The sequence below is a fragment of the Lygodium microphyllum genome, chromosome 23 (assembly GCF_053477565.2).
Source record: "Lygodium microphyllum isolate KBCC chromosome 23, Lygodium_microphyllum_v1.1.10, whole genome shotgun sequence".
Taxonomy (NCBI): domain Eukaryota; kingdom Viridiplantae; phylum Streptophyta; class Polypodiopsida; order Schizaeales; family Lygodiaceae; genus Lygodium; species Lygodium microphyllum.
The window spans coordinates 32462299-32534387 of NC_141157.1; positions in this window are offsets into that span (position 1 = coordinate 32462299).

Sequence of the window (72089 nt, forward strand, 5' to 3'; positions counted from 1 at the left end):
AAACACTCCTCATGAGGAATGACATGAAAATATGTATGAAAATTAAGTAAACTTGAGCAAGTTGTTGATCTATTGCAACTAGCATATGTTCAAGACAAGGAGTAGTAAACAACACTTTACCATCATTATTATAAATAGCCATTATATTTATTTATACTTATCCTTATATTTTTTCTTTCTCTTCCATTTTTAACAAGCCTTCTTGATATGATCTATTTTACTTGAATGAGCACATTTAATGTCTTGGTCCTCATGTTTTCTTTTATATTGTTTTCTACCTCTTTCTTCTTTAGTTACCAATGTTTGGCCATTTTTGCCTTGGTCCAAGATTTTCTTGTGCATCTTTTTAGCCAATGCATTACCCACAACATCATTAAACTTCAACTCACCATCTAAAGCTAAATTATTGATAGTAAATCTAAAGGTATCCCATAGATATGGAGCACAACAAAAATAATACCTTAACCTCATATTTAAATTTCAACTTTTGAGCCTACATTCGATGAAATATAATGTTGAATTCATTAAGGTAGGAAAGGATAGTTGAGCCCTCCTTCATCTGCGACTTTTTTATGATATACACCTTTCTATAGGAAATTTTCTTCTCAAAAGTGTCATGTAGCCTCTTCCATAAGTCACATCTAGTGATCTCAACCATAATATACATAGATCTTACCAAGTAGAGTCTAGTAGTGGATTTGGCCAATGCATGGAGCTCTCACTTATCATCTTTAGACATGTGTGTTGCTTTTATGTCTATGTCTCTTATGGGCCTTAATTAATTCTTCTGAATCAAGACATCTTGGATCTGATTCTTTCATAAACTAAAGTTGATAGCATCAAACTTTTTTATGTTATATAATTACCTATCCAATATACATGATGAAGCCATTTGTGTAAAGTAGCAACTAACTCTCAAATGATAGTAACCAAAAAATCAACGAACTGCACAACGAAATTAGCAAACTTTCTACAACACTTGCTTACTATAGCCTAAATTCAGAGAAGATAGGAAATGAACCACTACTTAGCAATAATGTATATGTTACTATCCAAATGCTATGAAAATCACTAAATATAATTTAATACATGGTATTATAGTATCAATGCTTCCTTGCGGATACAGCTACATTACAACATCCAACTGTTCAAAAGTACATTAAAAGTTTGATCTCCCTGAAGACATTGCAATACATCAAAGAACATTATTCTTGCTCATTCAAGAGTAAATATGTATGGATAATATGACAATATATGTAGCTCGACAATTGCTGTAGTATATACATCAAATTCTCTACTCCAATAACACTTGTTATGTACAATAGTAGCCAACAATAGACTCTAAAATTGTGAAATCTAAAATATGCAACCCATGTCAAACAACATGTAACCTAAAACTACTTGTTTCTAATAGTTCATCCACATGTTACCAATGTCCTCGATAATCTAAATGTAGCATCTCTACAATGGACACTATAAGCCTTAACTTGTATTTTGTAAATTTTTAACAATTTATACAAATTTGCATAAAAAGACGAAATAGCTTGTGCAACACTTACAAGTCAAAAAAGAACCCTAAATAGCCTCATATTAAAAAAATGGAGAAATTTGAACCCTTTTTGACTTACCCATGCGATTTTCCAATCTCTTTGCACACATTGAATCTCATCCAAATCAGAGACTGTGAAAATTTCTATTAGTAGTACTAGCTAGAGACTCCCTCTTGCTCTAATACCAATAAGTTATTGGAGGTATAAGGAGAATGGATATTGCATAGAGAGAGAGAGAGAGAGAGAGAGAGAGAGAGAGAGAGAGAGAGAGAGAGAGAGAGAGAGAGAGAGAGAGAGAGAGAGAGAGAGAGAGAGAGAGAGAGAGAGAGAGAGAGAGAGAGAGAGAGAGAGAGAGAGAGAGAGAGAGAGAGAGAGAGAGGAGTATATGTTTGTGGTGCCTTTAATAGCTCTCTTATGAGTAACACCTTATTTATCTTCTCACTCAGAGAATAAAGGATGAGACTAGCCACATTGGCCTTTACCCCCAATACTACAATTGATTTTAGTGATGGCTGTTAATCTTGGATATCCTTAACCTTAGCTCCATCAATATCAATCCCCTCTTTTGACATAATAAAGCCAAGATATTTGACCTGTCTTGTGAAAAATGCACACTTTATTTTCTTAGTATACATACTATTTTCTTTTAACATCCCTAGAACAACATGCAAGTGGCATGGATGCTCCTCTTCTTCTTTTGAATAAGCTAGGATGTCATTGAAGAAACTTATCTAGGTATGGCCTGTGGACTATCCCATTAAAGGTAGCAGGGGTATTGGTTAGTCATGACCAAAGGATGTGAAGAGGAACTCATAATGTCCATACCTAGTATTGAATGCTATCTATGGTATATCCTCTTTCAAGATGGACATCTTGTATGGCCTTTTTTCAACAAGTCATGCACCAATTTGATCTCATGATCAACTTCCCTCTTTGGCTATAACTTTATCAACTCCTCTAGAAATACATTTATGTATTCCTTGATCCAACAAGGTTCTTCATCTTTTGTAGGTGAATGATCTAATTTTTGGACCTTGATGAGATATATTGGGAGTCCCTTCCAATATATTGGATGCCCCTTCCATAAGCCTTTGGCTATGTGGGATGCTTTAGTAAACTAGATCTTGGGCTTTCCGACTACTTAAGTTATTCCTAAATCTCCTTTTGCATATTTTGGAAGGTTATTAATCTTTTTCTGTAATGGTGTCATTAGGCACAAGCCAATCCATTCGCAATAGATAATCATATGCTCCTGATTTTACAATCCTAAATTTAACCTTAGTTTGCTCTGTTTCTAGTTCAATTCTACTTATGTTAGTTTGCTTGTAGTCTTTGTAAAGGCTAGTTCTACTAGCAAGTTCTTAGCACGATCAATCTCTAGTTGTACCTTATTACCATATTTTGAAGAAATGAAAGAGTGGGTACTACCACAATCATTAAGGACTTTGAAGGGTGTACCATTTGACTTGTGGGGCACCTAGATCATTGAGAACCTGCAATTTGAATGTTTGTCATCCAAGGAAACATAAATAGTTTTTGTTTCAATATCCCCCTTAACATATGGGTCTACTTCTTCTTGTTTTTTAATGTAGGCTTAGGCTACATTAGCTCGACCTCTATGCTGACTACTCACAACTCTATTCCTAGCTATATTTCTATGACCGCAATTTCCTTTGCCCCTTGTTATTACTCAACTTCAAGCATTAGACCTTGAAATGGTTATCTCATCCTAGTTATAGAATCTCTAGCCATTATTATTGGAATTTTTATTTGGGACCTCTACCAATAAGAATTCAACAAGTCTCCAATAGCACTAACTATTGGAATTTTTATTTGGGACCTCTACCAATGGCTTAGCTAATATAAGAGTATCTTGCAGATTGCTCAATCATGCAAATAGCACTTGGGCACTTAGGGAATGTTTTAGCCTATCTTGCCACTTGGGATTTTGTATCCATTACAAGTGCATACTTCATTAAGGTTACATAGCACAAATAATATAGTTCTAGGAACAAGTTTTTCTACATGAGATTAAAGGATTCATTCATCTTGATAGACTTGTATGTAGTGAATGGATATCTCCCATGGATAGCCTTTTATTCTCTTCCAAGATAACTATAGCTTTAGAGGTGCCACTATTTTTACACCTTCGTAGAAGCATAAATCTCTAATCAAATTAAGTTTTTTAATCTTTGCTTTGTTTCAACAAAGGCACGCTTCTCTAATCAACTTAATTTTGACAATCATCATTTGGTTTGTGACACTCATCCCTACAACAATGAAGTAGTCCTCCATGGACTCAATCTAGACCTTGGATTCAAACTTTGTGTCCTTTTCTATCAAATTCAAGAGGCTTTACTTGCTTGAGGATGAACTACTTTCTTTATGCAATATCATACTTTGATACAAAGGAATTACAATACAAGAGACAATGTAAGAAATACAAAAGAGTCACTTTTATTATCATTAAAATCAAAATACAAGAAAGACTCAAAGAGTCATTTTATTTATATCAAAATGGAATACAAACAGTTCAATTATGGAACTTGCTAGCATTTATCATACTAAAGGTACATGGCTATGCAAAGACATGAAGAATGCAACACATCTAAAAAATCTAGAAGCCTCTCCTTAACAAAGTGATTTTATCAGGGTTGTCTTATCACTGAAACTCTATCAAGAGACAATACTCGTCACCCATGCGTAGATATAGCAGCTCTATCGAGCTCACTAACCATTAGAATAGAATTGACTTACAAAGATAAAGTGTAAAAAGGAATCAACTTGGGCTTCTACAAAGATAAAGATCTTGACTAGCTCAAGCTCTTCCATCCTATGGATTTGCTTAAGATTCATCTCAAGGTATGCTTGATGTGGCTTGTATTGATGAAGTAATAAATCCGTGTTTGCATCCAATGTTGCTCAATGTAGAGGGACTATGGGATATAGATAATGTTAAGGATAATCATAACCTCTTGGTTCCAATCAATACAAACAGCTCACATAAAATGAACTAAATCAAACCCAAACAAATCTTTGGAAAACAAAGAACACAAAAATCAAATCTCCTTATTCTATTATTCAAAGCATCATAGATTAGTCAGGTTTGAAGTAGTGCTTGAGAACAAGGATCCCTAGGCTTTATCATTTGTACCTTGGGATATATTCTCCTTACTTCCAAGATGGTTAGGGGATAATCCATAGGGGATAATCCATCCCAATAATACATTCATTATAAGGGATATAAATTCACATGGGTGAAATACAATTTGCTTGAGCTTTGCAACCTTTAAGAGCTATGAATAAATATATTGATTTCTATTAACTAGTTGACCATACATCATGATGCTAGCATTGAGACCTCCAATTATTATAAACCAAAAATCTCACATGATACATAGTTCTTTCAATATTTTTTCTCTCAACAAATCCCAGCTCAAGGCACTCCAATCTTTTAGGATCAACAAAGTTAATCATATTGAAGTTGGTATCACCATCCATTCTTTATGAATAGGACATATTCTAGTCTTGGATCCATAATCTCCTCAATGGTAAGTACGTAGATAAAGTACTAGAATTGATAGTTGCGCACTCCAATCTTTTAGGATCAACAAAGTAAATCATATTGAAGTTGGTATCATCATCCATTCTTTATGAATAGGACATATTCTAGTATTGGATCCATAATCCCCTCAATGGTAAGTACGTAGATAAAGTACTAGAATTGATAGTTGCTTGACCTGCAACCTAAGGTGTACATGGCCTAGTATAGCCATGAGTTGGTCAAAGATGACCCAGAAAGAACTAAGTTCTTGAATAAATTTTCAGCAAGTATAATCTTGCCTTATTATTTAATCAAACAAAATCATAGATGACCCAAAAAGAACTAAGTCCTTGAATCAATTTTCAAGAAGCATGCCTTATTGATTAACCAAATAGAATCAAACAAGGCATAGGTTTCCAACTTCTATTTTTGTTTGGGCTTTGATATCACATGAGATGTACCCACATGAAAACATAAGGGAGTAATGTTCAGTAATAACCCAGTTACACATTCTAAGTGACATTGTTTGGATCCCATGAAATGTATGGGACCAATTGGTTAGATAGCTTCTAGCTCTACCTTGTAGGGGAAGCACTCAAGTTGACCCATGAGGATAGATCTAAGGTTCCTAGGCTTAACTGAGGCTACCTAGACTATAGTTTAGCATTGAGTTAAGAAAGCCCCTTGTGTGATTGATCACAACTCAAAGAAAGCTTCACACTTGGTTCAATAAGAGTGGAAAACAAGAAGAATAGAACATTAATCCCTCTACATATAAGGCATAGTCTCACACCAACCGTTTGAAACAATGTCACGATATGATCTAAAACTTTGACCTAGAGGAATCCACATTTTAGCTTTAGATCAAAAATCATTGAGAAGCCAACCAACTAATTGGGTCCACCCATCCATCGGACAACTTTCATTGAGGAAATTGTCTACTAGCTTCCCATGCACACACTCCATAGGCATTCTTTAGATATATAATTAGCCTACCATAATTTAGTGTAGGCATTTACAAGTACTTTAATTAATTATCTTGTTAAGAATATGTCCTATGAGATTTAGTGCGTGCGTAGAAATGCAAGGAAAGTAGACATTTCAAAATAGAATTTTATTAGAAACAAGGTAATATAATTCATTCATCATGACATAGCCAAGTCCAATCATTATCCCTAGAGCCTTGCTAGTCATCACAAGTCTCTAGTCATAATAATAGCGAGACCTCTAGTCTAGATGGCCATTCTTAGCACCCGAGAGAGAGACCAATTCCTATGGGAAAAAATCAAATATGTGCTTGGGGTTAGCCACACTCCCTCCCCAACTATCTATATTCATCAATTCATCAATAATTACTTAATTTGCAACCATAACAATGGCCACTAGTATATTCTTTCAAAGATATCATTTTCAAGATTTACAAAATAGCAAGTAGTCCTTTCTAAACAATTCCTTCACTAAACACAATTGAAGCAAAAATAACAAGTAATAATTTCAATGATTTTATGTATACAAGAATCTCATATAGTTGTGATGGTCTCAATTCAATCCTTCCCATTTATTGGGATTCCTAGACATGCCTTAAATACTTTTATTAAATCGTAAGTTGCATTGTTAAGATAGGCCAAGTCATTCTATCACTACATAGCAAGTTCATGTTAGTATCATGTACTCTTCAATTAGATCTATTGCATCTTAATTACTTCCATTACTAATTCTTATGGCACCTGATGCATAAGCAATGGGAGTGGTAGTGGGACTATGCTCATAATCATGAAATTTTTTTCTACTCCTACTAAGACCTTGACACGCTCCACAATGGTTGCACAATGCTTTTTGTCCAATGGAGATAAAATCTCCTAATGATCACACTGTCATTGGTTGTAGTTGAGTTGGTAGCTCCATGTACAACTCTTCAAACTTCGAGATGTGTAATGAAGAAACATCCAAGAATTTCGATAGTTAAGATCCTCATTAAAGCTATATTCACATCTATAACATCTCATAAATTTAGTGGATGATTTGGAGACAATTGGTAGATGTATACATGGATGTACACTAGAAGTAGTTGATACGGTACAAGTAAATAAAGGGAGATGGTTTGGGGCTAATTTAGAGGGTGATTATAATAGTAATTCTTTGCCCTAAATGTAGGTAAAGTAGGGGTTAATTCAGCCCACAAATGGGCCATCTTCTTTCTCAAATAATTTGGAGAAGATGGGTACCAAAGTGGCACTATGGGTGGCCGTGTTTTTGGTTGTAAGAGTAGGGTAAGGGTTGGATTGACACTAAGAATAGGGTGTAGGCTAATCAATGTATTATATATTTTTCTCTTGTAGCTTGCATGTAGCCATGGGATTTTCTACTTACTTATATAGAGGTGACCAATCTCCTCATTTGACCTCCACATTAGTTCTAGTGCAAATGGGACTAATTAGGATCACTTTGACATGTGATTACTATAATAATAGTCTTTATGAGTTCCCTTTGCTTTAAATTAGTCCTAACTCATCAAAGTCTCTTTTTTGGAGTAGTTATTTTGATCAATTATAGAGCAAAGGACGCATGCTCGTGCACACACACGCACGTGCACACATGCACCCACGCACGTGCACGCACGCACACATGCACGCGCGCGCACGCGCGCACGCGCACGCGCACGCGCACGCACACGCACACGCCCACGCACACGCACACGCACACGCACACGCACACGCACACGCACACGCACACACACACACTTGATTTGTTGCGAGTGCATGTTCTTGTATTGGGGTGGTAGTTTACATCCTATTTTCTTAGCTTTATTAAGATTTTTAATAAGGTAAATATAATATTACATATATTACATAGTTACTTAATTATTTATATCTAACTAATGTCAAAAATCATTTTCTTTTCTTCTAAGGCTCAAATTAGATGTGGACTACTTCTAGATGCCTATAAATATTAGTATTTTATCCTTCAATACTAATGTTATTGTCTAAATAGATTGGCTTACAAGTATTTAGTTAACAATAGAACTTCTACAAATTCTCAAGTCAATAACACTAAGGTAAACATTGAAATAAGATTTTAAGGAAAATAAAATGAATTTTAAGGGATTGTCACAATAGCTAAGATAGGTTAAACTAATTATGGGAAGATGGGTTAAATTAATGATGGGATTGTCATCATAATAGCTAAGATGGGTTAAACTAATTATGGGAATACTTTATCAATTGAGTTTAGACATGAGTATACTATCAATTAAGCTCTTATGCTTTCAATATATTGTATACCATGTTTGTTTACTTTTTCACAATTGGTCATGTTTCAAAACTAGTTGCATTGAGGTCACCCTTGGTATTGCAATTTGTCCAATGTAGCACATTCAAGAATCCCAAAATCATATATATATGAAACAAAGCAATGAACATTGTGGATTAGACATATATAATGTATTATTACTCTTCATAAGATGGTGGGTATATGTCTAAAACAAAATAGTAGGCATTGTGCATAAGAAAAAAATGAAGATTAACTATTATTATTTTTTTGAACAAGGGGAGGGATCGTAGAGAACACTTATACTTTGACCTATTTTTGTGAAAGTTAGGCATAATATCCTATAGTACAAGCTCTATGCATAATGACATGCTAGATCAAAGCATTTATTTATTTTGTGCACTTCTTTTCGTCACATATCCTAGAATCTTTCACTCAAACCTTCCCAAATGCCAAGAAAGTAATGCTAGAAGATGGTTCTTACTTTTGTTTAGATTTGTTAACTTGATTGTCTTTTGAGATAGCATGTATTTGCTAGAAATCTTGTATATTGATCTATTTTGACAATATCTATACATGTTCAAGAGATATAAGCTTGAAAAGACAAACGTTTCACATCTATACAAGGAAGAAACATGTCAATAAGGCAAATATGCCATGTATATATCTTGATTCTTTGCATTTTGATCAATAAAACATTTTGCACAAGCATACTCATGGTCCTTTGTTGCCATAAATCCAAGCCTAAAAATCTCAAGCTAAGAAAGTCTCGAGAAGAACATGGCTTTGACTCAAATAAGAAGCTTTTTGGGAGGGAATATAAATGTTCAAATCATTTGGTTTTTCAAAGATAATGACATAATCCAAAACTTAGCATTTCATTCTATTTACATGCTTTTTGTGACATAAAATATTGTTTATATTTTTCATTTTTATAATTTAGAGCGTGTTTTGAAAATCTTTGAATGTTATACCATTTTGGTATTTTGATATATTGATGTGAGTGGAGTTCAGATTTTCCACCCAAGAAAATACCGTTTAAGCCATCTTCATGTAATGCAATCATGAAATAACTAGAATATTATGCTACTCCAATTAAAACAAAAGAAAATTTAGGCATCTTTCCTTATAAAATAAAAGAGGACTTATAGTAAAAGGGGACCCTACCCTTGATTTTTGCCTTGATGGGGTCCAACATAATTCCCTTTGTCTCATGCCCTAGTGTATATATAGAGAAGCAATATATTGGTAATGTTGTTGTGTACCAGTTAGCCTACTTGTGGAGATGTATTAGGCTATAAGCTTTCAAAGTATAAAGCAATGCCACACATTCAGGACAAGTTCATTCCAAGAGCATCATTTGCAAATATTCTTACTAGCAATTTGTAAAATTTGCATCATGAAGAGATCAAACTAGACTGCTAACTAAGATAATACTTCTCAAATGCCATAAAGAGCAAGTATTTGATGCCAACCATAAGAGAGCAAAGAGTGAGGTTGGGGACAGATCCTTTAGCCTTAAATACCTATTGCAATTTTTAGTTATTGATTATACAAGAAAAGTAAGGCCAAGAAAAGTGATGATAATCTCAATGATAATAAGGCATGATAAGTAGGTCTAATGACCATCTTATGCATCATCAATAGGTTGGGGATAGATCCTTTAGCCTTAAATACCTATTGCAATTTTTAGTTATTGATTATACAAGAAAAGTAAGTCCAAGAAGATGATGATAATCTCAATGATAATAAGGCATGATAAGTAGGTCTAATGACCATCTTATGCAACATCAATAGGAGCACACAAACTTTGGCCTACTAGAGAAAAGTTGGATGATGGAGACCTTATAGTTTCTTATTGATGTTGGGCTATATGGGACATGGAATGCAACAAGAGGATGATAAGAATGGTAATATTTTAAGTGAGGAGTAGGATGCTCACAATATCAAGGTTGAAGACTTGGGTGTTAGGTTTAGTCCTCAAATAGAAAGGACAATGGTGTAGCATAATGTCAAAGGTGTTTGATATTTTGTCAATGGAGTTACAAAGTTTGGGCCTATGTGATGCCTTGACTTGATGATCCCATGCATTTATGCATTTTAGACCCAAACATAGCCACCACAATGAGAACCATAAAATTTTTAATTGAAAGTTACATTCCACCATTATTGTAAACTTGCAAATGCATTCTTGGATTCTCTTGAACATGCACCACTATTGTACTTGACTAGCAAATGCATTCTTGGATTCTGATGAATGCATTCTTCATGAATGAAACACAAGCCTTGTTATTTTGTTATCTACAATTCTTAAAGCAACCTACTAGTCCCCTTTGTGACTAGCCATATCCATGGATGTTCTAAACACATACATAAAAAAGTTTCTAAGGGTTGACTCTTCATTAAACTACCTTGCCACAATCAAGCAAAAAAAGATTGTCAAATTTTAGGTGCTATATTCCTACATAAAATGCCTTTTAAAGGACACATTATAAGGTGCATATAAGCTCATGACGAGGTACCAATGATAAATTAATGATTTATTAGATGATTTCAAATAATTAATCAAAGTGGCATATTTTCAATGACTTGTTACATAAGAGATAATTTTCATACAAGCATGTGTCTTGCACTATATATTTTGGTATCATCTTTAGGGTGAAGGATAGTTATCTCACCTTGAAAGCCAGTAGCATATCTACACTTTGATCATCTTTAAACCAAGGTAGTCACTTCACCCTCTCTCCACTTTGCTTCATATACCTCCTCCGAAAGTTATCTTAAATAGAACTTGAAAGCAAAGAAAGCATTGACTATATTGGTGGCACAATGTGCAATATGCATTGTTTGTTGTTGACGTGTTCTTAATGCAGATTAACACCATGAACAATGAAAAGTATTAGATATGCTCCAATACCCCACCCTCATCGGGTGCCACCAATGATCCATGGTGCCCTAAGTTGTAAGGCCCCCATTATGAGGAGAATCTATGTGTGAGCCCACACATTGGTTAGATCCTAACTTGTATGTTAGGTGAGGTCTATTTGACCGCATGGCAAAAAGGTGACCTTTATGAGTCTAGCCTTTGTGTAAGATAGAGTAGTCAAGCTACTAGTAACTCAGTCACACTACATAGAGTTATGGGGTGTGAGAGTTACTAGGGACTCTTATTTTGGGATTCGTGGGCCACAAAAGTGGCCCTTGGTGGCTAGGGGATCTTAGGGGGGACTAGTGGCCCCACTACAGGATATGAGAGTAGTGTCCTTGATTTGATAGCAAATAATTATTCCCTAGTCAACTAGAGAGGGTTCATAATATGATTAGAAGGGTCCACTAGACTACTTTCCTAGCCTATAAAAGGAAGAGCCCTCCAAAACCATTATCAATCTGTCTTTCACCTAGTTAGAGTTCTTCCAACTAACCTTTAGCTCTTTTGTCAGCACTCTCACGAGCACACTACCAAGAACCATGGACTGCATTTTGCTTCAAGTGTTTCAAGCCGAGAGCTATGGCTACCACACACACACACACACACACAAAAGCAAATGAGCTTACCTTTGAATTCAATTGAGTTGTCTCCTCCCATGAATTTGCCGATAGCTCCACAATCCAACATGTGCTTTCAAATAAGCTCCAAGCCTCAAGCTCCATAGCCATACGTGAAAGGGGAGAAGAGAATAAGATGAAGATGAAGAGAGGAGAAGAAGAGCTTCTCCACGCTCCCTCACACACATACTCTCTCTCTCTCACTCCCTCTCTCCCTCTCTTAGACACAAGAGTGAAGCAAGAGCAAGTAGCAAGAAGAGAGCAAGTTTGGCCACACACCAAGAATGAGCTTTTTCATTCTCTTTTTGACTTTTATACATGCCCTATCTCCTCCTTGGGTAGCCATCCCCTTTTTGGTCCAGCCTTTTTCTATTCCTCCCCTCTTTTTCCTTCTCCTTCCTATTAGCATTGTCATTAGCCCATGCCTCTCATTCTTTACAACATGCACAGGAGAGAGCCTGATGCTCTTTTACAAAATAAATTACAATGTGGTTGGCTCTCTTCTTGCTACAATATTAAGGTGCACTTATTTCTTGTGTGCTTCCTCTTACATTTACCATTTTTCATGCACTTCGTGTCTTTAGATTTTCCTGAGTGTGCCTTTGTCCTCCATCTTCCTCTTGCCTAGGGACTATCTTCCTCTTCCAATTTTCTAGAAATTTTTTATCTTGGTCTTCCAAGGGTTAACATTACCCCCCCTAGCTGAGTGCTAGTCCCATGGCACTTGATGGTTATGGGCTGAAACTCTTGAGGGTTGGTATGGAGTGGTTCTTGGAGCCTTTGGGAAGGTAGGACATGTTGGAGATGCTATGTGAAGTAGGTTTTAAGGTCGTTGATGTTGAAGATAGATTGGTGGTTGAAGAAAGCCTTTGAAGTTGTGGGATTGCCACACTGCTACACAATGTAAGTGAAAAGAAGAAGAGTGCACTTTCTAGGGGGATGCGCCTGCCTTTTCATGTAGTGCACTTGTGCAAATGATGGTGAAATTGGAAGAGTGCTCTTATTGCTATCTTGTGGGGTGTCTAATTCTTTCCTCCAACCATCGCTTCCCCAGCCTAGCCGAGAGCTTTATCACTTTGTCCACCACCCTTGGTGATAATACTATGCTCAGTGTTTGAGGGAAGGTGAAGCCAAATTCAAACGGTCAGCTGCAATTCTCCCACTACTCCCATACCATCAGTTCCTGAGTCCAGTTCATAGGATCACACTCCTCTCCTTTAGGGATGACCACTTGAGGAACTTGTAGTGGCTTGGCTTGGAGATTTCTTTGTGCTAGCTCTACTTGCTCGCTTCGCTTGTGCCTAATTTCCACCATTCTCTTAGGGGGCAGGGCTTCCTCCCCTTGCTCTTTTGTTTGTGCTCATGTTTGCAAAGGGGGGACTCGGTTCATGTGGCTACTCTTCCTCAATGTGGTCAAGCTCAAAGTCTCACCCAACTTTATGCATTGGCTATGTCATCTCTTCAAGGAGAGGCTGTGCTTGTTGCTTTGGCTCCCCAAACCCTAGCAATTCAAGTTCTAGCATAGTTAATCCAGTTGTGATGATCAAATAGGCTCTTTGTTCCTCCACTCCTAAGCTAGTGCTAGGTTTGGGCACCTTGGCATGAAGTCTATGTTAAAGTGCTCTCCTTGGGCCATCTCCAATTTCCTTTTGAGTTCCTCAATTTTTTCTTCTTCTCTTGATTGGGTGACATTTAGTATTGTGTTTAAGAAGGCTTTTTGCTACCTTAGCATCCATATCTCCACCATTGTAGCTTTGCTTTCTAGCAGAATCCGTAAACTTTCTTTAATCTTAGTGATCATCTAGTCTTGCTCTCACCATAGTATATTCATTTGTTCCTTTTCTTGGTTTCGGTGCTCTACTTGTTCCATTAGGGTAGCCTACTCATGGAGTGCTGCGTGAAGTTGGTTTCCACTATCTTTCTTCTTACTTCTTGCTCGCTTTGTGCCTTTTCCTCTTGTAGTTCTTTAGATAGTTGTTCTCTTTGTTGCTTCAAGCTCTTGACCTCCTTGTCAAGGCGTTGCGTACCTTGAGATGCGAGAGTGCATTGTGCCTCTAGAGCAATGCAGCTCTCCCTTTCTTCATCATATAGGTATTTTAGACTTTCCTTGCCTTGTCTTGCCTTTAAGGCCTCTTTTAATGTTGTCACCTCCCTAGTCACTATGATTATCTGCCTTGTTTTTTCTAGGTGATAGGTTGAGAAGGCATTCCTTTCTTCATCCAACTTAGCAAGCACGGCCTTTCTTTTTTCATTCATCTTATCATGTTGTCTCTAAAGCTTTTTTACTAGTTCATCATACTCTTCTGTGTTGCACATGACTGAGGACACCAAAGTAGTTTATACTTCCAGGTGAGGTACCTTCGGCCCTTGGAGTAATTTGACATCAGCCTACTACTGGCCTTTTGATTCCTACAAGTGGAGCTCATTTGTTTGGTGCAAGTGCAAGCTCTTGTGCCTTGCTTACGAGGTACTACACCCAAGCCATGACATTACTTTCATTGACCTCCCCTTCGGTGGTTGCTTGTGTTGGGCCAACCATGACTCGTGGAATTTCTTGCAGAGGAGCCTTTTCCTTGCCTTCTATCATTGGTCTTTGTCCCATCTCTTTTGCAGTAGTACTTGTGCCTGGGATGTCCTCCTATGTGGGGCTCATCATAGCTAACTCCTAAGATTGGGAGGGTTGCTCCACCGATCTCCTACTGGCAAGAGCTATCTGCTCCTCCTCCTCTTGTCTCAGTCTTTCTTCCTCTTCCTCTTGTCATTTTGTGCACTCCTCAAGTTTTCTAGATTCCTCTTCAACCATCTGCAGTTCTCTATTTTCTTCAATGGTGGACTTGGTTCTCTTGATAGGAATTTTCAGCATGGTTCTTCTTTTTTCCCCTTAGCTTGATGGCTCTGAGCCCCACTGTTCACTGACCATCCTTTCATTAGAGGTTTCTTACTGTACTATTGAGTGGGGTGGTTAGCTTCTTTCTCCTTTGCAGCTTGTTCTACCTCCTCCAGTGCTGAACTTTGTTGAATTCTCCCCATTCTTCCTCCCCCACATTCCCTATATAGAATGAAGTGAGAGGGCTTACTTGAGTGGGGGGGGGGGGGGGGGATGCTCATCTTGGATTGGTGACCATTACTAAACTTTTGACATACTTGAAATGGTATAGGGCATTTGATCTCATAGATGCATCTAGAGTAGATGTTTCTTAGATGATGACTTAAAGTCAATATTCAAGACTAGTTGTACAAGAAAACCTTTGTCACCATGATTCACAAAAGTGTGGAAGGAAACTCGGTCAAGATCATTCTCACCAATAGATTTCATTTAACTATAGTTCAAAGTGTCAAGAATTGGACTATTGTGTATGACTTAGAGAGGTTAAGCTTAAAAGGTTCTTGAAGTGAAAATATAGTACTTTCCACCTTTGATTTATATCTAAGTTTAAAGCTAGTAATATAATTTTGTGCCAAATCTCTCTACATAATAATTATTTTTAAAGAAACTCTGCACATTTAGATCAATGTGAAATTTGGAGTGTTACATTATCAAATGATATATGCTTTAACTTTTTATTTTATTGCATACAACCTTCATGATCAATTGAATTCAAGGATGAAATTTTAGTAGCATGATGCCACTTTTTTTTTACTTTGGTAAGGATTCTCTTAGTTGTCCCTCATCTACCCATTGATGCAAGATGAGCATGAGTATGGTTTTGATCATTATATGCAAGTTGCCAAAGGTGCTACAACATCAAAAGCCTTGAAGGGCTAACTTGGTCTAAGTATAAAGATATGTACTTTACTTACAATGAAGGCTCATATCTTAATGGGATATCATAAAGATAAGTGAGGTTTATACCAATATCTTAGATATAGTTAAGGCTCCTACCTTGAGAGGATACCTACAATCTTATTATAAACTTCCATGTTGATCTAGCTACTTAGGTGAAATGCATCCATAAAGTAGCATGGAGTTATGTTGAGTGGCTAGAACACAACATAAGAGAGTTCAAACTTCTTCACATCAAGACTCTTCATTGCCACTACATCTAGTATGATACATGTGATGTTAGGGCCCCAACCATCCTTGATCTTCTTGATGAGTTGCAAAAGGACATGCCCAATATTCTCAAGGACATGAACCATGATGGGATGCATCATGATTATAATCATTATATATAATAATTGTTATACATATATATATATATATAATCCTAGGGCTCACTTCTTGTTATCATTCATTGAGTTTAGCATTACCAATTATTAGGGTATTCTAAGAGATTAAATTCAATGTCAAAAGCTCATCAAACACTTTGTGCACTTTTGCAAGCACAACACACTTAGCATATAAATGCTCATCAATTCATTTCCTGATAAAATATTATGAACTTCCATTAACCCTAGCCTACACATTTCAACATGCATCTCTTTCTCCCTCTTAGGTACTCCTATCATGTTATAAGATTTCAAAATGCAAGTAAAGTGATTGCGTCTAGGGAACAATCATTGTTAAGTATGTGAAAGCTTCATCATTATAGTCCATGTTCAACGTATCCTGACAACTAGAAGCTCTTGAACAATTCTTTGACTTTTGTAATAGCGGGAAAATGCCACATACTTCTTTGCTTCTCAATTATACTTATTTTCCCTTCTCAATGATGCTACTAGCTTCAAAATAGTGGGGAAAGGCCCATGTCTCACTTGTAGCCAAACCAATCACAAGTTTTATCAACGTATCCATGCTCATCCCATAACCATTGAGTAGGGCATCCCAAGAGGCTAGATTTGGTGCTCAAAGCTCATTGAACACCTCTTGTGCTTTTACAAGTGGACCACACTTAAAATATATACACATAATCACATTGCCTTACATAATATCATTGTTTTCATTTTGCCCTACTATGGAGCAGATAATGTATTGCTTCACCCTTATTGGTTGCTCTTATGCTATCATAAGCTTCAAAAATGCAAGTAAAGGTAGCTATTACGGGGAAAGGCCCCTATCTCACTTGGAACGCAACCATTTTAGGGTTTCATTTCCTTGTTCATGCTTATCCCATAAACACTGATTAGGGCATCCCACATTACTAGATTTGGTGCTCAAATGTCATTCAACACCTCTTAGAGTGCAGCACACTTAACATGCATGGGTATGATTGCTATGCCTTGCATAATATCTTGATTTTCCTTTTACCCTACTATTGAGGTTGTCATGTATTGCTTCACCCTTCTTGGTTGTTGCTCCCATGTTACCATGAGCTTCCAAAATGCAAGTAAAGTTGGCTATGTTTTGGGAGAAGCCCTTGGCCCCAACCTTCACTAATCATTTTAGAATGTGAATTGTACGGATCTATAGATATTTTTCCTACCCTTCTTTAATCATTTCAAAATGTAGATATTGGCCTATTTTTAGTGCCCTTATGCAATACCACAAGCTTTGAAGCCATGATTCAATGCAACAACTAGTTGATGCACTCTTCCTACTACGTTTGCAAAGAAGTCTGAGGCTTGTTTAGCACATCCACACTTTGAAAACCCTACCATCATTTCATTCCATGAAACTAAATCTATGACAGCTAACCTATCAAACACATAACTTATTGGTAGAAGATACGTTTGTCAGTGAAATACCTCTTTTAATCACATGAGCACATATCTCTTGCCCTGTCTTTGAAGCTCCTATAGCATCACATGATTTTAAGTAGGAAAGAAACATAAGAGTAATGGGTACCAATGTTTATGAACTTTCTATATTGGTGTAAATTGTGTGTGCTTTAGTGTCTCATCCAATCCTCTCAGGTTCACTTCCTCCTTGGCAAGTTCTAACTTTTTAATTTACAATACATGCTTTTTATGAGTTGTGATTGGAATTGGAGGAATTGGTCTTATCTAGTGGCTCCAATGAGCAACTTCGATCAACACATGCAAGGAAGCAAGGAGATTATGAGGGTTGTATTTGTGAGCTAATGTGGTGCAAGCCTAAATCAATAGGGACTGCATCTCCTTGGATTCTAAATCCATAGGGACTCATCCTAAAAACCCTAAAGCTTAAACCTTAAACCCTAAGCGCTAGACCATAAACACATGAATCCTAGCGCTCAAATCATGAGGCCTAAAACATAGCATCCCATTTAGAGTTAATAGACCCTAAGAACCCTAGAATTCCTAAAAAACCTAAAAACCTTTAAAAATCCTAAATCTTGAACCTTAATCCCTAAGCTCTAAGTCCTACATCCTCTAAGTCCTTCACAATAAACCCACAACCTATAACCTCTATTCTAAACCCTAAACCATATACCCTAGGGCCCAAACCCAAACATGTACTCAAGCTTTGTCTCAAAAGCAATTCAAAGATAAAATAGGAATGCTAAAGGCAACGTGGAGCCCCAAGATGAACACCAAGAAAACATGGAAACTACTAAAAGGAAATCTATCTTATCTCACCAAACAAACACATTCTTTATCCTTTAAAAACCAGAGGAAGGAAAAAGAACACCAGGAACAAAGGAACTTTGTACACAACATCATATAATGAATCTCCCATAGATTTATCACAATAAAATGTCAATATATTCTTCATAGAAACCACCAAAAACCAAAGGAACAAAAGAAATGATCAACTCTGAATGGAATTCATTGCATAGTCTTCATATTTCATCATCTTCATAGCCTTCATAGTTTTTCTCTCACTTTCTCACATATAGATACAATGTTTCTTCATAGAAATTGGCTATCTCTCATACACACACACACACTCTCTCACATGCTTTCTCTTAATAGTACATGATAATAACAAAGATTTTTACTCAATAAACCTCTCTTGGTCATAGATATGCCTCCCAAGAGGTATGTTTGATATAAAGAGACATTGAAGACACTACAGTAACCTCTCAAGACTCACTATTATCACTATCACTTTAGTCTTCACTTCAAATATTCAATAGCTACTTTCTTTACTTCTTCGAACTCTTTTGAGCTAATATTATTCCATTTTCAAAATGAGAAAACTGCCCCAAGCTAAACATCCATCAAACAGAACACTCACAAGAGCATATAGAAGACAACAAAAGATCCACTGAATCTCAACAAGAAGTACAAAAAAAACCATTCTACTCAAACTAAAACCAATCCAAACCATAAAAAAACCATCCAACTCACTCCTAATCATTCTCCAAACCACTCATTCACAATCGTAACCTCTCAAACAAAAAGAAAGTGAATCAAAATAGAAGCAAAACAAACCCATTAGAACCAAACAACACATCATAACTCAATCAAAAGCCATCATGAGCTTCTCAAGCAAAAGATAATCCAACAAACTATTAAAGGATATAATAGCTTTTCTTTCTCATATGCACCAAATCCATAGCTTTATCTTCAATCAATATCCAGCTTTGATAATGTTTAACTCCAACTTCATCTCCTCATGATAAGGATAAATCACATACACATATACAATTCACATAGACAAAACATCCACAAAACATTGAACTCACATTCACAAGACATTGTAGTCTAAATGACTTGCTTGTAAGGATGAATATATTTCTTTTTAAACTGCATATTAAGCTTCAATCCGTCTAATGATATGCTCTCATCCACAAAATAGATAGGAACATTTAGAAGGAATTGGAGACAGAAAAATAGTACAACACATCCATTGGAGCTCCTAACACACCCTCATTAGGATTTATAAGAAGAGGAGGGATAGAATTTCTTGTATTTAAGTGGAACTATTAATGCTTAAAAGCTAAATACAAATAAAAGTGAGTAGCCAGCCTCATAAAAATATCTTTTGTGTGAGCATATGTCCGAGCAAACTGAAGATAAGAAAGTGAACATGCAAATGAAGTCTCCCATGATCTTGAATAATATGCCAATTAAAAATTGGTATGGTTAAAGAATCCTATAATGTCAATTGCCGATGATAGAGTATATCACTGCAAAATCCACTAGTATCCATGATTGATGGTGGAGGAAGGTTTATATAATCAGAAGGCTCAAGTAAGGGAATCGCAGTCAAATAATGGAGAGGGGGATATGATAAATCATAGAAAGTGGAAATATTAAGAGATAAGAATGTCAGAAAATGAGTGAAAGAAAATAAGAAAATCTAAAGAGATTCGATAAAAAAAGTAGATGGAACAAAGGTTGAGAAATAGGAGGATCAGGAAGAATAGGTGTAATAGTAGGTTTAGTGATAAATGGGCAAGGGATAAATACAAGGATATAAGGAGATAATGTAGGGTGAAAAGGAAGCATAAGAATGGAATTAGAATTAATGTTAAGAAGGGAGTTATGAACAGTAAGGCATTGACCAATCTTCTGATAAGAAAGGAGATCGATATGATTAGTCGAATAAACAAAAGATTAATAGTAGGTAAAGGCTTGAAAGAAAACGTCTATGAATAAAGAATGTTTTGCAATGTAAGAAAGGGCTTGTGAGTGTAAGGGTTGGATATCAGATTTAAAAAATGTGCTCTGTCGGTGATGCTGAACTAGCACATCCTTTTCTAAAGGTGGATGCCAAGCATAACCTTCATACCATAAATTCTTCTAGACATAGTTCTATAATCCATCTGAAAAGCTAAGCTCCACAAAATGACATACATGGCCGCTTGTAAAATAACATCCCCCATGTAAAGATTGATATCCTCCTCATCATCAAGAATATGTAAGTCTCTTGTGATTTACATGAATGACAATAACTGTGCCTCATCAATAGATCATCAATAGTATGATCAAATACAGATTTCTATAAATCAGCAGATCAAAGGTTATGACACCCCTCTTCTGGTGCTTCCAAGTCAATAGTGCTAAGAGACATATACATGAAAAACTTCTATGGTTGGTATTTAATCCAAAAGGTAGAGGGAGGCAATACAAGATTAGCAAAGTGAAGGAAGTCTTGATGCAAATAATCAATATGCTAATGAATATGGTGTCAATATAATTTGTGTGTATGTCGAGAAGACATAAGGTCTTTGGCTGTGGGAGTGAATAAGAGTAGTAATGGATAGATAGTTGTATATGATGTTATAGAGATTCTTAAGTGAGGATTAACAATAGTAAGAGATTAGGTAGATTCTTGTATGAGAGTAGAGATGATGATAGAGATTGCATAGAGATCAATGAGAGATGAAACAACATACATGCAAGAGATCAGCGGCTCAAAGTATCCCAAAACAAATCCTTGATTAAGAAAACATATTTATAATGAGTCTCCTCTTCATCGTGTCTTGTTTTACCTTTTTATACTCAAAAACTCGCACCAAATACTAGCTTTTACTCTGCTACTCAGATGGAATATTTGATGGTTCCATTGGTTCTGAAAGGGGGGTAAAACCCCTAGACACTTGTTTAGAATTCTCTTGGATCACTCTTTCTCCCTCCTCCCATTTGAAGGAGTGTTATTTATTGCATGAAAACTGTGATTGCATGCGACACGAATTCAAGAGCCCTTCTTTTTGCATGAGATCTCCAAAATTGGCTAAAAGGCCATTTACTTTTTGCATGGCACCCTATTCTAGAAGTTTTCTACATCTTTTTAGGATATTTATAAGAAATAATATGTAAAATATCAAAAATATGCTAAAATTATCCAAAAATCCCATAGGTTTGAACCACCCATACTATGGACACTAACACTAATGACTAATATGTCATTGACTCTCTAGATTAATCAGAAAGCCGGATGATGATGCACTAGAGGATTTTTTACACTATGTCTGTGTAGTGGCATGACATCCACCCCCTCTAAACCTACACATCCTCCAATATGTGCCACATGGTTAATCTTCATCATCCTCTTGATCATCCAAGTCAACATAAACCTATTATACATCCTACACATGTTCTTCAATTGATTCACTTACATTCCATCACTTAAAAATATTGATCCTCTTTCCTATAATAGGAATCTTCAAATCTATACCATCCATCTCACACAAAGAGTATGTTGTATTATCATGTACATGGTTCACAATATAAGGACCAAACCATATCTTAGAAACCTTCCTGAGTGTACTATGTTGAGTGTCAAGACTACTGTCATAGACTAACACCCAATCTCCTTTGTTAATGGGTTTTGGATGAAGCATACTTTGTGTTTATTGTCAAACCTATATTTGAACTTCAACCTGGCATCTGTTAAACACATGGTTGCAATCTTGATATCTTTGGATCTCCTTTCTAGCTGTCCAATCTACAAAGCAAGAAGGTCCTCCTTGTTCATATTATTCTCTCAAGGTAGCACACTCCAAGTAGTAATAACATTTTCAATAGGCATAATAGGCATTTGGCCATACATAGACTCAATAGGCATATATCCAAACATTGTACTATGTGTAGTGCGATCAGCCCATAAAGCATATGGAAGTAGCCTCGGCCACTCTCAAATCTTACCTTTGCATGCCTTAGCTAAAGCTTTGATGATAGGTGGGTATCTGCATTCACTTTTGCCATTGCCTTCAGGGTTGTATTCTGAAGTGAGAGAAAGTTTTATACCCAATCTCAAGAAGAATTCCCTAGCTTCTTCTGAATCCAACTCTCCTCGATCTACAGTTATCTTTCCTACACAATCGTAGTGACAAAAAAAATCTTCCAAAAGAAATTTACATACTATAATTGTAGCCTTTCTTCTTAATGCTTGACCTTACACTTGATTTGTTAGATCTTTCTTGGCAAGTACAATGTATCACATTTGCCAAAGTCCCATAGGCATAGTCACCAAGTCAACCACCCATTTGTAATGCATAGCTATGGATAGGTAGGATGTAGACCATCATGATATCGCACATTGTAATACTTTTGGTAAGCAGCACAGGTCTCTACAAATTGCAACACATTTTTATAATACCTTTCCACCAATATCTTTCTTGGATCTTCATAAAAGAGGTCCACACACCTCGATGACAAGCCCATAGACTCTCATGAAACTCTTTGATAATTACAAGTTGAGTCTCCTTATCACACATTACCCTTTGTGAAGTCCTGCTTCTTTGCTTTGGATGCTTACATAGATGGCCATTCTTCAAGAAATACCCATATGATTTTCTTTGGATTCTCTTGAACTTCTGATTAGTCCATCCCTCCTACTTAGTCAGAGTGCTCAAGTAGTGGCCAATAAGTAGCCATTCACCATCATACATGTCTTTTGAAAATGATTCAAGAGAAGATGCACAACAACAATGATCTCATTGAACATAATAAGTGGAATAGAAATTTGTACCAACATCATCTCCTTCAATAACCATGTCTTCTTCATCCTCATACACCTAACTCTAGATAACATATCTACAATTGGATTATCTTTACTTGCAATATGGTGAAATGTTGGATCTAACGACTTGATGTACGCAATCCATCGCAACATAACAATATCTGGAGTGGAGCAACTAGTGATCATCCCAAGAAAAGGTAAACAATCTGTCTAAACAACCCCACTAATGCACCAATAAAGTATTCTTTAGTAGACTTCAATGCAATGATTACTCTCCATATTTCCCTCTTAACATGTGGATAATTTCATTATCAAGGAGGACTGAAGATTTTGGCTCCAAATCACACAATATATATATTTCCCTCTTCATCATCTTATCCAATAGCCCACCCAATTCCTGTTGGACTAGTATCCACTGTAACAATAATAGACCTTTCACACTTAGAATTTATTTTCCTTAGAGTGGGTGCAGATAACAATAAATATTTTAATTTCCTCATTGCCTTTGTATGTAATTCATGCTAATGAAACTTTTGACCTTTTCTCAACAATTGATAGATTGCATCTGCTACATGTGCAAAGTGTGGAATCCAAATAAGATAGAAAACACATGCATCCAAGAATCGTCTCACCTTAGTTATGGAAGTACAAATATCCTTCATCTTTTGAATGGCTTCAACTTTTACTAGAGAAGTCCTTTAACATAAGGCCCACACATATATCCCACAAGAAAAACTTCCTTGACTCCAAAAGCTAACTTTGGCATAGAAAGAGTAAGATTTACATCTTCTAACCTAGATAAGATCTTCTCACAATCGAAAATTCGATTTGCAACAAACTTGCAACACCCCCTTGAATCCACTGTCTCATCCTTGACCCCTTCTTCACACCCTTTCATAGGCACATCATCAAGAAAATGCATAGTAACTTATGGTATGAAGTCACGAAGGACTTTATTCATTCTATTCATCATATGTGCAACTAAGTTGGTTTCTCTTTGAGGTAAGGTACACATCCTTACTAAACCCAAATGTGTCCTCATAGTTATTAAATCCTTGCTATCCACATCCAATTGAAATTATCATATCTAGATTAGAGATCTCCCATAGAATAAATTGCCCTTCCTACAAAAGTTTCTGCAAAATCATCCACAATTGGACATATACCAAAATTCTTGATAGTCACTTTGTTTAATGGTTGCATATCCTATATTAACCTCAAAGCTCCATTCTTCTTTGGCACGATGAACCACCTATTTGAATATGGAGCACAAGAGAGCTCTAAAATACCCATCATGATCTTTTCATTCAACAACTCAATCAACTTTGGTAAGTGAGCCTTAGGAACAAGAATAGGTCTCAAGTTCCAAAACACATGAGGCACAATGAAAATAACCATTGGAGCAACAACATTAGGATCCACACATCCACTTTCATGCAGTTGAAAAGTAAAGGCCTTACGATGTTTTGATAGCATCTCTTGGAAGCACTTTTTCTCCTCAAGTGTAAGAAATAACTTGCATCCAATCTTCAACTCCTTTAAAGTCTCTGGTGTAAATGTATGCCTAATTCTTTATGGATCTCGTAGGTTTGGTTGTTGAGAAGCTTGATTCATTTTCTCTCTACTATTAGAAGGTAGAGGTTGAGCAAGAAGTTTTACCTTTTTAGCAACAGTTTTATACTTGGTCTCCACATGCACTTCTGGTCTTTCGCTTGCTTTGGAACACATGTCTTCTCTGAAGCCCTCAATCACTTTGTGCATGTCCATTGAACATATGTTGATAACTTCATTACCTTCCTCTAGATTTGAATCAAATATGGCTACAAGCTCTCCAATGGTATCAACAAAATAAACTTCTTCAAAAACTCATGGAATCCCTTTATCATCTTCAATCACACCACTTTTCTTCAAGCTCTTTTGAACATTACTAACGTGTTGCCATTCCTTCCTTTGCAAGTCTTGAAAATTTCTAAAACATATAGAAAGTTGTACTGCTAGCCCTATGAGCCCTGTAAAAAGAGCTTTCTTACCTTCAAAATTAGGCAATAACCTTTTCCTTTGTGTACCATCATAGTCCCTCTTTACAATGGTACATGTAGAAAACCCATCATATATTGATGCTCTTTGAATTCCTTGGCTAATCTTTGGTAAAGGATGCTCACGAAGGCCTTCTCCATTCTTCTCATGATCTACACATACGGCTGAAAACTAAATAGCATGCTGCCTATCACGACTTCTTATTCTAGCATAAGCAGAACCATCATCCATCACCTTAGTCTCCATACTGGCTGTAGTAACATATGGTTGCCTAAGAATCAAAGGGTAAAAAGACATATCCTGTACAAAAAAATTCTACTCATCTCAAACATCTCCAATAGTCACTTTCACATTAGGACAAGCACCATACAAATCCCTTTATGAGTTGTTCGTAGTCTAAATTCTTCACCCATGATCCATATCAATTGTCCACCTTTGTTAACCCTCAAACAACAAGGTAGAAAAGCCGAAAAATCTAAAGCAGAAGACAAGGCCAATGAAAAAGTGAAATAGAAGACGAAGGTGCACCAAGAAGAATTTGGAAACACAAAAATCCTAAATCAAGGAAAAAGGCGCACGAGAAAAGGTGTGAGTCTATACTTTTGTAAAAAGCGCAAGGCGTACCATGATTTATTTTAAGAGTGCCGTGCAATTTGTAAAGGTGGTTGGGTGGTAGGAAGGAAGCTAGGAAGATAGAAGAACAATGGGACAAAGGGCCTAGGCAATGACCGGCCATGTAAAAAAGGGGATAAGGGGATGACCGCCCAAAAGGGATTTAGGGTTTTGTATATAAAGTTGAAAAGGGAATGAGAAGCTCATTCTTGTGTGTGGCAAAAAGCTTCTTCTTCTTCTTCTCTTCTTCTTGCCTTCTTGCTTGTGCTTGAGAGAGGGAGTGAGTAAGGGAGTGAGTGTGTGAGAGTGAGGGATCGAGGAGAAGAAGCTCCCCATCTCCTCTCTTCATCTTCTTCTCTTCTCTACTCTTCTCTTGTCTCACGCGGCTATGAAGGATGGAGCTTGTTGGAGAGGGATTGAGTTTGCTTGAGCTTGCCTCAAGGATTGTGGAGCTACCGGTGTGCACGGAAGAGGAGGGTACTCGATCGGGAATTAAGGTAAGCTCACTACACCCCATAGGTAGGGAGGGTGCATTGGCTGTGTGAGAGGTAGCCATTGCCACTCGGCTTGATACGCTTGAGCAATAAGGGATCCGTAGGTCTCGGGGGTTGATCTTGTAGCTCCCTTCATTTTGGTTCTGTTGCAAAATGAAGGGAGCTACAAGCTCAACCCCCAAGACCTATGGACCGCTTATTGGTCAAGCCTTTGAAGCCGAGTGGCCATGACTACTTCTCACATAGTCGACGTGCCCTCCCTACCTATGGGGTGTAGTGAGCTTACCTTGATGCCCGATCGAGTACCCTCCTCTTCCGTGCACACCAGTAGCTCCACGATCCTTGAGGCAAGCTCAAGAAACCTCAATCCTTCTCCAACAAGCTCCACCCTCCATAGCTGTGCAAGACAAGAGAAGAGTAGAGAAGAGAAGAAGATGAAGAGAGGAGATGGGGAGCTTCTTCTCCTCGATGCCTCACTCTCACACACTCACTCCCTCACACTCACTCACTCCCTCTCTCAAGCGCATGCAAGAAGACAAGAAGAAGAGAAGAAGAAGAAGAAGCTTTTTTCCACACACAAGAATGAGCTTCTTATTCCCTTTTCAACTTTATATACAAAACCCTAAATCCCTTTTGGGCGATCATCCCCTTATCCCCTTTTTTACATAGCTGGGTCGTTGCCTAGGCCCTTTGTCCCATTGTTCTTCTATTATCTTCCTAGCTTCCTTCCTATCGTCGAACCACCTTTACAAATTGCACGGGTGAGAGCCGTGCACTCAAAATAAATCACGGTGCGCCTTGCGCTTTTTTACAAAAGTTTAGACCGCGCTTTTTCTTGTGCGCCTTTTTCCTTGATTTAGGACTTTTTTGCACTTCTTGTGTTTTCAAATTCTTCTTCTGTTTCACTTTTTCCTTGGCCTTGTCTTCTGCTTTAGATTTTTCGGCTTTTCCACCTTGTTGTTTGAGGGTTAACATTACCCCCCTCCTAGACGAGTACTAGTCCCATGGCACTCATCATCGTAGGTAGCAGGTTTTGGCATGCACTGAAGATGAGAAGTTTTAGTGGTGATGCGGATGAAGGTGATTGGTGGCACTTTGTTGGCATGCTTGGTTGGTGATAGGGGTGTTGAAGTTGGGGATCGGACCGATTTTTGTTGGGAGTTGCATTCATGGGTTGGCATAAGTGTTGATGTTTGGGGGATTTTGAGGCGGGCAACGATTCATTGGTGGGCTTGTAGGATGATGAAGGATAAGAATTCAGGGTGGAATGCTGATGAAGAGCTGACGGTACTTTCGTTGGAGTTTGCAATACCTGCAATTGAAAAGCTTTATATGTGGTCTCTCCTTGGGGTTAGTGCTAGTCTTCTTATCGTGCACAAGACGTAGTTTGATTAGTTTGGGAGACAGGTTAGCAAGCTGAGAGTATTGTCCTGCACTTGAGGACCCAAATTATATATATATTGTGGTGGTGCAGATATTATGTGAGTGCACATGCATACTCAGATATTACATAGTTAGGAGACCACTTGTCTGGTTCCTCGTAGCAATGGCTGGATGAAGCAAGGGCTCGATGGGATGGGAAACATTGTCAATGTTGAGGAGAAGTACACTTGAAGGCTTCTTGAGACATCATTTTTTATGTTTACAACACGATGTAGCATAATTGAGCTCATTGATGCCTTAGCTTTGGTAGTTGGTGGCTACTCGTAGTGGTTGAAGAGTACAATGTACTTTCCATGGGCTTCCATGCCTTGCTTACCACCACTGTTGATTGCAATGGCACTAAGATGGAGTGCAAAAAAAATTGTGTAAATGGTTTAGGGTGACAACTCCCCAACCATAGGCGAGACGAGCTCCCTAGGTATGTCCTACCCTTGATGTGCCGCCTTGAACAATTGTGCGGGATGTGATAAAGGGCTAGGGGATTAGGGATGGGGCCAGCCGACTATGGTCACTTGCATACCTAATTTGAGGACCGCTAGGTGCTGGTGCTATGATCGTGGGTGCCCCCTTTTTTTCTCTCTCTCTTTTATTTTTCTTTTTTTCTTTCTTTCTTTTCTTTTCTTATTCTTTTGCTCTTTTTTTGTGTGGATAAAATGAATACAACCATTGCAATACATTGAGGCTATCACTCTTTCATTTAGATTGGGAAATGTCAAGATCCAAAGGTTGTGAAAAATGGATATTACAAAGATGATCGTGTTACTAGCCTCAATGCTAGAGGAACATTTGTTGAGATGGAGAGATACACTTGAGATTTTACAAACCTCTTTGTAACATGTGAGACATTGATACAATTGAGGTAGCGACTGCAGTGAGCTATACATGGACAAGGGATAGAGCATCTGGTGGCAAATGGCATCTTGGTAGACAAAGAATTTTTTGCCTTGTCATTGTTGAGAGCAAGGCTCCTACCCGGCTGTTGAGTTTGGCCAAGAAATAAAGAGTAGCCAATGATATGCTTTGGGCCATGCTCAAATGTACTACATGCTTTTTGTATGGTTGATTTTCTCTTCCAATGGGGCTTCCGTCACGAATCTTTGCTCTTGGTACTTCTATCACTTTTTGCGTAATGGTTCTTTGTGGGGTTGGTGGTCTTGTGGTGACTTGGACCTTAAACACTTTTGTTACAAAGACCCGTGTCGTCTTGCATCCACTTGACGCTTCATGAGAGTATATGCAAATCACATGCATCAATTATGATGAACAGATGCAACACAAGAATATATTACTTCATCTAAATCCTATGGTGTTGACCTGCGATGCATCTCATCGGTGCTTGTTAAATACATGCCATGTATTAGTAGTAAGGGAGGTTTGTATAGTTGGGGGGAGCTTGCCCCTTTAACCACTTAAGAACAAAAATTTATGGCAAGATGGCCTTTGCTAAGTAGCTTATACAACATAGGGGCTATTCTATTTGTATGAGGCACGGTGAGTTTGGGTGGTTGGGTGACCGGGGATGTGCCGGTGAGGGGCTCCCATCAAGTCGGGCAGGGAAGATATCGGCCAGGACTTGAATGGTGTAGTCCCTGGCTGCAGCTGTTTCAAGAATGCTTTTAAATAATTCATCAAATTCTTGCTTGTTTCTAGCTGCCTTCTCCTCTTTCGAGCACCTGGTGCCCGAGCGTCTAGTGAGGGCCTACACGGCCAGAGTTGCTACACCCTGGGTGCTCCCTTGAGCCTTCGTCCTCTTGGCTTGGGGAGTTTTCGGCATGTATCCTGGGCAGTGTCTCTTGGGGCCTCTTTTTGGTGCGTACCTCTTTAGAGTAGGCATGTAGCGTTCTGGTGGAGGCGCTAGTGCCTTATGCTCCCTCCGATGGCGGAGAGCTTCCTTGCATGCTAGCTACACTATCTGCTCCATGATGGCTACTAGTGGGGAACCTAAAAAATGTGAACCAAGGGTTAGCCCTAAGGCAGGATAGAATTATTTGCATAACAGGGATTAAACAGTGGATTATCAAGCGCATATGATGAGGGGTGCGGTGGGGCATGCAGTGTTTGTTGTAGAGGGACGACCCCCGTGATGATGTTAATTCTGCCTGGACTGTGGGGTGTATTCTAGCTAGTAGCTTTGCTCTTAAGTGTGATTTGCTCTTAAGTTTTATGCGTATTTCAACTCTTCCTTATGTTTTTCCTTTGTGTTATATTTTCCTGATCACCTTACCCCCTCCCCCTCGTGGAAAGATGAAAATCCTTCCTAGGATTGAATAGGACGAAGCAAGGGCGTTAAAGCATAGCATGGTGTGTTTAATTTGACAATAATCACTAGTAGAGATTTGGATTGTATTCCAATTGGGCATGACGGTCAAGTTCATGTGATCTAATGGATGCTTGTGTGATATACGTTAGGACATTGTGTAGCACATCGCCAGATTTGAGGTGGCTAGCAATGTGTGGCTCTTCTTCTGTAATAAGGACTTGGTCAATGTAAGGATGGGCCAATCAATGGTCATCAAGCAGTTTGTTACGCAAGATGGCCATAACCCTAAAAGAAGTAGGAGCTATGTACGTGGGGTCATATTCCGCAGCCTTGATTGTGCGTCTCTGCTCATCGTTAGTCATAATTTGGCAACCTTTTTGCTCCCATTGGAGGCATAAGGCATACCATTGTTGTAAGAATGAAGAGGTAGAGTTTGCAAGACTCAGGAGCTCTTCAAGCTCTTGGAGTGGTGCAACGCCGACATGATTTTGGTATGAGGTTATCATCCTACTGATGATTGCTTGGTCCTTTGGGACTTCACCGCTAGCGATAAGCTCGTTGCAACCTTTAGGAATTTGATGGTGATGAGCTTGTACTCTTCCCAAGTGCATGGTAAAGCACGAACTTTAGAAGCAAGTGGCTCATTAAGAAGGCCAAGTCTAGCCACTCATAACTTCGGGCGAAGGTCTGAATGTACTATCCAACATTTTAATGCAAGTAATCAAGTCATCACCTAAATTGGCAGCAAGGTCCTTGGCCATAGCAAGAAATGAGTGTCACTCATATGAAGGCCTAAGGCTTGCTAGTGGCTACGGTGGAACAGAACTAGATGGATGCATTAGTAGTGATGTTTCGCTAGATTGCTCCTTGGGATGAGCATCCGCTTGGAAGGTTAGTTGTGTGTCCTGCGGCTTGGAAGATGTGCAACCTTCATCGTGAACTGCTTTGAGCATGCAAGAGTCGGTCTCATTAGATGATTCTGGGACATCTAGCTGCTGCGTAAGTTGATGGGTTTGTGAGATCTCGAGAGACATAGTGGATTCAGGCTGCATGGGACTGATTGGTCGAGTCTCTAGAGACTTTGCTCTAGCATCAATAGTGGCTGGTTTAGAGCCAACGAGTTGTTGCTTTGGCCAATAGATGGGCTTAGGTTTTGGGGCTTTGGTCTTTGTGGTTGTCATAGATTTGACAGCTTGGGTCTTAGGTATGGCTGGTTGTTTAGTGAACGCGCTACTTAAAGCAGGTGTGGCCGCAAACTGTGTAAGGGGTTTGTGCTTAAGGACTGATGACTTGGGCACCCAGATCCAGTTGTTTCCCCTATAGTATCCTTGAGCAAAAAATAGGGTTATGGGGACCCATCGTGGCTTAAGGGTGTGTTTATGGCTTTAGCGTCTAGGTTGCTTTCTAGACTTTGCATGAGAGTTCCTAGGTCTGCGGGGTCACGTTTGCTTATTGTGGGAAGGCTTGCCTTGATGTTTAGGTACCCATTGAAATGTAGGTTTCTTAACCTTAGAAGTGGGTTTGGTGGGGTGGTGTTTTGTGGGTTGAGTGGGGTGTGACACATCACGACCCCCCTCCTTAGCCTTACGCATGGACTTCTCTATTGGTGGAGTAGCGGTCTTGGAGGGAATCGACTACCCTTGCTAAAAGTTGTCACGATGCACACATTTCCTATGGCGAGGTGGATATGCTGCAGGTTGTAATTGACATAACAATGGGTTTTTTTTTAGAATGTGCCCTAGCAGTGACACCTTACTTGCCTCCTTCGTGTTGGGAAACACATAGAAGATGATTGGCAAACTTTCAGACTCAATAGAGACAATGACTTTGCACTTCCCAAGGAGTGCATAGGATTCGCCCCCAAATGGGCTAAGTTTAGCATTAGTTGGCTGCAATTGGGGTTGACCAATGAGGGTCCAATGAGCATGGGTTAGGATATTGATATCAACTCCCTCATCGATCAAAGCATCAAAAGAATGTGTCTTTTGGGATGTGGTCGTGATTCGTAAATAAGCTGGAGCAACAGCTTCCTCATCATCCTCTATCTTGGTGATGGTTGCAATGCAAACATTGACAGGGGCCTCTATCATAGGGGGCTCATGTAAAGGATGTGTGGGAGGGTAGTAAGCCTATGCCCTCACCTTCTAGTGTTTCAAGTTTGGCATCGCTCGTCCTACTGATGGCACACACTCTAAAAGGTACAAGGCTAGCCTCCTCATCCTTGGTCAGGTCATCTGCTATGAATATAGGTCGAGGCTTTTCATCTTCCCCTACCAAGTTGACTTCCTTGACCTTGGTGGGTCCTTCAATAGGCTCATTGGACTAGCCCTGCCTCTTTGCTCCTACCAGGACCACCACTCTATCACCCTTCTTGAACTTAGTGAAGCGTTTGGGTAGGTCCTGCAGTTTCTTCTGTCATTCTGTGTCTGACTCTTTTGTTGTTTCTTTCTTTCCTCCTTTAGCCGATTGTGCCTTAGGTGGACCGGCAAGTCCCCCTTAGTGCCTTTGGTTTTGGATGGCATGGTTATTTCAGGGTCGTTCTCCATATTGACTTTGGACTCCGAGTTGGACTCACAACCCTCACTGGAGGAAGGAGTCTCCCTGGGTGGTCATAGTTCAGTAGGTGCATCTGTCCTAAACACAAATACCACCACTGGTGGTTGGGCAATTCTAGCCTGCTCATAAACCACTACCCCTATGCTTTCCAACCAAGAGCGATCGCAATCCAATCTCATAACTCCTCTCTTGATCTCATATGCATTCCTTTCTCGGGGCTTGGAGTCTACTCTTATCTACTCTATCACCCTTCCATCAGTATCGTACTCCATTGTACTCCACGGTATCCATTTCCTCCTCACTCTTCTCATTGATGGAGGAAAAATCCTCATATTCATTATCAGAGCCATCACTCCCTGACTGCTCGTCGTCTCTCTCCTAGGTCCTCCTTTCTAGCCTCTTTCTCATCGGTGACTAGAGCCCAATTGTATAGCAAGTTCGGGTCGTGAACATTGGTCCACTTCCACTTGTGCTCACCCAGGAGGTCTCTGAGAGGCAAGAGATTAGCGAAAGGATTGCCCTCCAATCTACCTGTCAAATACTCTAGGGTTCCTGGAGTTCTAGCTTATTATTTGGGACATGGAAAGTGATAGGTTTGGGCCAACCACACGCACTCCTTGACATCATGTAAAGCGGTATTGAGTGTTCCTCATTTGGCGTGCACATGTCTTGTGTGGCTCACTTATACTCCTCATCATCATCTGAGAATGGGAGATTGATGGTTGCAAGGACATGCATCCAATCTCGCTCATCCTCAAGGAAGGGGATATACTTGGTCAGCAGCCCATACGATGTGGTTGGTTGCATGTCACCCCTCAATGTGGTTGAGATGGCATCTAGATCAACAGGTGTTGTCTTGCAGGTATTCATCTCCACCCTTACTGCTTCCTTCCAATTCCCTAAGAAGATTAGACTATTGCCCTAGTCCTCGATGACTCGTGCATTCCTCATCTAGGGTCAGCCTAGCAGGATGTCATTGTCCACTCCCTTCATAACAATGAAGTGTACAGAGAACTGGACGCCTGCAATCTTCACTGGACAATTCTTTAAAACTTTGAATGGTCTTACCTTCATTCCATTTTCTAGTGTGACATTGAACCTAGCAGTCTCAATGGGAGGGTTTCCCCAGGCCTGCAAGACTATGTGGCTCAAGACACTAACCCTTGCACGTGTGTCTACGATTCCTTTTCACGTCATGTCTCCTAGGGCTAGGATAGGTAGCACATCGTGCATCTCGGTGCCCTCCCAAAAATCATTTATATGCAGAGATTTAGGCACTGAGTGCAACGTCAAGCTCGGTATCTGTGTGACTACATCATGCTCATGCAGGTCAGTAGCAATCTGCTCAATTGGTTCCTCCACCCAGTGCTTCAGTTCCATCCAAAGCGTCGAATGGTGCCTAAGCAGGTCTCCTAGGCTCAAGGTTACTGGGGTGGTTACTAATGTCATAAGGAGGTTACTTGTCATTTGTCTCTCCTCCATTCCCACACCTCCAAGCCATTGGCCTTGTGTGTTTTGCTGGCCCATGGGTGGCTCCTAAGCTTCTCCTGGGTGGTGCTGCCCGTGGCATAGGTGCATCTCTTGACCTTGGTTGAAAGGGTGAGACTAGGGTGCTTACACTAGAGAAGTCCTCAGTTCCGTCTTTTATGATGGCCTCAGCATCCTTTAGGTTCTCTTGGGCTTCCTTTACCCACTCGTTGACCTTTTCAATCGCTTCTAATTGGCGCTTTTGGGTGGGGGTACTCCCCTATCTTAGCACTCCCTTTCTTTGTTGTTTTCAGAGTGGTGGTTTCAGCCTCAGCATTAGTTACCTTCCTGCCACTCCATCAATTTTGAGAGTGATCTTAGCATCGGTTTTCTTCTTTCTCTGCCTATGACTCTTCTTTCCTATTGAGGCAGCGTCTAGGTTTCTAGGCCCAGGAAGTGATATGCCGACTTTCCGCGTTTGTGCACGTGTCATGACATGCAGTGGGATGGGTGTATCCTCTCTGTCAAATGTCTCAATGCCAAACAGCCCCAAAGGTACTAATGGCACATTGCCTGAGCTCAAGGATGGACTTTGTCTAGGGCATTCCGTGAAGAGACGGGTGATGCCGCACTCAGCACACCTAAGATCAGCTCTCTCCCTATTAGCCTGCTCTTTTTCTGGGCATCATATTGATATGTGACCAGGGTGACCACAAGTCCAGCACGTGACTAGGTCTTGGGTTGGCCATGCAAAACCTCTGTCTCTTCCCCTTCCTAATGCCATCAGTAGCACTGGTGGTCGATAGTCCATGAGGACTGGATTACCCTCTTCATCATACGAGATGTAAGGGTTCACATATGACTCCTCGTCATTGGGCTCTTCCACATAGTGGATGGGAGCATCACTCGGTGGATGTGTCACGAAGGGTCGAGGCAGTCTGGGTATGCTAGTGGGATTGATCTCTAATCTAGGGCCGGTTTTGCATCATTAGGTGTTGGAAGGGCCAATGGGGCTCCTCTTCCGAAGAAGTTAGGTGGCCTATTCTCGTAGTATGGTGAGTTGTACTGCTGTGCGTAAGGAAACCTTCTTGGCAATTGACAATGCATTGCATCATGGCCAAACCTTTCGCAATTTGCACAAGGCCTGGATCTTGGATCTTGGCACTCAGCAGGGATGTGGTTGCCTCTATAGTGCACACACTGGACATGCGGTCTAGTGGGTCTCTTTACCAACTCCTGCAATCGTGCTAGCTCCATCCAGAATTCGGCTAGCTCTTGGTCTTGTGTCGTGCTCTTGCCCTTATCTTGCATGTCAGTGGCTGATCTCTCGCTATAGGTTGTGGCTTTCTTTGTGATTCCTTGGCTAGAGTCATCTTGATTTGAGCTTCTAGCACTTCTCTTCCTAGGCTGGTCATCTACCCTTATTGCCTCATCAAAAACCCTAGTGAGCACATCTCTCTGCAAGCTTGAGTTGCTTGCCAGTGCCTTGTAAAGTTCCTAGTTGCAGATTCCGTTTATAAAAATGGTAGAGACCGCTCTCTTGTTTGGTTGTTCATTGGTAGGGATTCTCTTAAACAGGCTGCATAAATGAGTGATGTAGTCTCTAATGTCCTCTTTGTCCTTCTGAGACTAACATTCATCAGTCGGACTATGAGGTTGTCTGAATACCTTGTCTCTCAAAATCTCTTAATGAAGAGATCCTTCAAGCAATTGAAGTTGGTTTTCTCTACTGCATCTAGGCTAGTGTACCATGTCCTTCCCTTACCACCCAAGCAAAGCCCAAAAGCCTCGAGTGTTGGACGAGGTCCATGAGACCGTTGGCTTTGCAAACCTGCTCAAACTGCTCCACGAAGCTATAGGGGTCATTGCTAGGCTAGTACTTGTCCAACTGCTTGGCCACTATAGGGATCTTGTTGTGGCTCCTCGCCCCCTACGTGACTCCTAAGCCTGTGAGCAAAGAGGTGGCTAGCACAGTTGCAATATGTTCTGTCTATGAGCCGCTTAGTAACAAGCTCGCCCAATGTCAGGTCTGCCTCTAGCTCCCTCTCCCTCTCTACGTTTGGCCCTGTTGTGACCTTACCAACTAAGGCTAGAATGCATCGTGTCTCATGCACCTCTAAGTCTTGCTGCAATTTCCTCGTCCTTTGCTCGCAGTTATACTCTGCGATGCTCTACAGCGCTTTCCTAGCTGCCTTCCTCTCTTCCTCAAGCTCATAACTACTTCCTCAATCGGTTTGATGTGGATCACGGTCCTTGTTAGCCGATTGTATTGGTTGACCATACATTGCAATTTGATTGGGAACTCACCCAAGTCTAGCTGGTCACCCTCTTGGTCCGCGTCTGCTCCTAACATTTTTGCAGCCTCTCGCTCCACCAAGTTGTTGATCAATCCAATCAGCTCGGGTAGCAACTTGCCCTCAATCCTATCGTCTTCAAACTCTTCGGGGTCTTCAGGGTCCTATTAACAGGGCCACAGAGCTACGTTTCAAGGTATGTCCTACTGGTGGGTTCTTTGAATTATTACGATTCTATGTGAGTTCCTTGTTATTGAAAGCAGTTGTCAATTTTATTCACACTTGTGCTTAGTGCTTTCCAGTGCACAGTGCCAAATCAGGCTTTCTCCCTTTTAGTGCACTTTAAATTATGAAATTAGCATGGGGTGTGAATGCAAAATGAACAATGTAGTTCTTGCTTTTCCCCCTTTTGTCGTAGCCTAATATGGCTCTAAACGCATTTCCTAACTATCCTCTCGTATTATTGTCTAGGGTCTATGCTGCACACTCTACACTTCGTCAAGGTCGGATTGGAATCTGAGGATCAGTTTCAACTCTAAGTCTCATCTGATCTATGGCTTGCTAGAGGTTGACTCTAGGGTGCCCAGGTGTGGTTTCTCCAATTTCTGGTGTGGGAGCTTTCGCTCAACCGCCAAGACCCACGGACCGCTTATTGTTTCAAGTGTTCCAAGCCGAGCACTAATGGCTACCTCTCACACAACGGATGCGCCATCCATATCTATGGGTGTAGTGAGCTTACCTCCATGCCGTTTGAGTTACCTCCTCTCCCGCGCACTCCGGTAGCTCCACGATCCAAGTGCAAGCTTCAAGCAAGCTCGATCCTCCTTCTCCAACCTCCAAGCTCCATTGCCGCGAGCAAGACAAGAGAAGAGAAGAGAAGAGAAGAAGAGAGGAGAAGATGGAGAGCTTCTCCACCCCACGGTCCCTCACCCTCACACACTCACTCCTTCACACTCTCACACTCCCTCTCTCAAGCACAAGCTCAAGTAAGCAAGAACAAGAAGAAGAAGAAGAAGAGGAGAGCTACTTTTGGCCACACACAAGAATGAGCTTCTCATTAACTTTTCAACTTTATATACAAAACCCTAAATCCCATTTGGGCGGTCATCCCCTTTTCCTCTTTTTTACATGGCTGGCCGTAGCCTAGGCCCTTTTTCCCATTGTCCTTCTATCTTCCTAGCTTCCTTTCCACCACCCATCTACATTTACAAATTGCACGGGTGAGAGCCCCGGCACTCCTTGAATTAAACCATGATGCGCTTGCGCTCTTTTATAAAAGTTTTGACTTGCACTTTTCCTTGTGCGCCTTTCTCCCTTATTTAGGACTCTTCTCCTTGTGCGTCTTTGTCTTCCGTTTCTCTTTGCCTTGGCCTTTGTCTTTGTCTTCTGCTTTAGCTTTTTTAGATTTTCCACCTTCGTTCATTTGAGGGTTAACGTTATCCCCCTCCTAGACGAGTGCTAGTCCCATGGCACTCACCGTTGTAGGTAGCAGGCTGTAGCATGCACCGAAGACGTGGGTGATAAGGACGCCTATGGTTTCCGTGGAGGAGTGTTGGTGGTGGTGTGGCAGAAGGTCCTGGGGGCTTGTTGGTGGCCAAGGTGGCTGGTGGAAGGTTGTTGTAATTGGTGGTAGGGCTATTCTGTGTTGGGGATTGCATTGATGGCCAGCACAAGTGTTGGTTTGTTGGGGATTCTACACATGACGATTCTTTGCGGGCTTGTCGGATGGTAAGGGATAAGCATTCAGAGTCGGGTGTTGATGAAGAGCGAACGACACTTTCGTTGGAGTCTTCAATACCTGCAATTGAAAACCTCTCATGTGGTCTCTCCCTAAGGGTAGTGCTAGTCTTGTCTATTGTGCACAAGACAGTGCAATTAGTTTGGGAGACAGGTCGAACTCTAAGCAAGCTGAGAGTATTGTCCTGCACTTGAGGACCCAAACGGTGTATATACTTCGGTGCAGGTATTATGTGAGTGCTTGTGCATACTTAGATATTACTTAGTTAGAAGACTGTGGACCTGGTTCCTTGTATAGCAATGGGTCAGTGAAGCAAGGGGCTAAGTTGATGGAAAATTTTGTCAATGGAGACGGGGGTACACTTGAAGATTGCTTGAGACATCATTATGGTCTTGTCAAGGCCATGTAACATAATTGAGCTCCTTGATGTCTAGCTCTTGGTAGCTAGCGACTACTTGTAGTGCTTGAAAAGTATGGTGTACTTTTCCATTGTCTTTCATGCCTTGCTTACCACTGTTAATTGTAATGGCATTGAGATGGAGTGCAAAAGAAATGGCAAGTGGTTCAGGGTGACAAGTCTAACCATAGGCGAGGTGAGCTCCCTAGGTATGTCATGCCCTTGATGTGCCCTGAACAATTGTGGGGGATGTACAAAGGGCTAGGGAATTAGGGACAGAGCCAGTCGACCAAGGTCACTGGGCGTATCTAATTTGAGGACCCCTAGGTTTGGTGTTGTGATCGTGTGCGTTTTTCTTTTTCTTTTTCTTTCTTTCTTTCTTTCTTTTTTGTTTTGTTTTCTTTTCTTTTCTTTTTTCCTTTTTTTTTGTGGGAAAAGTGAATACAATCAATGCCATACATTGAGACTGTTAGCCTTTCATTTGGATTGAGAAATGTTGGGATTCAAAGGCTATGAAGAATTGATATTACAGAGATGATTGTGTCACCAGCCTTGATGCTAGAGGAACTATTGTTGAGATGAAGAGATACACTTGAGATTTTGCAAACCTCTTTGTAACATGTGAGACATCGAACAATTGAGGTAGCACTTGGAGTGAGCTGTGCATGGACAAGGGCAAAGCATCTTGCGAATTGAATCCTGGATGATGAAGAGATGTTCGCCCTTGTTGAGAGTGTGGCTCCTGCCCAAACATAGAGTTTGGCCAAGAAGGAGGAGGTAATCGATGATTATGCTTTGGCCATGCTCAGTTGCAATATGTGCTTTTTCTGCAGAGGTGTCCTTGGGTTCTCATCCAATGGCGTTTCCGTCATGGCTTTTGTTTCTTGGTATTCCTGTCACTTCCTCCATAATGGTTCTTTGTGGGGTTGGTGGTCTTGTGGTGACTTAGATATTAAACACTTCTAGACATTGACCTATGTCATTCTGCATCCACTTGTCACTTCGTGAGAGTATATGCTCACTTGCGTTAAGTACATCGGACCAATGCAATCATGTTAAGACATAATTTTTTAGAATGCTATGATGCTTATCCCATTACTTGTTAAGGTCGCATACATTAACAGTAGGTGAAGGAAGTGTGTACAAGTGGGGATCTTGCCCCTTTACTCATCAAAAACAAAAATTTATGGCATGATGACTTGCCAAGCTACTTGTACATCATAGGGGCTTAGTCGATAGGTACTAGGCGGGGTGAGTCCGGTTGGCTAGGCGACTGGGGCGGTGCTAGTGCGGGGCTCCCGCGAGGCTAGGCAGGTAACATGTCGACTGGGACATGAATGGTGTAGTCTCGGGCCGCTATTGTTTCCAGAATGTCTTTAAACAATTCATTAAATTCTTCCCTATCCTGGGCCGCCTTGTCACTTCGTAAGCACTTGGTGCCCGAGCGTGCGTTGGGGGTTTGTGCCACTGGCGCTGCCACATGCTGCGTGTTTCTTCGAGTCTCGACTTTCTTGGCCCGGGGGTTCTTCGGCCTTCGTCCGGGGCGGTGTCGCTTAGGGCCTCGCTTCTTCGCGTACCTTTTGAGGGTGGACACGTAGCGCACCGGTGGAGGGGTACGTGCCGCATGTTCCCATCAGCTCTACAGAGAGCGTCCTTGCAAGCTAGCTGCCCTTGGTTCTCCATGCTTTCCTCGCAGGGGGACCTGTAAGATGCGAATCAAGGATTAGGATTTGTTACATGATAAGATCATTCATATGTAAGGGATTATAGTGCGGGTTATCAAGCGCATAGGACGAGAAGGGGAGGGGTAGGGCATGCAGTGCTTGTTGTAGAGGGATGGCCCTTGTGATGTATACTTAGCCTCCTTCCATTAGTAGATCTTGGCTCATGCTGAATTACGTCTATTGGCGGTCATGAATTTAGGTAGGGCTCAGCCTTGGAAGGATAGACCAGAAAGGGAAGAAGATGTACAGGAAGGGACTGCACCCTGTCTACACCATCAGGGTTGTTGGTTAAGGCTGCCTATGGTGGTAATATGGGTTGCATGCCCTTCACCTGGAGGTGGGGGTGGTCACACGGCTTTTAAATGTGTGATGAGAGGAGGACTTGAGGAGCTTAGCCTGTCAGACCCAACTCTTCTCCCTGCACTTGACTATCATTGCTTGTGTGTGTTGATATTGTCTATACACAGTCACACAAAAATCAGTGTTTATTTATATACATATTTATGAATCCATGTCACTTCACGAGGATAAGAACCTATTGTAGAACGCGGGATTGTACTGGAGCGTGGCACACGCATCCAGCACTCGTGGCAGCTTACTTAGTACCGATAGATATTTTGCCACATCGACCAGCATGGACCTCTACTGGCAACATGTAACTCCTCCTTAGTGAGAACCTTATCAAACAGAGAGTTTTCTTGGCTAGGTTCAGTCAAGTCCGTACCCCGAATGGCAGTCAGCACTCGAAGGGAAGTCGGTGCTACATAGGTTGGGTCTCTTTGAGACCACCATTTGGCCAATCGCTCCTCTGAGACTGTGGGCTCCTAGTTCGGCCATTGCAATGTGGTTTTCACACCAACGCTGTTCAAATCGACTCCGGCCCTCTGTTAGTTGCTTTAGTTGCTCTATCTCTAAGAGATTTGGTTGGCAGAGCACATCATTGAACGCGACAGTTAAGCGCAGTTCGTCGGCTTCCTCGTCAGAGATGAGTCGCATGCGTTCATGCAAGGGCCTGTCATAGTGCTCGTTAAGATGTTCTTGCTCTTCCCAAGATAGAGGAAAGGGCAAGTAATCTCCAAGCTGCTCCTTGGGGATTGTGCCCACGTCTACAAGGATGTAAACTTGTGCGAACACCTTGAGCTTAGCATCCAACTCAGCTAAGCATTCTGTGATACTTCTATGTTCAGCGAGGGCTTGCTCGGTTGCCATCTCATGCAAGGTTCTAGGAGTTTGTCTAGGCTTTAGCATGGCTAGGGGTTCAGGCCTATATGAGCAAGATTGGTTAACGCTAGGATTGCTCATGCTCTTGGGGTTTCCATGTTTCTCTTGAGGCTTCGTTATTGCGTCATGGTTCTCCTTTGGTGTGACTGGTGGAAATTCGTCACCCCGTCGTGACAGTGTTGTATCCACTCTTGATTTGTCAATGTGAGTTCTATTGTCAATGGATAGAGTGTTGCAAGCAGCCATTGATGGTAACGACTGCTTTGATTTGTCGGAGCACACGGATGTGTCTGAGGTTTCACCACTATTAGGAGAGGCATCAGTGGGCTCATTGGTGGATGGACTCGATGCTTTATTCATCAGCTCTCCAGCACTCTTCGTCCCAATGTCCTTGGGGTCCGCAACCACCTGCAACTATTGTTGTTTTTGCTGTTTCCTCCTCTTTTTCTTGGTCAGCACAGGTGCATCTAACATCTCAGGACCCTGGGCTATATCAGCCGTTGATGTGCTTGGTCGGGCCTCAGCATTTCCCTTCTCTAGAGGGTCCTCATGGGACCTAGTCGTGGCCTGCGGAGTAGCCTTGCCAGGTTGCCTGGGTACAACTATCTCCCTTTTGGGGGAGTCTAGCTCTTCCACCCATTCCCCTGTGCTTAACTCCTCTAGCCCAGGTTTTAGGCACTTTGGAAGTGCTGGAGTTGTTAAGGAGGTAGGTCGCGACACCTCCTTCACAGGTAAACCACTAAGGACACGTTTCGCAAGGGGCCTTGTCACGGCCAAGGGCTGTGACTACTGTGATCCTTGATTTACGGTAGTAGCAACTAGTTCAGTGGACTTGCTACTATTGGTGGATTGCGGTGTCAAGTCCTTAGGGAAATTGGAAGGGTCGTTGCTCTTAGAGCATTCACTTGCGTAGATCGAGTATCAGTTGAGCTAGCCACAGTGGATTGCACATGCATATCCTTAGGTTGAGAGCTAAGGGGGGTGTCGTATCCCACCTCTTGGACATTTGGAAGCTCTGATGTAGGTAGAGATTGGGATCGAGTAGCCACACTTGACGAGTGTTGTGCTTCCCGTGTCCGTTTAGGGGAAGAGGGTGTAGGAGACTTGGGACTCCTAAGTGGCTTTGACACTGGTTGGGAGATTTGCTCGTGGCTGTTAGATGATTTTGCTATTTGCTTTATTGAGCATTTAACCTTGCCATGAGCAATGTTGTGCCTATGCTGCCTGCTATCCTCTTGGGGAATCAAAGGCTCCTTGGGCACTAGTGGCTTTTGCGTATCCTCAACGATTACATCTGATGTCTGCTTGTCAAGCACACTAGGCTGAGGATCTACCCTCCAATTGGTCCCGTTGGGTTTCTTGATTTTGACCATGAGTTGCTCGGTCACTCCACTATTTTTTACTTGAGCCTTGGTTTTTCATTTAGATCTCCTCCTACGCTTCTTTGCTCTTGATACGATCTGGCCTTCAATCGACAAAGGAGGTTCAACAGGGGGTTTTGGTACCCAAATCCATCGATTACCTGCATAATACCCTTGAGCACGTAGCAACGCTTTGGATATCCATCGCGGCGTTGTGTTGACCCTCCATCAATGCCTGCGTCTATAAGGCTTGGGCTTCTTTTGGGGTCTTCTACGATATTTGTGTCCAAAGCCCGTCCTCGGCATTGTCTCTTGACCTTCTTATTTCAGGCATGGCCTCACTCACTGGTTCTCGTTGTTCGACCTCTGCTTGTATCAGTTTTTCCAACAAGTCCTTGCTCTCGTTAGTAGGCTTGATTGTTACGTCAGCACCTTCCTTACCTTTCCCTCGAGGTTTGATGAGGTCACCCTTGCTAAAGGTTGTGACTATCCTCACACCCGGTAGTGTCAGGTGTATCCTCTGTGCTACATAGTTGGCCTCACACTTGGTCGCCCTTTTGAAGGGTCTTCCTAGGAGGGTTTCTTTCCCCAGTTGGCACTATTTGGAGGAACATGAAATAGGATAGGAAAACTTTCCGTTTCAATTGTTGCAAGGACTTTGCACTTCCCTATGAGTGCTTGTGGGTGTCCCCCATAAGGGCTAAGAGTTGCGCTAGTCAGTGTGAGCTCTGGTTGGCCTAGTAGGGTCCATGATTCATAGGTCAAGATGTTAAAATCTGCTCCTTCATCAATTAGAGCATCAATAGTATGCTCTCTTTTCGCAGTGGGTTTGACCCTAAGATAAGCAAGTGGTACTATGTCTTCATCTTCTGGGTCCTGGCTTGTAAATTTAAGCCTTCTGACAGATGCCCTTGAGTCCCCACTTGCATGACCAGACGTGGATTCTCCACCAATGTCTTGGGTTGTCTGTGCAGTGTTTCTCAAGGTACATCTCTCGTCAAGAGTGTCATGTCTAGTCATCTTGGCATTTGTAGCTTGCTGATGTTGCATTTCGCTCTGACTAGACATGGTATGAACATAATGTCTTTATGTTCTCGTGGTGTGGCCTTTTTACCCTTGATGGCTAGATTGGTCCATTGATATTCTAGGGTCTCTGTTTCTCTCTGTTCAGGTATGGGCTTTTGGTTGCTCTTTTGCAAGTGAGAATCCATGCTTGTGTAGAGCCATTACTACACTAGGGTCCAATTTGGAGGACCTGTCACGACGCGCGTTTTCTCTCCAACCTACTCGGGGGAGGTGCAATTTGGAGGACCTTTTATAGCCAAATTTTGAACTACATGCTCTAAATTTTAGCCCGGTGATCGATCTGTGATGTGCCTTTAGCTCTACATAGCCTTTGGGGTCAATCTCGGGGTTTAGATGTATCAAAATTTGTGTTCTAGATACCTGTCCGATTTTGACAGTTTTCTATCCGATTCTCAGATGTCCAATTTTCATGAGTCCGATTATCAGGATCGGATGTTCGATTTTGGGTTGGTCCGATCAGCCCAGTGGTCCAATTTTGGTCACATCCGATTCTGGGCATCGGATCAAAAAAGTGGTCCGATTTTGGGAATCGGATCGGACAAGGTGGTTCAATTCTAGTGGTCCAATTTTGGATTGGTCCGATTCTGACTGGTCCGATTCTGACTGGTCCGATTCTGGGACTCAGACAAGCTGGCCCGATCGGACAGGATGGTTTGAGTGGTTCGATCGGACAGGATGGTCCAAGTGGTTCAATCGAACAGGATGGTCCGATCGGACCGAGCGTCCGATTCCGAGTTCCGAGTGGTCCGAGTGGTCCGAGTGGTCCGAACGTCCGATTCTGAGAATCAGACACTGAATCGGGTGTCCGATTCCACCAACCCAAACACACTTTCAAGCATGAAATCGTCCAAAATCTTAAGGTATTGCTTATTGTAAGCTACAAGATTCCACAAGAATGATGCTGGAGTGATGGGGAAGAGATCTATATACCTGGGATAGCCAATAAACTCCAAAATGCAAATCAGCAAATGAATCAAACCCTCATGCCCTGTTATGACAGTAGAAACCCTGATGCTTGTTTTTCTTCTTTTTCTTTGTTTTTTTCTACCCTAATGCACCCAAATCACAAAGTAAATACCTACACTACTTCATTCCACAACATAAATCTCAAGAAAGCAAAATCCCTACTTGCCAAGGAGATCGAATACCATCTTCAACCCCCTCCCTTCCTACCTATCTCAAGCACTGGTTAGGAGCAAGCCCTTACTTTGATGCTTGATTCGAAGCGTGCAAGCGCTCAAGGCTTGAATTCGTTTGTCCCGGCAATGGAACCAAAATGTGGGAGCTTTCACTCAACCGCCAAGACCCACGGACCGCTTATTGTTTCAAGCGTTCCAAGCCGAGCACTAATGGCTACCTCTCACATAACCGACGCGCCATCCATATCTACATGTGTAGTGAGCTTACCTCTGTGCCGTTCAAGTTACCTCCTCTCCCGCGCACTCCGGTAGCTCCATGATCCAAGTGCAAGCTTCAAGCAAGCTCGATCCTCCCGCTCCAAGCTCCAAGCTCCATTGCCGCGAGCAAGACAAGAGAAGAGAAGAGAAGAGAAGAAGAGAGGAGAAGATGGAGAGCTTCTCCACCCCATGGTCCCTCACCCTCACACACTCACTCCCTCACACTCTCACACTCCCTCTCTCAAGCACAAGCTCAAGCAAGCAAGAACAAGAAGAAGAAGAAGAAGAGGAGAGCTACTTTTGGCCACACACAAGAATGAGCTTCTCATTCACTTTTCAACTTTATATACAAAACCCTAAATCCCATTTGGGCGGTCATCCCCTTTTCCTCTTTTTTACATGGCCGGCCGTAGCCTAGGCCATTTTTCCCATTGTCCTTCTATCTTCCTAGCTTCCTTTCCACCGCCCATCTACATTTACAAATTGCACGGGTGAGAGCCCCGGCACTCCTTGAATTAAACCATGATGCGCTTGCGCTCTTTTACAAAAGTTTTGACTTGCGCTTTTCCTTGTGCGCCTTTCTCCCTTATTTAGGACTCTTCTACTTGTGTGTCTTTGTCTTCCGTTTCTCTTTGCCTTGGCCTTTGTCTTTGTCTTCTACTTTAGCTTTTTCAGATTTTCCACCTTCGTTCATTTGAGGGTTAACATCTGGATTTTGAGAGTTGGGTCAGGTACTTAGTGATGTTTGGGGATGTGTTCAGAGTGGCCTTGGCTTGAGGAGGTGGCTCACTTACCAGTTTGAAATGTTTTGCCCTGGTGGTCCGATTCCCAGAATCGGCAGAGTCGGACAGTCCAATCGTGTAGTTGGTCCGATCGGACCAGGTGGTCCGAGTCTAAGGTGGTGCATCCAATCAGATGAGTGGTCCAATCGGACCACAAGTGGTATGACTGGTAGAGTCGGACAGTCCAAGTGTCCGATTCTGGGACTCAAACACTTGTAGCCTAGTTCAACAGTGTTTGTCGTGGCACAATTGCAAGAACGCGAGTGACAAATGCTACACGTGGGGGTCATGGTACAAGCTCCAACCTTCCAAATCAAACAAGCACAACTCAGAGAAGGTCAAGGAGTACATGGAATGGCTGGGCGACAACAAAATGACTGGATCAAACCCCTTTTGTACATGCACTCACACTCTCTCTCTCAAGCTCTCTCTCTTTTGATGTTTGACTACAAAATGAGGCTTCCCCTGACCTTTTGAGCCTCTTATTGCCCTGCTCAAATCTCCTTCAATTTTATGGTTGCCCCTCTTCCACCCATCTACTCAAGATTTGGATTTCATGCCCCTTTCTCCCAATTTCCAGCATGTTTTCAGCAACACAAAACCCTTCTGTTTTCCCTATTTCCTTGGTCCTAATCCTATCCAAGCGCAACAAAAATAAAAAACAATGGTTGAGATTGATTTACCTACTTGTCTACTCCACAACAAACCAAACTACTTACTTGTTTTGAAGATGAAACCATATAAATCTCCTATCTATCTCAAGTACTGGTTGAGGCTGAACACCCTACCTCTATGCTCGATTCGAAGCTCACGGCGCTCAAGGCTCGATTCCGTCAGTCTCTACAATGGAACTAAAATGAAGGGAGCTACAAGCTCAACCCCCGAGACCTATGGACTGCTTATTGGCCAAGCGTTTCAAGCAGAGCAGCCATGGCTACCTCTCACATAGCCGACGCGCCCTCCCTACCTATGGGGTGTAGTGAGCTTACCTTGATGCCCGATCGAGTACCCTCCTCTTCCATGCACGTCGGTAGCTCCAGGATCCTTGAGGAAAGTTCAAGAAACCTCAATCCCTCTCCAACAAGCTCCATCCTCCATAGCCGCACGAGACAAGAGAAGAGTAGAAAAGAGAAGAAGATTAAGAGAGGAGATGGGGAGCTTCTTCTCCTCGATCCCTCACTCTCACACACTCACTCCCTCACACTCACTCACTCCCTCTCTCAAGCACAAGCAAGAAGGCAAGAAGAAGAGAAGAAGAAGAAGAAGCAGCTTTTTGCCACACACAAGAATGAGCTTCTTATTCCCTTTTCAACTTTATATATAAAACCCTAAATCTCTTTTGGGCGGTCATCCCCTTATCCCCTTTTTTACATGGCCGGTCGTTGCCTAGGCCCTTTGTCCCATTGTTCTTTTATCTTCCTAGCTTCCTTCCTATTGCCCAACCATCTTTACAAATTGCATGGGTGAGAGCCCGGCACTCTTAAAATAAATCATGGTGCGCCTTGCGCGTTTTTACAAAAGTATAGACTCGCGCTTTTTCTTGTGCACATTTTCCTTGATTTAGGACTTTTCTGCACTTCTTGTGTTTCCAGATTCTTCTTGGTGCACCTTCATCTTCTGTTTTACGTTTTCCTTGGCCTTGTCTTCTGCTTTAGATTTTTCAGCTTTTCCACCTTGTTGTTTGAGGGTTAACAACCTTCCTTTGGAGTAGAGAATCTTTGACATAAGATTAATTTCTAAACCATGATCTATGAGTGCAACACATGCCTCATCAAGATTACCAACCTTAGTCTTTGTCATAACCCTGGCCCAATGATTCCTTGAATAATGGCTTCTGTGAAAGACTTTAGATTTATCATCATACTCAAATCAAATGCTTAATCTATCTCAAAAATTGATTATTACAATCCACCACACTTCTTGCATCTTCATCTTATATGCATGTGCTATGTGTACCTCCTGTATACCATGTATCCCTTGGGACTTTAGGGTCTCTCCATCTCCTTGTGAGTGAGGATTGTTAGGATCTCCCAAAACTTGTCACTTCCTCTTGATGATATCAATGATCTCCTTATGAAACTCACCTTTAGCAATTCCAAGTACCTCTCCCAAAGTGAATTCCACCTTGCTATTGAGAATTCTTTCTTCCAACACTTTCTTCACATTTCTAGACAATTGCAATTTGTAAGCTAGAGTTTTAGATTTACCTTTCCTTTGCTCATGCTTTTTCTCCCATGGTGCATCATCCATAGGTACTTCAAGTGGAGGAACATCATGTGGAGATGCATCACGAGGTAACTCTGTCTCCTTTCTTCCACTTCCCCCTATTTCCCTCCAATATACCGCACCTTCGGCCTCAAGCAACTCTCCCTCTCACGTTGTATCAACCATCTACCTGAGGACTTTCCATGTGGCGTGATAGCATACCTTTCTGCCGCTTGAGAAACTCTCCCTCTCCCACTCTATTGGCTTAGTCTTTTTGGTGGCTTTCCCCTACGATACGATAGCACCCCCTTGTGGCTCCTTTAACTCTCCCTCTAACATTGTATTGACCAACGTCCTATTCCCAAGCTAGTTTTCTTTCTCCTCTTGCTTGTGAGAGCATTGATTTTCAATTGCCAAGACCAAGCAAATTGTAAGAAAGGTTTGATGTACCTTCATTGCCTTCTTATCATTTGTACTTTTCTTCAACAATAGCTTCGTTGTTTTGGCTCCTTACAATGTATGCATATACTGATAAAGAGTCTACAGGATCATCCCAACATGTTGTTTGTCAAATATAATCGCCAACTTGGTGCAAAGCATCCCTAGCAACCTTCCCTCTTTTTGTTGCCTTTATTGCATAAGGCCAAAGCTCATTAACTTGTTCAGACCTCTCATTCATTTTAGCCTCTTTCTTTGATACATGTTCCACCTACAAGTTGATACTTGTTCAGACTTCTCATCCATCCACAAGATTTCTCATACCATCTTTTCCAAAGCTAGTACTAAGAGTAAATGTATCTCCCACAAATGAATGTTCCCATCTTTAAATAAGACAACACCTTTCCCTAATGCATCTTTGAATGAATCACAATCCTTTCAAAAGTGAATAATAGTATCACACCATATGCATCTCGAAACAGAACTGGAGCCCCAAGAGAAACACCAAGAAAATGAGGAATCATTTGCAAGAAAATCTATCTTGTATCATCAACAAATATCTTTTTCATATTTGGTATGTCCACAACAAGGAAAAGAACACCAAGAATAATAACTTCATAGAAACAATTCTCCCACAGCTTTAACTTGAACCAACTTGATTATGCTCTTCATATTCTTCATAGAATTAATTAAGAAACCACAAAGACACAAGAGAATACATCACTTTGAATTGAAATCATCACATAACATTCTTCTTCAAAGGTTCCATAGCTTTCTCTCACAATCTCTCACTCATAGATACATTGTTTTGCATAGAATTAGCTATCACACACACACACACACACACACTCACTCACTCTCTCTCTCTCTCATACATACTCTCTCTCAATTGTACAATGAGATAATCAAGAATAATCCTTCATAACCCCTCCCAAGAGGTATGTCTAATATGAAAGGTCACCAAAGCCACTACAGTGTCTCTTCGTAGCTCATCAGTGTCATGTCACTTTAGTCTTTACTTCAAGTCTTCAGCAGCTACTTTTTCCACTTCGTCGAGATAATTTGAACATATATTCATCTCTTCCCAAGATTGAAAAACTTCCCAAAGCTACACATTCATCCCTATCACTCTTACAAAGGCATATAAAACATAACAAAATAGAGATAGAGGCTGTACAAACGGTCAACAAAGGGTTAATAGAAGGCATCAAAAAGTCCTTAGCTCAACTTAAATCACTCAAAACCATCAACAAGAAAATAATCAATCAACAAGCTTCCAAACACTCTCAAACTTCATCTATCATTATTCAACCTCTCATATAGAGGGAAAATATAGCAAAATAGAAGCTCAACAAATCCAAATAAAATTAATAAGACACTAACAGGACATCAATAGAACATGTCAAAACATCATATCTCTACTATAAAACATCATGAGCTTCCAAAACATAATCAACCTCATCCAGAACACTCTCAAACACTTCCAAAACAACTAAACATCATACAAAATCCTTTAAAAATCAACCATTCAATCCTCAAAAATAACCAAAATCGACCAATAAATCAAGTCATTTCAACCTCAACATATCCCCACACTTAATCAGGGAGCATCCTTGAGACCTAGGAAAAAGAGAATACAAGTTCAAAATGGGAAACCGATTGTAAGAAAATTTATCTTGTATCATCAACAAACATCTTTTTGATATTTGGTATGTCCACAACAAGGAAAAGAACACTAGGAATAAGAAATCTTCACACAGCTTCATAAAAGCAAATGCTCCATGGCTTTAACTTGAACCAAATTGATTATGCTCTTCGTATTCTTCATAGAATCCATAAAAAAACCACAAAGACACAAGAGAATATATCACTTTGAATGGAAATCATCACATAACATTCTTATTCAAAGGTTCCATAGCTTTCTCTCACAATCTCTCACTCATAGATACATTGTTTTGCATAGATTTTGCTATCTCTCACTCTCACTCTCTCTCATACATGCTCTCTCTCAATTGTACAATGGGATAATCAAGAATAATCCTTCATAACCCCTCTTTGGTCATGGAAACCCCTCCCAAGAGCTATGCCTGATATGAAAGGTCACCAGAGCCACTACAATATCTCTTTGTAGCTCATCACTGTCATTGTCACTTCAGTCTTCACTTCAAGGCTTCAACAGCTACTTCTTTGAGCTATTTTAAACTTGTATTCATCTCTTCCCAAGATTGAAAAAACTTCCCCGAGCTACAGATTCATCCCATATCACACTTTACAGAGGCATACAGAACATAACAGAATAAAGACAGAGGCTCTATAGAAGCTCGCATACAGAAGGTCATCAAAAAGTCTTGAGCTCACTTAAATCATTCCAAAACCATCAAGAATCAATAAATAAGCTTTTAAACACTCTCAAACTTTATCAATCATTATTCCAACCCTCATACAGAAGGAAAACATAACAAAACAAAAGCTCAAGAGACCCAAACAGAACCAATCAGACATTAACAACACATCAACAGAACATGTTGGAACATCATATCTCTATTATAAAACATCATGAGCTTTCAAAACCTAACCAACGTCATCCAAAACAATCTCAAACACTTCCAAAACAACTAAAAATAATACAAAATCCATCAGAAATTGGCAATTCAATCCACAAAAATAACAAAAATCAACCAATAACTCAAGACATTTCAACCCTCAACATATCCCCACACTTAATCAGGGAGCATCCTTGTGATCTAGGAAAAAGAGAATAAAAGTTCAAAATATAGCTCAACTTGATCTTCTTCAGCTTTTTTAGAAACACCATTCAAACACGACCATAACTCATAATCTATATCTAATAAGGAATTGCAGCGAAAGAAAAACACCTTTATCCATTATCATAACTTGGAAAGATAAAAACATGACAAACTGTTAAAGAATATAAGAGGTGTTGCATCTCTGCATCTTGAGCTATCCATTTAGCATCATCACCACCACGAATCTTCAAAAAGATCTCTTCTTGAATAATGTTGAATCTCCAACCACCATGACCCCAACTTAAAACAAAATAACCATCACACACACACACACACACACAAAACAGCCATATGAATGGCACCTCCAAAAGAGATATCATTATGAATCATCAAAAAATAAAGTCATGGGTATCAATGAAGATGATCCCTCTTGAAGGCTTGGTGATTACGTAAGCGATCCATAGAGAAGGATTCATCAACAAAAGTTTTGGGAGGATTTTGGAAAATTTGCAAACAACACATCCTCTCCACTTAGACAATATATCTGCTTTATCCATTAAATTTTTTTAAAGTTGACGGTGCTTATTAACATGCCCGACTTTGGGTCTCTAAATGCAAGTTTATTTTTATAAATTAATGTGTGACACACTTTTTATTTAGTGTGTTTGGTGCAAGCACGTGCTTCATGAACAACTAGTTCTTTTTAATTAATTAAAAGGTGTGTCTAGTGTGAATGCGCATGTAAAATGTGATCAACTGATTCATTTTTAATAATTATTTATGATGCTTATGCTAAAATGAAAATAAGGAAAAGAACGTAGTATTTGGAGGAGAGTGTGTATGCAAGTACAGTTTGAATGCTCTATTAGTAACTGAGATGATGTAACCACAATGGAATCCACCAAGAAAATCCAACGAGCTAAAAATTTTTGCCAATATAAGCAAAACAAACCAAACACCATGGCAAATACTTTCAATAAATTATAATATGTTTTTTGTCATGTTTTCAATCAATTATATCCATTAAATTTTTTTAATTTATTATTACTATGTGGGTTTTGGTTGGTTTGTCAAATTGGGACTTTTTTTTTGTTTTTGTATTTCTTCTTAATCGATTTTGATATGGATGCCTGATTAATATTTTTTTCTACTTTGTTTATTTAGCAATGTAGGTTAAAAGCTATGCACAAAAGTCTAATATATTTTTTGAAAATTTTTAGAATTTCAAAGTTTAAAAAGAAATTTTCAAAAATTGACACATTTAATAAGGGTTTATATATTCAATTAGTTGGTTCCCAATTAATTTTGATCATTTCAGCATATGTGAATGATCCAAAAATGTAAAGAAAAGTTACTATGATTTTTTGAAAATTTTGGGATTTTTCTTGATTTTTAAACAATTTTTCAAGCATTTTTTATAAATTTTCATGAAATTGAAGGTTTTTAATTTTTTTCTAAATTTTCATGAAAAAGGGAAAAAAACGGAGAGGGGGGTAAGGTGATTGGTTTTTTGTTATGTTTGTCCTTTTTTTTCTGTTTTGTGTTTTGCTAAATTTTTTAAAAAAGATATTGGTGGGTTTGTTGTGGAAGTAGTATTTGTGTCGATGGTTATGGGGTGTGTATATGTGTGTGTGTGTGTGTGTGTGTGTGTGTGTGTGTGTGTGTGTGTGTGTGTGTGTGTGTGTGTGTGTGTTTTTGTTGTTTTTAGTGGTGTTGGTTTTGTTTGTGGGTTTTAAGGTTTGGTGTTGTTGTTTTGAAAAAGGTTAGTTTGTAGTGGGGGGGTTTGGAAATATATATATATATATATATATATATATATATATATCTCTCTCTCTCTCTCTCTCTCTCTCTCTCTCTCTCTCTCTCTCTCTCTCTCTCTCTCTCTCTCTCTCTCTCTCTCTCTCTCTCTCTTGATGGATACAATGAGAGACAGGGATGTGGTATATTTTGTTTTTAAAGTTAATGGAAAATATCAATTGGATGTTGAAATAAAGGGGGGGATAATAATAGGCGATGGTGGGAATGGGCAAGGGGGTAAGAGGTGGGGGGTATGTTCCACGCCCCCCACCTCTTACAAGGACTCAATTACATTTGAGGAGTGGAGGCTTCATAGTCCTAACTTGAGGTGGCTTGGTACTTATGGCTTTGCATGCCAAGCTTTGTAGGCGCAATCCCAAGTTGTTGCATTGTTAGGCTCAAGGCGTGGTGGCGCGGTGGTTGACATGTTATGCCACACCTTAAGGGAGGCGGTCCATTGAGTTGCTCCTTGCATCGATCCTCCCTTTCTTCGTGCCGTTGCCTTGGGCCTTTGGGACTTGGGTTCTCTCTCTCTCTCTCTCTCTCTCTCTCTCTCTCTCTCTCTCTCTCTCTCTCTCTCTCTCTCTCTCTCTATGGATACAATGAGAGACAGGGATGTGGTATATTTTGTTTTTAAAGTTAATAGAAAATATCAAAATTAAATTTGGATGTTGAAATAAAGGAAGGGGGGGGATAATAATAGGCAGTGGTGGGAATGGGCAAGTGGGTAAGAGGTGGGGGGTATGTTCCACACCCCCCACCTCTTACCAGGACTCAATTACATTTGAGGAGTGGAGGCTTCATAGTCCTACCTTGAGGTGGCTTGGTACTTATGGCTTTGCATGCCAAGTTTTGTAGGTGTGATCCCAAGTTGTTGCATTGTTGGGCTCAAGGCGTGGTGGCGCTGTGGTTGCCATGTTATGCCACACCTTAAGGGAGGTGGTCCATTGAGTTGCTCCTTGCACCAATCCTCCCTTTCTTCGTGCCATTGCCTTGGGCCTTCAGGACTTCGTGTTCTTAGTTCGTTTGCCAAGACACTTTGCCCTCATCGCCAAGTCAAGTAATTGGGATATTTTATTTGGCCTCTTTGATAGATCTTTCTTGCTTGCTTTGTACTTTGACAAGCTAGTTGGTTTAGCTTGCCTTCTTGCATGGAAGGTGCAGTCTTGGTGCATGGCACCTCTTTGGCTCTCTTAGCCTCATTTGGAGTTGAGGTTTTTAGTGGGGAATGGACTAAGTCATCACACTTAGACTAGATTTTGGTTTGGGGAAGTAGAGGTATCCTTGAAGCTCTTGGGGTGACGCCTATCTGTGTGGTGCTTGGTGTGTCATGGATCCATAGGATCAGGATGACAACTCCTTGCACTGCTTGTGGCTTGAATGCCAAGAACTCAATATTTGTTAGCATTGAGTATGGTCCAAATGGGTTCCATAGACCAAAGACATTCCCCTTAAGAGTGAGTTGGTGGAGAGTTCTCTAGCAAGGTTCCCTTCCATGGCACTAAGTTACCTTGGTTGGACCATATTGCGAGCATTCCCTCATGCTCTCCCTTCTTTTAGGCTTTTTCCTCTGACTTCTTCTTTTCAAGCTCATAAGGGTTTACCTCTTTGGGCTCAAAGGTGTAGCCAATGACTCCATTGCTAAAGTGCACTTGGTTCCTACTTTGATCTGATTTGGCTAGGATAGAATGTGGCATTGGATCAAAAGGTGGGGTTGCTTCGTCCTTAGCCATGAGTTGAGTTTGGGAGGTTTTGGAGGCATCTTCATTCTCATCTCTCATCCTGGCTCTATTGGCCTGCCTCTGTTTCTTGGCGTTTGGTTTCGTCTTCTTCTTCGTGTCATTCTCTTTATTTTCCTTCTCTATCTTTTGCTCTTTTTCTTCCTTCTTGTCTTCTATCTTTTCTTCTTTGGCCTTCATGCCTTGATCTATCTTTTTTTTCTCTTCTTGCTCTAGTCTATCTTCTTCCTTTGGCTTCCTAGCTCTCCATATTTGTTCTTTCAACTTGCTTTCTTCGTCTTTTTTTTCTTGCTCACAATCTTTTTCCTAACTTTCTTCTTCTTGTTTTCTTCTACTTGTTTTCTCCTATCATGGTCTAGCTTCTCTTCTTCTTCTAGCTTCTTCTTAGCTAACTCTACTTGTTCTTCTATCTCTTTTCTTCTATTTTCTTGTCTCATCTTTTCCTTGATCTTCTCTATGGCTCCATCTAACAAATCTCTTTCTTCTTCTTTCCTATCCTCTTCTTCTATCTCATCCCATATTTTCATGATTCTTTCCTTCAACTCTTTTTCTAGCCTACCATCATTGAGCTATGAGGGTTTGGTTGATTCTTATTGTTGGGGTTGTTAGGGTCAAGGTGTTCCAAGATATGGATCCTCCCCCTCTTCTTCTTTCTTCTCTTCTGACTCCTCTCTCTTTTCTTTTTCTTCATCTATATCATCATCTAAAGTAGAAGTGTTGGTTCCATGTAGAGGATGCCTTGCCCCAAGTGCTTTTTCCCTTCCATTCTCATCTTCTAACTCTATCTCTTCATCTTCTTCTTCATCAAAGGCATTCCAAAACACTCTCAAACACTTCCAAAACAACTAAACAAAATACAAAATCCATCAAAAATCAACCATTTAGTCCTCAAAAACAACAAAAATCAACCAATAAATCAAGTCATTTCAACCCTCAATAAGAACCACCAAGAGCTTGATGAGGCCTTTGCTAAGAGGGTTTTCCTTTTTCTTCAAATCTTGAAAACTTTAATTGCAACTCTCGCATACCTTTCACCAACTCATCCAAAACTAAGTCTTCAACTTTGAGACTTACAATTATTGGTGTGGTTACTTGCTCCATTGAAGTAGAAGCTAAAACAATACTAGCCACAACAATCTTGTCCCTTTGTTTTTGTCTCTTTGCAAGCAAAACATCTTCCACCTCCTTCCAATTAGTTTTCAATCCCTATTCAACATCCTTATCTTCCAAAAGTACTTCAAGACTTCTTTGAAGTGTAGAGTCAGCACCCTGCAAGAAAAGTTCAATCTTTTCAACCTCAAGGGTTGTTCCCTATTTGATAATTGAGAGTATTTATGCTCAAACTCTCATAGCAATTTTGTAGGCAATTGCTCTTTATTGGGTTTAGCAACCCACTCAAAGAAAGTCCTCTTGGTTACCTGCTTAAGATCTTCCATGTAGTATTCATGCTTGAGCACCTTCTTGAAATTGTCCCAATTGTTAGCATGTGCCTATTATATCTCTCTAATCCTTGTTTTTATCTCCATAACAACAATCCCCTCAAATTTTGCTATCATTTGTTGCTTTAAGACCCTGTTCAAACTCCATCTCCTTTGCATATGTCTTGAGATACTTAGACACATCATGACCTTCAAATTAATCTACCTTGTTCACCACCAATTGAAGTGCCTTTGTTATAGATTCTTCCATCCTCTCCATGCTTTGCTGTTGTTGCATATACATTCCAAACTCCCTAAACATCTGCAACATGTCTTCTTGATGCACAACACCTTTACCAATAAGCTAGGCTCATCATAGCTTTGAATTCCCACCCTGGCTGTTTCACATCGAGTTCACCAAAAAGATATCAAGATAATTTGCCTGTATGACGATCTCTAGCTATGGGAGTGAATAAGAGTAGTAATGGATAGATAGATGTATATGATGTTAGAGAGATTCTTAAGTGAGGATTAACGATAGTAAGAGATTAAGCAATTTCTTATATGAGCGCAAAGATGATGATAGAGATTACATAGAGTAGAGATCAATGAGAGATGAAACAACATACATGCAAGATATTAGAGTCTCAAAGTATCCCAAAACCAATCCTTGATTAAGAAAACTTGTTTACAATAAGTCTCCTCTTCACCATGTCTTGTTTCACCCTACTATACCCCAAAACTTGCACCAAATAATAGCTTCTACTCTACTACTTAGATTGAAAATTTGATGGTTCTGTTGGTTCCAAAAGGGGAGTTAAAACACCAAGATACCTGGTCATGATTTTCCCATATTACTCCTTCACCCTCCTTCCATCCGGAGTGCTATTTGCTGCCTGAAAACTACAGTCACGTGTGGCACGGATTCAAGAACCCTTCTTTTTGCATGAGATCTCCAAAACTAGATGAAAAGTCACTTGTTTTTTTCATGACACCCTATTCTAGAAGTTTTCTACACCTTTTTAGGATATTTACAAGAAATAATATCTAAAATATTAAAAATAAGCTAAAATTATCCAAAAATCTTGTAGATTTGAACCGTCCATAGTATGAACACTAATACTAATGACTAATATGATATTAACTCTCTAGATTAATAAGAAAGCTAGATGATGATGCACTCGAGAGTTTTTCACATTATGTCTGTGTAGCGACATGACATTGGTCCACCTTACTAGAAAGAGCATCACTTAATTTGGCTTGTTACTTTAGGCTTTCTATCTCCTCTGTGGAAGATTGAACAAAAGAGACTATAGGAGTAGGGGGAGGAACAGAAATTGTAGTTACTTTACATTCAACTCCTGAGTTATCTTCTATTGCATTGCAATAATTTCATTGGAATATTGCAACTCACCCTCACAAGTGCCCAACTTAGAAGCTAAAACCACTATCTCAAAGAGAACAGAATCATGCTCATGTGCCAAGGAGGCTTGAACATCTTTAGCAATAATTAACTTATGGGTCATCAAAGTAATGGTTGGTTTTTGGCCTTCCAACAAATTCATAGACTTGGTCCTTTTGTTTTTGAATATCACTAAGAGTGCCTTTTTTAAATGCTAAATCCTCCAAAGCTTTACTCAACGGACTAGTCAAGAAATCCACCTTTTCTTGCAAAGAGGTGAAACCCCTATATATATAGCTTGGAGAGAAGAATTCATCATTGTTTTTAGTGTTGCCTAGACATTGGAGACCATCTAGGAAAGCATAGGCCCATATACTACTATTTCAAAAAATGGCATAGTTTGAGGATCAAGTTTTCCATCCCATTATGCTGCAAATAGATTAACACAAGAAAGGAATGTAGGAAGGGGACCAGTAGAAACAATAGGCACAAGAGCCTATATAGGAGAAGGATCAAGAACATGAACAGAACATGAAAGAGTCTATAGGTGGTGAGAATGTTTCCTATGGATCACCCTAGTAGGAGGTTCATCTTCCTCATCAAAAATTTTCTTGCATTGCAGGAGGGGAAGGAACTATAGGTGGAGGTTGTACAGGAGTATCACCAGATTCAGGAATAGGAATGCCACCAGGGGAAGGCTTAAAAGTAATCACGTTCTAGAGAATGGCTCCATAAGAAATATTACTAAGTTGTCCTTTCTAAACTCGTTAAAAATATCAATATGTCTTTGTCAAAAGGAACTATGCCCAATTAAACTTCACACCCTTAAGGATCTTGACAGAAGTAGTAAAAAGCTCCTTAGATAGGCATTTTGGTACAAGCTTGCCAACATAAAGTGATCCCAGAGAAATTGGCTTAACTGCTTTTAGATAGGAGAGGAGATACTAGCCCACTGATTCCCCTAAACTAGTAACGACTTTGTTGGCTACCAAGGGGGCGGAAGTCTCTTTCTAAAGAAGAGCAACAATCTCCTCACCTAATATAACAGATGGTTGCCACTAGGAACATGAGAAATAGAAAGGGGTAAAAACATAGCTTCATTAATGTTGGTAGAAGATAAATAGAAGCTACAACAATACAGCAAGACAGAATGCTTTCTATAAGATCCTAGAAAGGGAAAACTATGAGGGTTCCAAAATGATGGAGGCCAGCTCGATGAATACAATCTACGCCTAGCAACTAGGAGTAGTCATGAATCGGTAGTGGGACATACTGAACCATTATTGATGGGGACGCCATTCTGAATACACAAGATATACCACACATACACAAACCAAGAAACAAGAAAGTGAATTCCTACAAAACCAACACAAAGACCACCACTCAGAGAAAATAAGGGAATAGCACAAACCAATAGGTCTACACCTAACCAATCCCTAAACAAGTCACAATGTATGTAAGAAAAATTCAACATGACATATGCATACGTGTGACCAATAGCTCTGTGATATGCAACATACAAGCACCTTGAGACCATGCAGTTAGGCACAGAAAAGAAAATCAAAGATCCAGCATACTACGAACCCTGACACTAACTAGAGACCAAATACAAACGACAATATACACATAACAGGTGCCACATATTGACAAATAGAAAATACAAGGACTAATAAGACCAACCTGGACAAATAACCCCATCCTCATAAAATGCGTTTCGTTAACCTATGGTGGGGTGAAGTGAGTGGATAACTGCTATTTGTATTTCTTTATGAGTTATAAATTTATGTAATAGTTCATTTTAATTAAGCATGTTAATGTAAGGTGAATTGAGTTTCACAATCCAACCCCACTTTGACTTTGACTTGATAGAGGTCCTACAAATATTTTTTTTAAACAATTAGATGATGTTTGGAACAAAGTGCATGCATGCATGATGATGGGTATTTATTTTATTACAAGTTAATGTGTCTATAGCGCATGTGCACATGCACATGTGACATCAATAGTTCATTTTAAAAATTTTAAAAATTAAGTGAGGTTAGAGTGCAATGTGCTTCTACAATGGTGAGAGTTTCTTTTACAATTAATGATCGGGTTGATTTTATTTAGAATTTAGGGAGGTCATATATTCATTTTGTAGTGCAACGTTGGGTTGAATTTAATTACAAGTTAATTATGTTTGAGGATATAGGTGGAGAAGGGAAAAAGAAAAGAACCTAGCAGTATATGGGACATTCAGAAGGTTTGACAAGAAAAGGGTGATAAGGACACTACTCCTCAACTCCTACAATGACCACAAATCCACAAAAGAAAAAAATGGATAGATGACTAGAAGCTAGTCAAACTCCTATAAGAATGAAAAAAAAGAAACCTTGGCTTATAATTACAATGACAAAAAAAAAAGCGAGATAGACATGTAAATGAATTTTTGTATGTAAATTTTTATGTTTGATTCTTGGTTGGTTTTGTTGGGTTTGTTTTTGTTTTTATTTTTTATCATTAGTATATTTTGCATGATTTTTTGAAATTTGTTTTAGAGCTATTTTGAATTTTTACAAGTTTTTATGTGTTTTCAAGTTTTTATTTGAAATTTTTAAAAAAGTATGTGTTGGGGGCATTGGTTGGGTGATTGCATGTAAATAGAAGCTTTGAACTCCGTGGCACAAATAAAATGAGACGTGCATCCTCGCACATGAACAGTAATCGACAAAAATTCACTCGCAGGCATGCTAAAACCTGTACATGAACCACCACAAGCCACAAACCCATAAGAAATAATCCACAAGAACCACCTCAAACACACGGACACAATAAGCATGAGGGAGGGTGAAGGGGCATAGGGGCCTACGCGGGGTGTAGGGGAGAAAGGTGGGAAAGAGGAGCTTACGGGGGGAGGGGGGTTACGGGTTTGAGGGGGTGAAAAGGCAATGGCAAAGGGGCTTATGGGGGGTTAAGGGGACAAGAAGGGTAGAGGGTAGGAACCGGGACCTGGGGGGGTAGAAGGGGGGGGAAGGAGAGTAGGAGGAGGTGGAGGAGAAGGAGAAGGAGGAGGGAGTGGAGGAGAAGGAGGAGGAGGAAGTGGAGGAGAAGAAGGAGAAGGAGGAGATGGAAAGGGAGGAGAGGAGAGGAGAGTAGAAAAGGGAGGCGGAAGAACAGGACGAGAAGGAGAAAGAAGGGAAGGAGGGAGGACGAGGAGGAAGGGAGGGGAGGAAGGGGAAGGAAGGGAGGTAGGGAGGCAGGGAGAGAGGGTCAATAGAAGAGAGAGAGAGAGAGAGAGAGGTTTACAAAAAAGTAAAAAATTAAAAAGTAATTTTTGTTTTGTTTTCAAAAAAAGAGAAAAAAGATGAAAAAATGTTAAATGATAAATGATAAATAAGATATTTGAAAAAATAATAAATAAATAAATAAATAAATAAAATAGAGAAGTGAGTGTGCACCCATGCATCTTAAACATACACACGGGACACGGTAAAAAAATTTACACTAATGAAAGCAAAATGGGTGCATAGGAGCATGGATAGGCAACCCAACACGTTGTAGGTATGACAACATGTGGCATGAGGCAAAAAATGATATTCATGCAGGCACATGGGGAGGCCCAATCACGCAAAAGCATGGAAAAATTAACATTGAAAAATTTGGTTATTAGATAAAGACGTTGAAAAAAAGAATAGTGGGCAAGACAAGAGCTAAAAAACAATTGAGGACCCAAACAAGGTTGTTGGGGTAAAAGGCCCTTGGGCCTACTCATGTACAGTGACCGCCGATATTCTTTATTCATATATATATATGAAAGTGCAATAAGGTTGTCATAACATTGTTGATAGCACCTACATTGTGTGTGCTCTTCTCTCCCGCGTCTCCTGTATCCCTTTCAATTGGTATCAGAGCAGGTCCTTCGCGAGCGCTTCCTGGCCTTCCTCGACATCTACACAAGGTATGAGATCTTGCGTCTCACTCAGTTCTCAGCCATTCTTTGACATGAACAGTAGGGTTTCATGAAGAGGTAGCCATAGCTTCCATCGTTGAAGCTTGTTCTCTTCACATCTTGCTTTGACTTGTGCTAGGCTTGTGTAGGCCTATTGTAGGCCTTCATTGGGCTCTTGCTTGTCCCCTACCCACCGTGATTTGGGCCCTCAAGTACAGCAACATGCTCACGTTTTATTTGCACTTGTTTGCAAAAATGGCTCAAAAATCACTCTTTTTGTCATATCTCGGGTATTCGCAACCTGATTCACGTAAGGTAAGAGTCTAAGTTGGGGTTTTGGCACACTCTGGACGCGATGGTGATGTTAGATTTTCCAAATTCTGATGACAAAATATTTTGCAATAGATTTCAGGTCTAAGACAACATGTATTTGTATGCCTATGGCTTATGTGATGCTTCTACTTATGTCTATTGATACCGCATCACTTGTGGATGTTATGCCTCTTATGTGAGATGCATTTGGAGCTGATTTAGCTCAGTCATTAACTATTTTGAATAGTCCTAGATTTATCCAAAACAAGGCAGCTACCTATTACTTCAATTTTATGCTTACATGTCTTGGCATTTGATGCTCGATTATGCTCGGTTAGTGCCTATACATACGGGAATGTATGCCTATGGTTTGCCTATGGATTTGAGCTTGGATTGAGCACAGATTTTCTCATTTTATAGAGGTTATATGCTGCTGAAAACTTCAGGACTGAAGCTATTTATGCTATAGTTGGGTAATGCCTATTGATCACGGGGTGCTCCCGACTACTCAGTATGATGTCATGATGTATTTGGACTATGCCACATGTCTTGTTTATGCTCCGAAATGCTTTTGAACTGAGATTAGATCTTGATTTGGGTTTTACTATCACTTCTTTGTAGCTGGCATTTCATCTATGACATGGCTTATGCCTAGGCTACCTAGTATGGGTTATGATGTCTTGGTGAATGCTTTATGCTTTGGCTATGGATGGCAGTTGTTTGAGCTCATCTAGACATTCATTTGAGTATTCCCTTGAGCAGTTGGACATTGGCTTGGATTTTTCCATTACGACTTAGCTTTTTTCGTTACGACCTTGGATGCTATATGGGATTTGATGCTCCGATTATGGAACTTGGCTATTACTTGGATGCACTTACAAGTATTGAGCAATGAACTGCTCCCTTGTTTTGGCAGTTGCCTATTGAGCTGTGATTGCTTGTTTGCACTTGATATGAGGGATACTTACTGCTCAGTGGACTTGGATAGTGCTTGGGATTTATAGTTATGGCTGTTTTACTTCTCTTTTGTATGGCATCTATGCTATTTGGGCTGCTATTGCTTGTGTATGTCGGGGACTAGTTGATCTTTATAGCCACCCGTGTATGCACATATGGTTTACTGCTATGTATTTTATAGAGCCTCTTACCTGGATGCTTTTACATAGATATTTGGGCTTTTATTGGAGCTTGATTCTTACAGGTTTATTTGCCACCTATCGTTCTTAGCTGGACATGTATGTTAGTACATGGTATGAGACACTGCAAAGTTATGTATACTCCTATGTTTCGGGGATGCTTATACATTTATGGCTCTGAGGCATGCTTATTCTTTTATGGCTACGAGCTACAGTGGTTAGATATGTTATGCTTTTGTCTGCTAGGCTTGTCCGTGTGGGAGCTTTTGCATCCGTCTTTGTATTCTCCCCTTCTGGTTTGGATGAGTCCCCTTTGCAGTATGCTATGACGACTTCCAGCTCTTCTAGTCATGCAGACAGTCCTCTTGATGAGCCTCTTCTCTCTTATGAGAGTTCCCTTGATTCTTTGAGCTCCTTGCATGTATTGGACAGCCCTACTCATGCTATTACAGAGCAATTGTCCTCTTCTACAAGTTTTTCAGGTTCTGTTTGCTTTCACTATGGAGAGACAGGGCTTGTGAAGCGTAAATGCTTCAAGTAGATTAGAGAGAAAAAAATATTGTGTCACACTAGACATGAGAGTAGAGTCAGTGATACACTAGGTGAGACCACTGTTGATAGTGGTATGGTGCATGTAGTTACCCATGATGATGCAACTGAGCCTAGACTCATGGCATAATGTTACCCTACAAATTACTTGCTCAATGATATGGCCTATACCTTTGATTGGCTTTTAGACAGTATGGCATCTTGTCATGTTACTCCGCATAGAGCTTGGTTCTCTTCTTACAGGGAGGTTGACTGATGTATTTCTTTGGGCCTTGAGCAGCATTGTCATGTTATTGGTACAGGGGATATACACTTGGCTTTGCCAAATGGGTATTTTCTTATGCTCCGTGATGTCTTGTATATACCTACGATCAGTAAGAGCTTGATCTTTGTCAGCCTGTTGCATGGTGCAAAATATTACGTCTCTCTTCGGAATACTTCATGGAAAATGTGTTGTGGTTACTTGGTATTGGCCAAAGGTGCTAGATATGGCAGTGATTATGTAGTGCATGTCTCTCATGTGGGAGATTCTATGGTTGCAGTTACACAGATACCATATGCACTGTTATAGAATTGTCGCCTAGGCCATGTATGACACATTGAGATGGATGCTTTATGTGATATGGCCTTATTGCCTGCTCTTCTCCATGCTACTTGCCCTCATTGTACTCATGGTCCATGCAGAGCCTCTTTGGCTTGTGGCGATTGTGTGAGGCATGCTCCTCTAGATCTAGTCCATGTTGCAGTATATGGACCTATGCCTTCCCAGTCACTTGGTGGAGCGTCGTATTTTGTGACCTTCATGGATCATGCTACCCACCGTATTTGGGCTTACCCTTTGGTATGGATTGAGGATGCTATTACTATGCTTGACATGTTTATGGATTCTATTGGTAGCAGGCCTAGATGCTTGCAAATGGATTATGAGAGTCATGCTATCTCTCCCAGCTTACGAATCTCTTGTCAGCAATATGGCATTGATTTCTTATGCCCATGATATTATGGGATTGCTCGTGGCATGTGCCTGACTTTACAGGCAAAGGTTGCTTCTATGGTTACCACAGCTAGATTGTCTTATGGCTTTTGCGTTGAGCCCCTTATGATGGCAGTCTACTTGGTTAATCGGACGTTGTGTTTCTCTTTGGATGTTATTACTCCGCATGAGGCATGGAGTGGCATGAGACCCTCCTATGATCACTTGAGGATGTTTGGCTACCAGGCATTTGTCAATATGCCACATGAGCCTATGTCACATAGATGCATACTCCTTGCTTATGGAGATGGTGACTTTACGGCTTACAGGTTTTGGGATTTAGATGCCCAGTAGGTTCTACACAGCCGTCATGCTATCTTTTATGAGACGTAGACACCTCTCAGGCCTCTTGATGCGTGTTCAGTGCGCTTTATGACTAATTCTACTATCGTATGTCAGTCTTCCACTTTGCTGAGGCTGCATGCTATCTTGAGACCTCGTATGACTTGTGTCTAGGATGCTGGCCCTCTTTTGATGATTGCCTTTGGAGAGTCTATATGCTCTCCATTGTCTTTTATGCACTGCACTGATGCTATGCGCCACTCTGATGCTTTACAGCCGTGCACTTATGAGTTGTGTTGCTTGCTTCATGGGAAGCAGTCATGGATTGCTCTATTGTCTAGAGCTATGGGATTGCTTATCTCCTAGATGTCATGGACTCAGGGATGCTTGACTCTTCTTGTGAGGAGGTTCCCGCCACATATTGCACAGCTCGCTTTCTGATTGGGCGTTGGGTGAGATGTCATGATTCCTCACCCTATCTATTTTCTTTTGTTTTGTTTTTTCACTCCCTGGCCCATTGGCCTTTTAGTGGGAGGTTGTTGGTGTAAAAGGCCCTTGGGCCTGCCCATGTACAGTGACTGCCCATATTCTTTATTCATATATATATATATATATATATATATATATATATATATATATATATATATATATATATATATATATATATATATATATATATATATATATATGAAAGTGCAATAAGGCTGTCATAACATTGTTGACAGCACCTACATTGTGTGTGCTCTTCTCTCCCGCATCTCCTGCATCCCTTTCAGAGGTATCCAGTGATGTCAAAAAGGGGGCGTTCCCATGAAAAATAGGTGAAAAAGCACACACACAAACACGTAAAAATTAATATCAGGAGATCTATCTATCGAAACAAAGGGTAATAGAAAGGAAAAATAGTTAGGGTGACAACCCACACATGACTATCAAGTCAAAATACATGTCACTTGTGAAAAGGGAGGATTCACATAGAAACATGTCAAAAAATGCACATGTAAAAGGAACTAGAAATTAATTTGGGTCAAAATAGAATGCAGTTAAAAGGAAAGGTGGTGATGCAAGTGCTTGACAGGGATGTCATATCAAAACGCAGTTTTGGTGGTTAAGGGACATGTTCACATAGAAAAACAGTAAAAATGCATAAGAAAACACAATAAAAAATTAATAACAAGAAATTCGTGTGTTAGAACGGGGGGCAAGAAAAAGGAAAAAGGTCCAATTTGATGTGTCATAGAGGGCTATCAAATCAAAATATAGTTTCAAGGGAAAAGGTGGATATTCACATGGAAAAAGGGTAAAAATATATATATCTTACGAACATGCAAAAAGTAATAACAATCAATCCGTACATTAGAATGATGGATTGTTAAAAGGAAAATGTCCATGGAAAGGGAAAAATCAAGCCTGTCATGTCAAATCTCCATTTTGATGCAAAAAGAACTTGTTCACATGGAAATACGTCCGACTCACATAAAATCCTTCAAAAATTAGTTATGAACCATTGCTCAAAAGATGGACGTGCAAGAATGCATCCCACACTTATGACCTTACCAAATCAGGTGTGAAGACCAACAACAGGACCTATGCACTGGTAAACGATTTGACTGTGATGGACGTGTATGAATGCATCCCCACACTTATGACCTTACCAAATCAAGTGAAGACCAACAACAAGACCTATGCACTGATAAACGATTGGATTGTGATGTCCCCACACTTAACATATGACAAGCACACATATGCATAAGAGTAGGGTTGGGAACACTTAGCCCATTTTGCCAGTTGTCAAAAATGATTGTTGGTGCGCATCAAAGGATTGGAGTCAATGGCAAGAGATACCACAGCTCAACACAGCACACTCCAATCATGGCAAATACCATGTAGCAATACCCAAGTGGTAGCATTGTCGATGAAGACCACTAGTTTGTCATGGATGAAGAATATAACACTCCACTCAACAGCCACTCATATTGGAATGATAAATCAGTCTCTCACCCCATGGCTCATGTCACTCAAAGAGGAGTTGAAAAACCCATAACATACACCAAATTTAGAAATGGACAAGATTGAGGGGCTCAAAGGGAGTATGCCAATGTGCACAATTGATGGTTCATTCGTGCGGTCCAACCTAGCTAGCATAGGTGCGAGAAGGAAGGCCAAGGAGCCTTGTAATGCAGTGCACAAAGCAGAATGACATGTCTTATTGTGATAGTAGAGGCCCGTCCCATATGTGCAAAGAAAAACAAGCACATATCTGATTGCCACTTGTTGTAATGTCCCTTAATCATGTCCTCTTTGTTTTGGTGAAAACAAGCCAGTCACGCTTTGCACCCCCTTTATCTCATGCTCGGTTGATAGGAGGGTAGTCTGATTTCTAACACATATTAATGTGACCCTCATTGTCACTTGTGCAAAGAGTGTATCCCTTGTGCGCAATTGATGGTGCAATTGTGCTTCCACCCTATGTCAATAAACAATGCAAGAAGAAAAGCTAGGGAGCCTTATAATACCATGTACAAAATAGATCGTGCTTTGTGTATTGAGAAGCCCAACCCATGGTGTAGCACTCCATTCACACCATTCACCTCTCATTTGAATTGAAGAGCAAAAGATTGGTTACTTGCCACACCCACTGTCTCACACTCTATTGATGAATATAGAGGCTACTCCATACTCACATCCCTATCTTGTTAGGATAAAAGCTCATATCACCCTCAACGATTGTCGATGAAGATCAGCTTTGACTTGTCATGGATGTCAAACATTTATTGAAAAAGAGGTACCAAGGGAGGCAGCCACCAATAAAATAGGGACACAATGCACCAAGGGAGGTGGCTTAAGAAGTATATCCTGGTAATATCATCTAAAAAGGTAAGGTATTTGGACTTCAAGGTGCCACCACATTTTCCATAGCCAACTTCTTGCCCAAGGGTGTTTGGCACCTTTACTTGGAGCGAGGCCTATTATGACATGAAAATTCTTCCTTTTCTCCCATAATAGATTGTTTATTTATAGTTTCTCTTTTTTTTCCTTCCTACTCCCTAGGGTATTGTCACCTTTTCTCAGTAGGTCAGCATGGCAGGGAGGACTAATGTCATTTTCCCCCATAACCTATATTTATTCTCTCTCTTTTTTTGGGTCAAAGGCAAGAATACTAGTGCTCAAGTCTAGCCATGCCACATCTAATTTGATTGGAAGGAAGGGGAAGAGAATAAGAGCAAGAGCTGGAAGAAGGGATACAGTAGAAATCATCTGCTTCATCAACAAAATCCACATGATGATGACTATCAGAAGCAGTATGAGAAGACCTAAGGAGCGACACCAAAGGGGAATAGGAGTTATTTGCTGTGATTGTCAAGATCCCCAGGGAAAAAATATTTCTTCAAGTGATAGCCATTGATCAAGAAGGGATCATCAGAGGCATTTATGACTTGTATCTACACAAAGCCATTAGGATTGATTGCAAGTACCTTACAAGGGCCCATCCAGCATTGTTAAAGCTTTCCAAGAAACTTTCCAAAGCACAAATCATAAGCCAAGATGAGGTCACCTTTTTTGAAATTTTTCCATTTAATGAAGCTATCACAACAAGCTTTGCATCAGCCTTGTGCAGCTTCCATGCATTGTAAGGCCATCCTTCAAGTCTTGTCCAAACATTCTAGGACTCGGCATCTCCTAGGTGCTCTGTGATGGCCACTTCTAAAGAGGGCAATTCCAATTCAACAAGAAAGAGGGATTATGTACCATAGACCAACTGGAAAGGTGTCTATCTTGTTGTGGCATTATGCGAGGTTATGTACACCTAGAGGGCTTCTATAAGTCGATCATCCCAATCATAGTGATGTGTGGCTATCGTCCTTATCAAGATCAAACACTTGATATGATTGGTGACTTCAACTTTGTTGTTGGATCTAAGATAGTAGGGTGTGGACTTATGATGGTAGATCTTGTAGATCTTTGTTAGCTCTTCCATGATCTTGTTTAGAAAATGAGTATCTCTGTCACTTAAAAGATCCAAAGAACTATCAAAATGGGTAATAATGTTCTCCTACAAGAATAGAGCCATGTTGTTGCCATTATCTCATTTGAGAGCTTTGGCTTCACACCACTTCATCACATAATCAATACATACCCAAATGTATTTGTTCTACTTTCTTTTGGTTAGAGGGTTGATTGGGCCCACGAAGTCAATGCCCCAATTCTCAAATGGTTTAAAGGAAATGATAATCTATAATGGCATGGCACTAGTTTTTCTAGACTTTCCCATTTATTGACAAGTGTCATAACACTTACAATAGTCATAAGCATCTTGGTGGAGGGTTAGCCAACCACCAGTATCTTGTAAGCAGAGATTTCCTGGTTGTCACTTCTCCCTTCACCACATGGCTCATTATAACATGCCTTCACGATGATTCCAATCTCATCTCCTACAATATATCTCTACAATACTTCATCTTTACCTTTTTTTATACAAAGCACTACCTAGCAAGATGTAGGGTGCTAATTACAACAAAAGCTTCTTCTTCTCTATACTAGAGATACCAAAGGGGTATTATTGTGTGGCCAATAGGTTGGCAATGTCTGCATACCATGGGGATCACAATCTACACTAGAAATAAAGCTGCATTAGGAAGGTCTAGATCATCTTGCTCCCTTTTGTCACTTTGAGGGATTCATGATAGATAATTATCTAGGACATGGGAATGACCAGGCTTAGTGACCAATTCAAAATCAAACTCCTAGAACACAAGAATCCATCTCATCATTCTGCCTTTAACACCTGCCTTGTTCATCAAGAAGGATAGAGCCTCATGATTGACTTAAAACTTGAAATGTGTTAATAGAAGGCAATGCTACAACTTATCCAAGACGAACACCATCACTAAGTACTTAAGCTATGTCACTATATCATTTCACTCTCTATCGATAAATTGGTTGGTCTAGCTTTGAGGAGCCTTTCTAATAGAGAACTAGCCCTTCAATAGATGCATTAGTGTGCACATGGAACTCCTTTGTCCAATCAAGAGGTTGCAAAATGTGCTCTAATCAGGCATTGGTTCGATGTACTAAAGGCTTCTTCACAGTTATCTGTCCAAATAAACTTTGTATCTTTCCTCGAGAGCTTGTGCAAGGGGACTACCTTTGTTGCAAAATGTGCTATGAACCTCTTATAGTAGCCCACATGGCCAAGAAATCCTCCAATTGTTTTAGATAAGTTTATGCAATTAGGATTATAATATTCTCAATCTTGGTAGGGTCTATTACTATTCCTTGTACACAGACAATGTGGCCCAACAAAACACTTGAAGAGACTCCGAAGAGGCATTTGTCAAGGTTGAGCAAGATCCCATACTCCTAGCACTGATCAAAGCACTGGGCTTTGGGTGTCTGAGAAAATTGAAGACTCAAAAATAATATAAATATATCTCAATGAAATCAGGCATGTGATTTTGAAATGTGGCCATCATGACTTGCTAAAAGGTAGCATGGGTGTTACAAAGCTCAAAAAATATCACCATGTAAGCATAGGTTCCCCATTCTATTGTGAAGGTTATTTTGGATTGGTCTTTGTTTGCAATCTGCACCTGATTGTATCCACTAGAACCATTTAGCAAGGAATAGAGTTCATGACTGCAATCACTGTGTCTAAGAGTTAGTAAGTGAAGAGGATATGAAAATGATTTTTCTTTGTTTTGAAATTCAGCTTTTGAAAGTCCACACAAATATGTAACTTTCCATTCTTCTTAAGTACCACCACAATCGAAAAAATCCATTATTGGCCAATGGGTAGATAAATTCAACTTTTAAGAGCTTCAGTATAACTAAAGCAAAATAATTCAAATTCGTGCATCTCTGATGTTGCCATATTGGCTTAACAGTTATAAGGTTGGAAATCCTTAGGCCATGTCTTCTCATGAGAATACTTTTGAATCTTTTTTTGCAACTAAATGAGAGGATTAGTAGTTATCAGAATGTCAAATTAGGATGGAAGATATCCAAGTCCTTCACCAAATCATACTCTTTTGTGGGATCTTGGGGCTTCTCCAGAATGGGGTGATACCCACTTTCATTTTTCCTCTTTCATCAAGCAAGTACAGCATCGCCACTTCTCTATTACTATAGGTATATCCATCTCTTTTGTCTCCTAGACCTCTGGTTCTATATCATGGACTGTCTCTGTATCCTTTTCATTGAAGTGTGCATGAGCATCCATTGTAGCCAAGTAGGAGAGATGTGTTGGATGTGAAGATGCTGATACACTCCTGAGCACATCATCAAGATCCATGGACCACTTATTGCTTCAAGCATTTCAAGCCTAGATCTATGGGTACCTCCCACATAGTTGTGCGTACTCTCACACACAAAGCGTAGTGAGCTTACCTTTGAATCCGATCAAGTTACCTCCTCCATGAATCCCCCGATAGCTCTACAATCCAAGATATGCTTTTAAGCAAGCTCCAAGATTTAAGCTCTATATCAACGCATGTGAGAAAAGAGAAGAGAAGAAGATGATTATGAGAGGAGAAGAAGAGCTTCTCTATGGTCCCTCGCTCTCTCCCACACACACTCTCCCCCTTTCCCTCTCTCATACATAAGAATGAAGAAAGAGTAGGAAGCAAGAAGAGAGAAATTTTGGCCACACACCAAGAATGAGCTTCTTCATTTACTTTTTGACTTTTATACATGCCCTATCTTCTCCTTCAGTGGCCATCCCCTTTTTGGTCTGGCCTTTGTCCATTTGTAGAGGCGAAACCACCAAGACCCATGGACTGCTTATTCTTTCAAGCGTTTTAAGTGAACATCCATGGCTATCTCTCACTAGTCAATGCACCTTCAATCCTACCGGGATGTAGTGAGCTTACCTTGATGCCCAAGTGAGTTGCATCCTTCCTCAAGCACACCGGTAGCTCCACAATTTGTAATGCGAGCTCAAGCAACCTCAAGCCTCCACCTTCAAGCTCCATCCTCCATAGCCGCACACGAGACAAGAGAAGAGAAGAGAAGAGAAGAAGAGAGGAGATGATGGAGAGCTTCTTCTCCTTGATCCCTCACCCTCACACACTCACTCCCTCATACTCTCACACTCCCTCTCTCAAGCACACACA